Consider the following 72,089-nt stretch of genomic DNA (forward strand, 5'->3'; position numbering starts at 1 on the left):
GGAGAGAAATAAATAAAGCTATCTCTATTTGTAGATAGGTACTTGTCTATGAAACCCAGGAAAATTTTACTTGAATAAGCAATTTAATAAAGATTGAAGAATGTTGGATCTGGCTGTATACACAACATCAATTGCATCTGTATACACTAGAAATAAAAAATTAAAGCACGAAACTGATTTTAAAAAGTTTAACTTTAAAAAGGACATAGCAGCTCGAGGACAATACCTGATCCCTGACTGATGTTAATCATTTCTCACACCCCACAAGATCATGGTACAGAATGAAAATGTGTTATAGATTTTATCCTCCCCATATACTATCTCAAAATACTTGAAGTGGATATCTATATTTCTTTTGTATGTTTCTGTAGACACAATTCCTTAATAGTTATAACTTTTATTGTTTATTTCCATTTGTAGAGGTAGCTTCCTTCATACCTTTTTTGGATCTGCTTAGGAGGAAATTTTAGTAAAAAAGTCTTGCTTGGGATCTGGGCTCAAGTTAAAACCAGACTACAGAGATGGTTTAACTTGTTAATTTTACCCCCATATGCACCAGTAATATCATATGGCATTGTCCCTTTTTACATAGACACACTAAGTTGAGGAAATCTTATGTATAGAAAGAAGTTCTTATCTAATAGGCATATAAATCCATATTCAACCCCAAATCTTGGATCCCAACCAGCACCAGGAATTAAATTCCCCTTGGGGGAGGCCCTAATACCACCCTGGTACCAACTTGCTCCAGGATAAGTTCATATGACACCCTGACGATGAGGAAGCAGCAACAACTTGATCCAAGGGCAGGTTTCCCTACCTCATCACTTAATGGTGAAATGAAATCAGAAGACCTTTATTTTAGAAAAACAGCTCTCAAGATGGGCTTGGAAGGTGGATGGAGGCCTTTGTTCTTAGTCCCTGGCCAGGGTGGAGTTACACTCTATGACACCCCAGCTACAACCTAGGATTTGTGCAAAAACCAATATCTCTAATTGCAGAAAATTGACTACAACAACTGCAACTAATTAGAACTTTTCCTGGGACAATTAAGAAAGACTTTGGGTCGGACAATTATCATGCCCAGAGCCCGTAGTCAGTCTTATGACAGTATGCTTCATGGATAGAGACACCCCGTTTTTTTAGGGCAAGGGTATTTCCTTTCTAATTTCCCCCAACACTTACTGAGCCTATGCAGAAAAAAATTCCTGCCACAACCACCCCCTTTTTAATTTTATTTATATCTACTATTTTTTTCTTTTCAGGGTTAGGCTAGGCTTAGGGATAGAGTTAGGGTTAGGTTTAGGTTTAAGGTTTAGGCTAGGGTTAGAGTTAGGGTTAGGCTTAGGTTTAGGCTTAGGCTTAGTATTTATATCTTCTAGATAAGGTCTCCCACCTTTTTCATAGTACATTGGTACATGAATCACTTTGTTTTACCTTATATTTCTAAGTCTTTCTACAAATTGAGAAAATAAAAGAAAAAAGTAGATGGGGCCCAGGGGATAAGTAGTCTCAGGTGCACTGAGTGGAAAAATGATCAGAGTAAATACCCAAGCCAAAGTCAATGAAAATAGAATCAAGAAACCCAAACTATAGCAAGTTAAACACAAAATGTATCTATTACACTGGTAAACCATAGGGCTAAAGGTGGAGTATGGGATGCATGTTGGGAATTCTGTTCGAGGGTGTAAACACTGGTGGTGGGAATGGCCCTAACTCACTCACTATATGCCTTAAATACAACTATGAAAGATCATTCATAATGGTCTCAATAAAAACTTTTTAAAAAGCATATAGCAATAAATCATATAGCACTTAGTAATTATTTAATAAAACTACAAGACATATTGAAACTATGGACATATAGATATCCTATAAACATTACTTAGCAGACCAAGAGGTTATCATTAAGATGACAATATTCAGATTCTATTTCAATTTCTGATATCTTCTCAAATGTTGAGTATTGTAATCTCTGAGGCCACAACAAAGTTGTATGATTACCAGCACATCATAATCGAGGATACATATGAACGTCCCAATAAAAATGCACAATCATGAAATCCTAGTGTGAACAATACAGTGAGCAATACAATAAAGTGCCTGACCATGTTAACCAACTTCTGGCCACCACCAAAACGAAAGCAAGGTGGGGTACAAAAAATGAAAAAGAAATTAAACTCTTCAAAATTAACCCAGAGATTCAATACAATCCCTATCAAAATCCAGATATCTTTTATGATATAAATTGACCAGATGATCCTAATTTACTTTATCACACAGAAATACTAAAGACTCAAAATAACATAGACAATTCTAAAAAAAAATCAGGAGTCACAGTTTACCACCATTTCAAAAATAACTTTAAATATATAGCAATTAAATTTTGGTGTAATGGTAAATATATTGATGAGTGGAACAAAATTGAGAGTTCAGAAATAAATTCAGACTTTTATGACAATTTTCAATGAAGATGCCAAAATAATTTAAAAAATGGTGCCCTGGTAAGCAGATATTCACACACAAAATGAAATTGGAATTTTATTTCATACAGTATGCAGAAGTTAACTTAAAATGGACCCAAAACCTAAATGTAAAAGCTAACAAAAATACAAGAAGAAAATTATAGGTGATGGTGATTTAAATGTGACCCTAAAAGCAGAAGCAACAATTTTATCTTATTCATTTATTTATTTTTTGTTTTTGGGTCATGTCTGGCAGTGTTCAGGGGTTACTACTGGCTCTGCACTCAGAAATCGCTCCTGGCTGGCTTGGGGGACCTAAGGGATGCCAGGATTCAAACCACCATCCGTCCTGGGTAGGCTACGTTCAAGGCAAACACCTCACTGTTGTGCTATATGTCTGGCCCCAGAAGCAACATATTTTTTCTTCCCTGATTTTGCTGTGTTTTTAGTGTTTCTTCTTCAACATTCTTCTTTCATTTTTTAATATAATTTTTATTTTGAACAAAGTGGCTTACATATCTTTCGCAGTAATATGTTAGGTACATATTAACAATGTGTCAGGGGAATTCCCATCACCAAAGTTGTCCTCCCTCAACCCCCGTTCCCATCTTGCATCCCATATCCCCCACCCGCACCCCCCAGGGCTACTAGTATAAGTGGTCCCCTCAGTGTCTAGCTTACTACTTAGTGATCATACAACTGTTTGCAACGTATTTTAATAGACTTGTTTTAAATAAAAAGAAGTTTTGAATAAAAGGGATTAACAGTGCTCTTTTTAGAAAAAAGTACTCAAGCAAAGAAGCAGAAAGCCATTATACTGCTACCATTAGATCACTGCATCAACACCTGGAGGTGTTATGATCTACACTGGGAAACATTGTATAAAACCAAAATAATACTGCTGAAAACACTCTCCTAGATATAATTCCACACCATATTTTGCTTTTCTAACACCCATTAAATTTGTGGGGCACCTCCCAATTCTTGCTTCCAAGTCTCTAGCTGAATATACAAACAATAGTTTTGATCATTGCAAACAGTATGACCTAACTTGTATTCTTTATTTTATAAGGGCCATGCTCCCAATGAACTAGGAACTACTAGAGTACACCTGAAAGTACTGAGTGTCATGTGGTACTAAAGACTAAACTCGAGTGTCTTTCACACATTAGGCATGGATAGCAAACCATTAAACATTCCAATAACAAAGTTTGCTAAAGATCATCCTAAACTTTTAAAAAAAAGGCTCTAGTCTACCAATGTAGAATGGCAGACACCGTATCTGCACTACTAACTTCCTCCCCAAGCACCTGAACCAGAAAGTTGCCATTTCTCTTGTCTGTCTGTCCTTTGATTGCAGATGTGTCACACTGTGGTTGCAACCTACCCTTTGAAGCTGAAACTGCAAGTGCCACTATACCTACCAGCATGGGACTCCAGACATTCTTGCTGCACTGCCATCCTCCACCCAAACCCCTGGGTAAAAATCTCACCAAATTTAACATCTGTATGCCCTCTGATCCCAACACCTTGTAAGGCATTCCAATATATATCTCCTATTTCAAGGGAGTTGGGTCTTAACACTTATTTCTTTCAGAGATCATACAGCCTCAAAACTCAGTCAATACAATAGATAAACTAGTCGACAATTTTCTTAGCACACTCAAATAAACCTACATGGTTAGGAAAATAACTTGAATACAGATGTTCCATTTGGTACAGTCACCATTTGGTAGAAAAAATTAAACAGATTGCTTCTTAACTATCAAGAAACTTGAAACTTCACCGTTAATACCCACAAAATGCAAAGAACAATCGGGAAACTAAAGAGCTCAACTGCAATTGTGGATAGGGAGAGAAACCTAGGCAAAAATACAAGTCCATCAAAACATTTGAACCTGGTTGAAGAAGGCTTAAAATCAACACTCAATATATTGGCAACAGAAAATAAGGAAGCACTAGCTAGAAAGATGAGAGAATACATACAAAATGGAATTGAAGGAGCAAAAGAACGTGTTAACAAGCCATAGTAGCAGAATTGCACTATAGAGAACCATATAGACAAACTAGACGACAAATTACAAGCCACCATTGATAAAGATCAAAAAAGAAAAGACAAAAGGATGTAAGAAAATGTAAGGTCATACTTATAAGGACAGCCATACTTATATAAGACCAAATTGCATTCTACCTCAAGAAAGAAATTAGAGACAAGGCTGGACATTACTTATTGATCACAGGAACAATAAACCAAGAAATACTAACTCTAATCAACATGTAATCACCAAATGTTGGTTCAGCAAAGTTTGTAAGGCTTTTTCTTATAAACCCAGATAATCATATTGATGGAAATGTGATACTAGTGGTAGATCTCAATACTTTCACCACTGGAGAGTTCTATGAGGCAGAATATCAGTAAGGACATAAAAGCCTTAAATGAGAAGTTAGAAGATCTGGGAATAACGTATTTATACAGGGTCTTCCATCATTGAAGTGCTGAATATACATTCTTCTCTAGTGCATATGAAACATTGTTTAGGATAGATCGCATTTTAGGACAAAAATGCATTAAAAATTCACAAACTTTAATCATGCCAAACACCCTGTCAGACCACAATGCCAAGAATTAGAGCTGATTATAAAAATAAAATGGGGAGAAATCCAACGCCTGCAGGTTAAACAAAATGCTACTTAATAACAGCAGGATCAAAAAGGAAATAAAGGAAGAAATAAAAAGATTTTTGAGACTAGTGATAATGAAGAAACAAGTTAACAAAATCTACAAGGCATAGAAAAAGTAGTAATTAGGGGTAAACTCATAGTGACACAAGCCTACATAAGGACAGAAAAAAGATATAATCAGAAAACTAAATACAAACCTTAAATGTGTGTAAAAATAAAAAATAAAGAAACCCGGGGCCGGGCGGTGGCGCTGGAGGTAAGGTGCCTGCCTTACCTGCGCTAGCCTAGGAGACGGACCGCGGTTCGATCCCCCGGCGTCCCATATGGTCCCCCAAGCCAGGAGCGACTGTGGCCCAAAAAAAAAAAACCAAAAAAAAAAAAAATAAAGAAACCCAAACACTAGTAGATGAAAATAAATAACAAAAGCCAGAACAGAAATCAATGACATAGAAACCAAGAAAACACTACAGTCAATTAAACGAAGAATTGGTTTTCTAAAAGAATAAACAAGAGAATGACAGACCATTGGCAAGACTCCCAAGGAAACAGAGAAAGTACTCAAATAATAAAAAGTGAAAAATTATAATGGAAAACCAGAAATCCAAGACATCATGAGAGCTTACTATGAACAATTTTACTCTGTTAAGCTAGAGAACCCAGATAAAATAGATTACTGAAAATATAATTTTCCAAAACTAAAGGAGGAGGAAGTTAATAGCCTAAACAAAGCAATCACCAACAAGGAAATTGAAACAGTAATTATGAATCTCCTTAAGAATAAAAGTTCAGGCCCAAATGGTTTTATGGGTGATTTTTATCACACATTCAGATAATTACTAACACAGATCCTTAAAACCTTCCAGAATATCAGAGACAGGAATCTGCCCATAATACCTTCTATGAAGCTAACATTATGTTGATTATGAAAGTTGACAGATACTACCAAGAGAGAAAACTACAGACAAGTCTTAGTGATGAACATTGATAAAAAAAAACTCATAAAATCTTAGCAAACCTAATCCAACAGCATATAAAAATAATCATACATAATTGATCAAGTGATTTTCATCCTGGGATGCAACGATGGCTCAATATACACAAATCAATTAACATCATATCCACAGCAGTAAAAGGAAATATTAAAAATCATATGATTATGTCAATAGATGTAGAGAAAGCATGTGACAAGATCCAACACCCAGTTGTGATTAAAATCTTCAGCAAAATAGGGGTGGAAGAAACATTTCTCAAGATATAAACAGCTATCTATAAAAAGCCTATAGCCAATATTATTCTTAATGGTGAAAAACTGAAAGCATTCAAACTGAGATTATACACAAGGCAAGGATTTCCATAGTCTTCACTCTTATTCAACATAGTATTAGATGTCCTAGCAATAGCAATCAATAAAGAAAAGGAAATCAAAGGGATACAAATTGGAAAAGAGGAGGTCAAACTATTTCTCTTGCAGATAACATGATGATATATATCTAAGACCCTTGACAGTTTACAAAACAGCTTCTAAAAACAATAAACCAATACAGGAACATGACTGGCTCAAAATCAATATACAAAAATTGGTTGCATTCTTTATACTAATAATGAGTCAGAGGAGAAAGAGATCAAATAGTCTATCCCATTTAAAATAGTGTTTAAAACCATTAAGAAGCTTGGAATAAACTTAACAAAAATGATGAGACCAATATTCCATGAAAACTTCAAAATACCTAAGAAAGAAATTTAAGGAGACCTAAGAAATTGGAAAAACTTTCCGTGCTCATGGATTGTAAGATTCAGTATTATAAAAATTATCATGTTACTTAGACTACTATATAGATTCAAAACAAGTTCTATTCAAATTCAGACAAAATTCTTCAAGGATGTATAACAGTCAATTGTAAGGTTTGTGTGGAATCACAAGAGATCCTGGATAGTAAAAACCACACTGAAAAACAAGAAACTCGAAGCTATAGTACAGAGCCATAATGATTAAAAACAGCATGGTATTGGCACTGTTAGACTTTTGGACCAATGAGTTCAATATATCCAATAACAAGCCCCCAAGTATGTGGTCTACTCATTTTTGACAAAGGAGCCACGACCATGAAATGTTGAATAAACACAGTCTTTTCAGAAAATGGTGTTGGAACAATTGGATAACCACATGTAAGAAATTAAAACTTGATCATAGCTCACCTTACATAACTCAACTCAAAGTGTATTAAAGACTTAAAATCAGAAATAAATCTATAAAGTACATTGGATTAGGCAGAACACTCCAAGACCTAGACCTCAAAGAAATCTTCAGTAATACAATACCAATGGCAAATGGGACAGAATCAAATATGAACGAATGGAATTACATCAAACTAAAAGTTTTCTGTATGGGAAAATAAATGCAGGCTAAAAACTAAAAGAGCTGAGTGGAAGAATATATTTGCACTCAACATATCAGATAAAAGGTTGATATACAGGGTTATACAATATATTCACTATATTAACACCCAAATCAAAAATCACTATCAAAATCAGAAGAGGAAGTGAACAAACACCACTCTTAGGAAGACCAATAAATAGCCAACAGGCACCTGAAAAATGCCCATCATCTCTTATGATTAGGGAAATCCAAATCAAGATGACAAGGAAATATCATCTTAAACCAGTGAGGATGATACATATCAAAAATACTTGGAAAATATATGTTGGTGGAGAAGTGGTTAAAAAGAATCTCTCATTTAATGCTGGTGGAAATGCTGTCTGATTCAAACCTTATGGAAAGCTATATGGAGGGTTCTAAATAAATTCAAATTTGAGCTGCTATATTATCCAGTATTTCCACTGTTGGGTATATATCCACAGGACAGAAAAACATGCATTCAAAAGAACATATGTATACCACTATTCATCACAGCACTCAGTACAATAGCTAAGAATTGGAATCAACCTAGATGAGTGGATCATGAAGATGTTGTAAAATAGATTACTACATAGATGCAAGGAATGATTTAACCATGCAATTCATTGCAACATTGAGGGGGCTGGAAGATACGTTAAATGAAGGAAGCCAGAAAAAGAAGGCTAACTACAAGGTGATATCACTTATATGTAGTATTTCAAATAGTAGCATGGTTTAAATGGATGCTATCTAGAACATTTTGGATCCACAGTGTAGTTTAGAGAAGGAACAAAAATGAGTGATGAAGGAGAAAGATATGAACTATCAGAGAACAGGAGTCAAAGGAACTCAGGTGGTTTAGTGGTGTTAAGGAGAGACAGAACTAAATATCCAAACTATGGAGTCAACAACAGTGAAATCACGAAGACCAAATTTTAACAAACTTAAAAATGGCCTATTATAATGGCAGTCTGGGATTAGAGGTATGGGATTGACTCTGAGAACTTTGATAAAGGGAGGTTGACACTTGTGGTGGGATTGGTAGGATTTACATGCCTAAAAATTAACTATGAATAACTATTTAAATTACAATTGTTTAAATAAAAATATTTAAATTAAAAATGTAAAAATCAAACATAAAATAACTCATGACAAGCAATCAACATCCATGTCCATATTTGTTTTTATCCTTGTACATAAATGCTTATTTATATCCATTTCTTAATATTCCAACAAATATTTAATGAATCCCTACTATATTCTTGGCACTGGGTATGCAGAAGTGAACAAAATATACAAAGTTTACCTTCATAATTCATATGTACACCTCTTTTCTCTCCTTTGTCTTCATCTTCTGAAAACTATCAAACTGAATTAAGAAACTTAGTCAGCCATTAATTAGATACGATCTTTGCTTGAATCTCCAAGTTCAGATAATTTCTTTGTTGCTCTAAAGATTGTTGGGTGGTAACTTATATTGAAGATGTAAAAACAAGACTGATATAATCAATACAGAAATACAAGAATGCAGAATTGGGAACATTAAAGGAGGAATATGGACACTGATGAAAGGATGGATGCTTGAACATTGTACAGCTGAAACTCAATTATGACCAAGTTTGTATCTCATGTTGATTTCATACATTTAAAAATATAAATAAATAGGGCCCGGAGAGATAGCACAGCGGTGTTTGCCTTGCAAGCAGCCGATCCAGGACCAAAGGTGGTTGGTTCGAATCCCGGTGTCCCATATGGTCCCCCGTGCCTGCCAGGAGCTATTTCTGAGCAGTTAGCCAGGAGTAACCCCTGAGCACCGCCGGGTGTGGCCCAAAAACCAAAAAAAAAAAAATATATAAATAAATAAAATGAAAGAATACAAATAACTCAAATTAAACTATTACAGACAGTTTCTAGGAACAAACAGACCAAAAGGAAAGCCAATACATATAATGCATTATTTAAGGTTACAGAGGAAAAACACAGGGAAAGAAGTCTAGGTTTCCAAAGAGCATTGGCTTTGGGACCTGATGATGGATAAGACTGGAATATATGTAAATAGATATAAGACTGGAATATATGTAAATGGACAGAAATGTTTTTCAAGTAGAATATTTACGATAAATAAACAGATTCAGGAATCATAGAGATTATACAGTTGTCAAGGACTTGTGCATTTGCTTACCCCAGTTAAATACATGGCATCGTATATGGTCCTGAGCACTACCAAGAGTGACCTTTAAGCACAGAGCAAGAGGTGTTCCCTGATAACCACCAGGTATTGTATAAAACCAAAAAACCATGGGCTGCAGCGGTGGTGCAACAGCAGGGCATTTGCCTTGCACGCGGCTAACCTAGGAAGGATGGCAGTTCGATCCCCCAGTGTCCCATAGGTCCCCCAAGTCAGGAGCGATTTCTGAGCGCAGAGCCAGGAGTAACCCCTGAGCATCACCTGGTGTGGCCCAAACAAAACAAAACAAAACAAAAAATACAAAAACCAAAAATTAAGCTATTTAGTCACATAAATAACTCCATAGATGTTTGAGGTTACACCCAGAGGCTCTCAGGGGTTACTTCTTTTTCTGCACTTAGAAATTGCTCCTGGCAGACTCAGAGGACCATGTGGGATATCGGTGATTGAACCTGGTTGTCCATGTGCAAAGCAAATGCCCTACCTACTGTGCTGTAGATCTGGCCCAAAACTCCAAGAATATTGCAATTTTCTAATGGAATATAATCTTCAGAAATAAAACTAATTTTGGTAGGGAGGGCCTGGGTCAAACCCTTAGTGCTCAGAACTTACTCCTAGCTTTATGCTTAGGGATTAAATCTGGTGGTAGTCAGGGGACCATACTGGGGGGTTAGGAATCAAACCCAGGTCTAACAGGTTCAAAGCAGGCACTTTACCCACTATCTATTTCTCTGGTTCACAAAGGCACATATTTTAAAATCATCCCACAAGTCAAACAGCTCACAAGCTCTCACTCTGAGATTCCCAGGAATTTCCCTTGGGGCGTCCCTTCCCCTCCAAAGCACTGTGACATGTTGCATAATAAACATAATTTTCTCAAGCACAGGTTTGTTCTTTGTGGTAGGTCTTTGGCTGGAGGGCATGGACAATTCCTTTAAAGACCCTAAAACAGAGAACACATTCTAGAGATGTTATCTGCCAGCTCCTGTACTCTAGCTTTCAGTCAGACTTTGGATTTCGACTCTTTTGCAATGTAGTTTGGGCCAGAGAAATAACACAGTGGGTGAGGCACTTGCCTTGCATGTACCAAATTCAATCTCTCTCCACATATGGTTCCCCAAGCCCCACCAGACATGATCCCTGAGCACTGAGCCAGGAGTAAGCCCTGGGCACTGCCAATTTTGTCAACCATTTTATAAAAGAAAATATCTAAAAATGTAGTCTTGGAACACACACACACACACACACACACACTCACACACACACACTCTCACACCGTACATTTGTTAGACCTTCAGAAACTAATTTATTGCCCAAATACTTAAAAAATATCTTTGTGAGTTTACATTATCCAGATTTTCTCATTATCTCATCAAATGAATACATTATCATAATAATGACAATAGATACCCCAATATAGTCACAGAACCCAAGGGCAACTTGACTACAGGCTGTTAGATTTTTGTATGGTTTAGGAAAGGAGATATGGGTTTACATACTGTGTCTAGAACATATTTCCACCGCTGCCATATCCTAGTATGTTCATTTTGCCCCTAGACTTTGCAGAGAAAATGATATTAACTACCCAGTCCTTCAGTGCTTCTTCAATGGATGATCTCATTTTCAGAAAAGAAAAGTTTCAAATGAAATATAACTCCATCATTAAATTCAGATTAGATATCCTTTCTGATTTAAAGTATTTAAAAACAGATGACAATCAGTAAATTTGAAACAAAAATAATCTTGTCTGAATCTGAGCACCACTGGGTATAGCCCCAAAACAACAAAAATTTTGTTAAGCTCCAACATATCCTTGAGATTTTGGAAGTCCATATATTTGGAAGAAAGGTGTACCTGAGAATTTTACTTCTTAACATTTCTAATTCTTTTTTAAGGATTTCCAGATTTTTAAAAATAATTTTTATTGTGATCAAAGTGAATTACAAGTCTTTCACAGTAATATTTAAGGTGACAATAGTGACATAGTGACAATGAATTAGGGCTATTCCCACCACCAAAGTTGCCCTCTCTCCACCCCTGTTCCCAGAATGCATCCCATACCTACCACTTTTGCCCCATGGACTGCTTAGTGTAACAGTCTCCTTTGTGCATAGTTTTTGTAGACTGGATATCGATTCTAATGTCATTGACTTTGGGTTTGGTGCTTAAGTCTAATCACTACTGGTGGTGCTCAGGTGACCATGCTAGATGCTGAATATTGAACCTGGGTCAGCCACATGCAAAGCAAGTGCCTTACCTGTTGTACAATCTCTGTTGCTCTGGAACTTACCAAACTATTGATTACTTCATTTCCCAAGATTTTATTTTAAGAATTTTGTTAATTTTTGTTTGTACTAACTGTATAACTTGCACCCTTCTTCTGTCAGATATGAAGTTAAACATTTTCCTGTAATCATTTTAATCAATGATAACCAATAAAGTGGTTTTCTTTTTCTACTGTGAAATAACTAATTCAGTGATTAAATAATAATAAATAGTGATTAAATAAATAATGATTGTTTTGCAAATGCATTCTTACAGGGATCTATCAGAAAGATTAAGAATAACTATGTTCTACATACAAAATTTTGGTGCACAAACTTCTCTACAGAATGGTTTTCATTGTGATTGCATGTTGATTTTCAAGGTGGTAAAAGAGATGGAGAATTGAGGTTTAGTTAAGGAAAATAAAATACCAAAATTTAGTTGCATTTCTTAACAAAAGATCCTCTATATTGCTATAAGCCTATATTTAATTTTTAATGTTTTGAAACAGTTGAATCTCACCATTATTTGCTAATTTCTTTCTTTTTTATGGAAGAATTTTTTAGTGTTCATCACTTGATCATTTATATTGATATAACTGGTTTTCATGATATAATATTTATATTTTTAAATTCTAGAATTTATATTACTTATCTTTTAAATATATCAATTTGTGTTTCAATTCTAATTTTTGTAGTTTCTTTTTTTTGGAGGGGATCACACCTGGCAGCACTCAGGGGTTACTCCTGGCTCTATACTCAGAAAATCACTCCTGGCAGGCAAGTGGAACCATATGGGATGCCAGAATTTGAACCACCATCCATCCTTCTGCATGCAAGGCAAATGCCCTACTTCCATGCTACTTCCATGCTATCTCTCTGGCCCCAAATTTTGTAGTTTCTTACTTGTCATTTATGTAAGTCTATAATTTAAAAAATAGAATCTAAAGGTGTGTATTTTAAGTTTATCTTCACATTTTTTGTGGGAGTGAATTCAGCTTCTTATATAGAATTTGATGTACTCATTCTTTATTGTGCCATTGGACAATTTTATTAATTTTAATAAATAAATTACTTAATTGAATCACAAAATGGAAAAGTCAGACTGAGTTAGAAAATGGAAAAATTCAGTGAAATGGAGAAGAGAATTTTACCTACAAAACTTATTTTACCCTGTAGTAACTCCCCAGCCAGGGAGGTACTTAATATAAGACTAAGCTAAATATGCCTCATTTTGTGTATTTTTATAGAAAATCTGGGTCTTGGGGCCGGAGAGATAGCATGGAGGCAAGGCGTTTGCCTTTCATGCAGAAGGTCATCAGTTCAAATCCTGGCGTCCCATATGGTCCCCCATGGCTGCCAAGAGCAATTTCTGAGCATGCAGCCAGGAGTATCCCCTGAGCACTGCCGGGTGTGACCCAAAAACCACAAAAAAAAAAAAAAAGAAAGAAAACCTGGGTCTTTGTGTTACTTGTCAAATGGTAACAGAGCATGTGAGGATTTTAGAGTGATCAAGATAGGTTCAGGCCTTCTCGGTTATCTATTTGTCCACTTTCTGAGATATTGTCTATGATCTCTTAGTTTCCTCTGAGCTTAAAGTTTTGGGAGGAATCTATCATCTTGGTAAATTGTTAACTTTCAATTATCAGAAAGAAAAAATCGCAGGAATGTTTAAAATGTGTAACAGACAAATAAAATGGAGCTTTCACAGGTGATAAGGGAAAACTAATGTTTCCTCTTTCAGTCACAGAATCAGAATAACTGCGTCTTTTGTACACTTGTTTTAAGTGAATAATCAACATTAGTCAAAAATAATTTCAAATTAGAGGTATAATTTATGTGATGTGGATTTCTGGTGTCCAGTAAACCCATAAACTGAGGCTAAGAGAATTAGTAAACTTCTATTTTCTGTATAATATGTAGGATTAGACATGTTTCAATGCTTTTGTATTTGCTGCAATATCACCTATAAAATATGGGAAATCTTATTGTGAGAGGCCCCCAGGCATTAATCAAATAGTTTCGAGATTTTCTGTGTATTCTGTCAATTTGAGGAAATGTTTGCTTTCTCTCTCTCCTTAGCACCTCCAGTATTTTTGATGTTTTATGGCACTATGTTGGTTTGCATAAACACAGGCAGGTAATCTTCCTTTCTGTAGTGAGAACTATTCCTTATGCATACAGGAAATCTGGGACCCCAGAACCCTCTTTAGAGAAACAGAGTTGAAAGGAATTATGATTGAATGACAGGAGCAGTTCCAGTAATAAGTTGTGCTGTTACAAGTACTGTGCTTACCTCAGGGAGACTGTAAAGGCAGGCTGGCCTAGAGAATCAGTGAACAGCTAGATTTGTGCTGGCTGGCCAAGCCCAGGTCCTGCTTTCAGCAAAATTCCAGAGAAAAGAACCTCTCCCAACCCTGGGGACAGGATTCCTCCAGAATTCCTGAGGTCAGAATCTGTCCTAATCCCAGAGGGGGGTGGGACAGGTTTAGGACATTCCTACAGGAATTAGAAGGCCAAGGCCATTCCTTGGTGTACTGTGTTGATCTGACTGCTGCCTCCTAGACCTCATCTTTTCATCAGCCAAAACTGTAGAATCCTGGTGTGGCATGTAAGTATTAATGCTTTTAGTGGTAAATCACCTGCTCTCTCTTTAACCAATCCCCAGAAACTCTTTAAGTAATGGTATGCCCCAAATGGAGATTTCCCCAGTATTGCTGTGTTAATGCAAAGGAACAAGCCAAAATTAAATTATTCATCTATCTGGCAAGGGTTAAGGTGGTGGTGGAGAGAAAAAACTATTCTTTTTCCTGTGGACCTAATTTAAATCCCATTCCTCTGAAGGTAACCTATGTGAAAGTGTGCATACTGGTTGAAATAGACCACGTTATAAAGTACTGAAAGCTATAAATACAATCACCAATCTGATTAAGGAAAACTCAACCTGAACAGAAAAAGTAAAGTAGGAGTAACTCAGAACTGTGTTTATTGCTGTCTCCTTCAGGCAACCTCTGTAGCATTAGGGAGCATTTACTGAAGAAAGCTTGTAACATAATCGCACAGATGCCAAAAATTATTGGAAAAATGATACCTCCTGCCTAATTGATCTTATCCTTTTTCAGGTGTCAGAACTGCAGAACCCAGCCTGTCAATTGCCTCTTAACAACAAAGGTAGCATGAGGTAGGGACTACAGTCCCCTGCAGCTTGAAGAAGTTACTAAAAGATGGACCTTCACCCACTCTCCCTTTTCCAGGAGAATAAAGGCAAAAAAGGGCTATGGGAATTCAATGAGCTAAAGCCATTGACATCAATTGGAATCTATCCAAGATGTTGGGGCAAGTAGCAAGAATCAACTGGACACTGAAAATTAAAGAAGATGGGTAGTATAAGGAAAGAAGGAACAAATATTGTGGCTTCTCCTAAAATTGTTAAACACCAGGCAGTTCTCTTATATCCAGAGCATAAAAAAGCCTCAGACTAACAGCTATTTTAGTTACAGGAACCTTCTTTCTAAAGGAACCTACCCTCTCCTCATGATACAGAATTGTAAGGACCCCCTTCACATTCTTCTGACTCAACTTTCAGGACTAGGGCAGAATGAAGATCATCCTGATGCAACAGATGACAGTGGTGGCTATGGGACTGCTGACAAGAATGAACATCTGATTTATTTTTGGACTGTACTTGGACTATTACTCAGATTGTGAATGGAGGATTTGTGGGTCAAAATGTCACCCTGGGGACCCCTCTCCTAAACTTTAGCTTCTTGATTGTAGTCCACAAGATTTTCCATTACAGAGGTGTATTACCTGAGGTGAAACAACTATAAATGTTGATGTTAGAATATAGTGTGCCTTCGCTTAGAGATGCCATTGCTTTGACTTCTGTTTTATGCTTGCTTAAGGAAGTTACCAGTAACTGCTAAATTCTGCAGGATTGAGGTTTGAAAAACTAAGCCCAGCTAAATATCAGTGGACAGATAGCAAAATGACATGCATGCCCTAGATCTGGAGATGGCTGATCACCTCTCACTGAGCTGACAGTTGGCCATAAATGTTTGTCTAAATTAGAACCTGGCCTAAACCCTTGAACAAGGGAGGATGATTCCTCCCTATGGCAAAGACAAAGGAGGGAATGTAAGGATGAAGATTCTCCCCCTTAGTCCATGATAAGAAACTTTAGACTAAGACAAGCCCAAACCCTAGTAAAGTGTACTTTTCCACTCCTAGCTGAAGGCAGAAAAGAGTTAACTCAGGAATAAAACCAAAGGAATAAAACCAGGAATAAGGAAGTAGGGGTTGAGTGAGCTTCGAAAAAGTCTCCTTAATAATCACCCCTGGTCTATGAACAAGGTTGTAATCTATGTTAAGAAACGTACTACTACTGTACAACTATTAATTCTTAGACAGCAATATGCTTGTCTCTCTGAGGAAGATTCCTCAGTATATCCAAAGACAGGGGGGAATGTTAGGGAGAGATCTAAGTAAGGAGACCCCATTAGGCACACAGCCCTTGCTTAGGGACCTGCCCTGACTTGCAGGGACATGTCCATACCATATAAGAGAGAAACTTGCTTGCTATTGTGTTAAAACAGGATCTGAAATCAGAATAAGGGACTTGCCAAACAAGAATAATGAAGTTTCTGATGTAGTATAGGCTTGAAATTAGACAAACTCTACAGGCTGTTCAGGAAACTCTGGAGAGACTGGAATTGAATCTTGTACACTAGTGTTAATTGCATTGGTGAATTCTGTAAAACCTTATTTGCATGGTTGGCCCCCCTGAATTGCCCCCTTTTGCCCATGTAATGTGTGGAAACTGGCTGCTCATGGGGATGCCTAAGTGAACTGCTTGTGGGTTACAGTTGCCCTAGCATGCTAGCTTAATAACCTAGCTTGCTGTTTCATTTTCCTCAGTGCTTGGAATCTTTATTTGAGGCGGTGGGCTTCCTCGGACCCTTACACTCTACACCAGTTCACCTCACTTCTATCCCACGGCTCTGCTGGGTTGTGGGTGGGATTTACCTATACCTACACCTTCAACTTGCGAGTGCTACATACCACCGCCTCCTCATCCTCTGTCCATGTGGCCATGCCTCGTCAACTCACTGCACAGCTATGGTGACAGTGGCCATACTCCTTCCTGCCTGCCACTCTCATATAAAATAGATAATGACACAGAAGCACACTAAATGATTCCCACAAATCTAAGGAGCTATGTAAATAATGTTCCCACAATCCTCTTTGTCTCCATTCTCCCAATCCATGATGGTGGCAGGAACTTCATCGTGCCCCCACTTTATTCAGAAACTTGTGGAGAGGCCAGAAAGATAGATAGTACAGTAGGTAGGCTACTTGCTTTGCCATGTAGTCAAAAAAGTTGGATCCCCAGCACCACATATGGCACTGAGCCCTGCCTGAGGGAGAGCCAGGAGGAACCTAACCTGTAAGCACTTCAGGTGTGGGAAACATCAGTTTACACAATTGCATATATTTTAGTAGGGCTTTCCACACCTCTTCAAAAATAACTTGTCATACCACACCTGTCACCATAATGCTGAAAGCCTTCCATATCCATCTATCATCCTCTCTATTCTTTTGTCCCCTTATACATAAACTCTGACCCTCAGGTGATTCAAATTGAATTCTGTCAAATATAAGTGGCAGGGAAGCAGCAGAAAAGACGTTTGGCTGTCTCAGGAAGATCCAGGAAGCTGCACAACAACCCCTGGCTTAAAATGCACTATTTTCCTTTTTTTTAAATTCACTATTTTCCAATGACTCTATCTTGAATGAAACTGGAAGCTGGGATACCACAGAATGGCTCCTGAACAGGTACATGAAAATAGAGACTTCAAAACACTGAGTGGGGTAAAAAGTTTACCAGGTTTCTGGGTAAATAATGAAACTGGTAGCATCACGTGAGCCCCCTGTTGATGCATTGAATGTCCTACACCAGGGGTCTCAAACTCGCTGCCCGTGGGCCATTTGCGGCCCTCCGTACAACATTTTGTGGCCTGTGGCCGGCCTTCAAATATCGCAGTATTCGCGATTATTCGCTTACTGAATAATCGCAATAAAAATCGTATTAGTAAGAAAAAAATCGCATTAAACATTTGCATACACCGAGCAGTTCCATTCGGGGTATGCAAATGTTTAATGCGATTTTTTTGTGATTTTCTCTTACTAATGCGAATTTTTATTGCGAATATTCGGTAAGCGAATAATCACGAATACTTTGTGCCTAGCACTCCTCCGCTGCTCCTGCCCACTGTCTCTTGCATTATCGGAGGCCTAAGTGAGAGAAGAGAGAAAAGTTTACTACAGAATTAGATTTTGTCATACCTTCATCATGACTTCATCAAAGCCTGCAGTGAAGAGAAAGATTGATGACGAGCAGACAATTTCAGGAAAAGTGGGAGATACAGTATTTCTTTGTTGAGCACAGGGGCATTCCCACATGTCTTATTTGCTCATAGAAAGTTGCAGTGCACAAGGAATACAACTTGAAACGCCATTATTCAACTAAACATGCTGAGGAATGTGCAACATATCAAGGAAATGAGAGAGCCAAGGGGTTCCCAGTCTTAAAGCATGTCTAATGAGACAACAAGATTTCGTCAAAAAAGCAACCAAAGAGAATGTTGCATCAGTCAAAGCTAGTTACATGGTTAGTGAGGTGATTGCTAAGGCAGGGAAACCATTCACAGAAGGAGAGTTTGTTAAAAATGCATGTTACAGGCTGCAAGTATTATCTGTCCGGAAAAGAAAGGTTAGTTTAGCAAAATCAGCCTTTCTGCCAACACTGTGGCAGAGCGCATTTCTGACATGTCAAGTGACATTTATTATCATCTGTGTGAAAAAGCCAAATGGTTTTGATGCATACTCAGTTGCTCTTGATGAGGGCACAGATATAACAGACACTACGCAGCTAACAATTTATGTCCGTGGTGTTGATTGCAATTTTGAATTGACAGAGGAGCTGCTCACAATAATTCCAATGCATGGCCAGACCACCGCTAATGAGATATTTCGGCATCTGTGTGATGCCATTGAGAATGCAGGTTTGCCATGGAAGAGGTTTGTTGGAATAATAACCGATGGAGCGCCATTGATGACAGGGAGGAAAAATGGACTGGTGGCACTTGTTCAAAAAAACCTGAAGAGGAGGGTGTAGAAGAGGAGGGTGTAGATAATGCTCTTCACTGCATTATCCATCAGCAGGTCCTTTGCAATAAATGCCTGCCATGTGACAATGTTATATCTGTTGTTGTGAAATGCATCAACCAAATCATATCCAGGGGCTTAAAGCACAGGAGGTTCCATGCTTTTTTAGAGGAAATGAAGTCAGAATATGGAGATGTGCTCTATTTCACCGAGGTACATTGGCTCAGCAGGGGAAATGTCCTGAAAGGATTTTTTGAGTTGAGAGAAGAAGTGAAAGCCTTCATGGAAAAGGATGGGAATGCTGTTTCTGAATTGAGTGATCACAAATGGCTCATGGACTTAACTTTTGTTGTTGACATCACACATAAGCTGAATGTACTAAACAAGATGTTACAAGGCCCGGGGCAGCTTATCAGTGCTGCCTATGACAATGTGAGAGCATTCTCCACAAAATTTGTGTTATGGAAACCCCAGATCTCTCAGACAAACCTTTGCCATTTCCCAGCATGCAAGAAACTTGTGGATGCAAGCATACCATTCAGGGAAGCAGCAGAAAAGAAGTTTGGCTGTCTCGGGAGGATCTAAGAAGCTGTTGAACAGCTCCTGGCCAAAAATGTATTTTTTCTAGTGACTGTCTAATTTCTTGTATGCAACTGGAAGCTGAAATCCCACAGAAGTCAGATCATCAAGTAGCTGAAGCTAGATAATACATACATACATTTTAAATGGTTGTTGAGAGTTGTTTCCATTATAAAATTATCCAAAGCAGTTTAAAATTTGGGCCTAGTTTGTACGGTAAGGCCCCATTTTCTCTTTTTCACTTTCATCCTACATTTTCTTCTTTCCCCTCCTAACCACTGACTTTATTTCGATGTTTCCACTACTTTCCGGTGGAATAATTTTTCCTACAGATAAATGTTACTTTTTGTTTTGTTTTGGGGCCACATTCAGGGGTCCCTCCTGGTTCTGCACTTACTGAAATACTCTTGCAGTGCTCACGGGACCATATTGGATATAGGGAATCGAACCCAGGTAGGCCGCCTACAAGACAAACACCCTACCCTCTACTATGTCTCTTGTCCCAAATACATTATTCTTGCTCTGAGTTTATGCCCTTAACACTTTATAGAAATGGGCTTGCTTTCATAAAGCGGTAGTACTTTTTAAAAATAGTCTTCAAAATAGACCTGCAGCCTTGTGTTTTCCTGTGTTATGTTGAAATAAAAATGCACGTGTCCAAAGTATGGATAATTTGTCTAGAACACAAGGAAGAGAAATATATGCTAAGCACATAGTGTGACCCCCCCCTAAACTGACTAAAGATAAAGAAGCTAAGTGTCAAATTGTATTTTTATGGGAGCATTGGCAGGGTCATCGACTCACATTTTGTTTGGGAATCAGGGATGGTTTGAGCCTAAGAATTTGAACTTACCATTTGAAGTTATTATTTGAACTGAGAATTACCATGAGACAGAGAAGTCTTTCTAAGCAGTGACAGCATGGAGCATTAAATAACCTTACATTGCCTACTAATTATTGCCTAGAGTTCTCAAGGTTACATGATAAAGAGGGGGAGGGGTAAGGATAGTTTTATTCCACTTGGCCCCCCTTTTTAAGTTTTTTTGGGGGGGCCACACTCGGTGACGCTCAGGGGTTACTCTGGCTATGCACTCAGAAGTCGCTCCTGGCTTGGAGGGGGGGGCATATGAGACGGCATGGAATTGAACCGCGGTCCGGCCTAGGTCAGTCGTAGGCAAGGCAAACGCCCTACCGCTGCGCCACCACTCGGCCCGGCTTGTCCCCCTTTTTGTCTCCCCAAGCTTCTTGCATTATTCCTGGGCACTCACTATTCCAAAGCTCAATAAGTGCTTGCCGAACCAGACCAGAGTGATCAAGTGATCAAGCTGGGATCTAAAGCATCTAGTGTGAGCTGGTCCCAGACCCTTTCCCTAGAACTGTGGCTGAGGAATTACTTAGTAATCAGCCGAGGTTGAGCAAGCGGAGGAGCTGCGGCTGGCAACTCGTTGCCACTTGCAGCGCCTGGGTGCCCGAAGATTGCCCGGTGAAGGGCGGTGCGGGCGGTGCGGGGGGCTCAGTTTCTCCTCCGCTCCAGCAGAGGGCGAGGGGAGCAACTTCCTGCGGCCGGTCCCCTCCCGGCGAGCGCCGGACCCTGCGCGGCTGCGGCTGGGAGCCAAGTGGGCCATTGGGGTGGCGGTAGCTGCGGAACGCCGCGGGAGTCGAGCAGGAGTGGTGGCGCCCCCTCCAGTAGCTGCCGGAGCCCCTGGGGGTGCGTTGATGCTCGGAGGATCGTGGTGATCTCCGGCGGCCCCTTGACGCTGCCGGGATCTGCCGGCGCAGCGGCGGCCCGCAGGGTTGAGCCTGCGGGTGAGCGTTGGCGGCGCCCCGTTCCGAGTGGGGGCAGGGGAGGGGACCAGAGTGGTCACCCCGAGCCGGCCTTCTGCGATCATGTCCGACGAGGCCTTAGCCACGACTTCGTACGAGAAGTTTCTCACCCCCGAGGAGCCCTGCCCGCTGCTGGGCCCCCCCCGCGGCGCGGGCAATTGCCCCAGCGAGGAGCCGGGCTGCCTGGACATCAGCGACTTCGGCTGTCAGCTGTCGTCGTGCCACCGCACCGACCCGCTCCACCGCTTCCACACCAACAGGTACGGCGGCCGGGCGGGAAGGGACCGCGGGCGCTTGGGCTTTCGGGTGTCTGGGGCGTCCTCTCTTACCTGCCATTGACCCTGGACGTCTTCCGGGTGCGTCGCCATCTGTCTCCCGCCCCCGACCCCCCCCCCCCGCGAGATTCACCTCTGCTCTCAGCTTTTCCTTCTTGACTGTCCTCCCCCCATCCACCTTCTAATTAGACTGATTCTTCCTTTTCCTGGTCCCCCCCCCCCCTTGATCTGTTTGCGGCAACATCCCCACCCCCAGCCCTGATTTTCTGAGGCTCTCCGGTTTCCAGCCACTCACAAAAGTTTAACCCCTTCCACTTCCGCTGTTGAGGGAACATAGATGACTCCAGTCAACTACTGGGATCAATGGCAGTGTGACACTTTGCAAAGCTAGATCTTCCTTTGCTTAGTGTTTAGTCTGTCTCCCAGCCCTGTTGGCACTCTCACCACCACCCACCCATTTTTTTTTTTTTTGCGTGCGGCTCTAGGAAAACAGCAGCTTCTTTTCTTTAAAAATTACTTTATTTAAACAGCGTGGTTACACGGTTGTTGATAATGCAGTTGTTTTGATTTGCACACTTACAAAGTTGTTCATGATTGAGTTTCAGTCATACACTGTACCACAACCTTCATCACTAGGGCATAATTCCCATCACCAATGACCCCAGTTTCCCTTCCATCCTTCCCATCCATGCCTCCTGCGGCAGGCATCTTTACATCTGACTCTCTCTCTCTTCCCTTTTCCTTCCTTTTAGACACTATGGCTTGCAATACTTTTACTGAATGGGTATCATGCATATTACTTTATCTCCTTTCTGGACCCAGGTCTTGTCCAGAGTTAGCATTTCTAACTATATTTGTCATAATGGTCCTTTTCTGCGCTAATTACACTCCCCCACTATTTGTGGCAAACTTCCAACTATAGACAGATCCTCCTGACCCTCATCTCTATTGTCTCTGAATATTATTACCATAATATATTTTATATCCCACAAATGAGTGAAATTATTTGATGTCTATCCCTCTCCCTCTGACTCATTTCACTCAGCATAATACTTCATATACATTCATGTATAAGCAAATTTCACGACTTCATTTTTTTCTTAACAGCTGCATCGTATTCCATGGTGTAGATGCACCACAGTTTCTTTAACTACGCACTGTTCTTGGGCACTTGGGTTAATTCCAGATTCTGGCTATCGTGAATAGTGCTGTAATGAACATAAGAATGCAAAGGGCATTTCTACATTGTGTGCTGGAGATCCTAGGTTATATTGTCAGGAGTTATATTGCTGGGTCATACAGATGCTCAATTTTCAGTTTTTGAGGAACACCCAGATTGTTTTCCAAAAAGGCTCTACCAGTCTATATTCCCACTAGAAGAGAATGAAACCCCATTCTCCCCATATCTGCTCCAAGAATTGGTTCTTATTCCTTATGATATATGCCAGTTTTTTGGTGGCATGATGTCTCATTGTTGTTTTGACTTGAATCTTCCTGATGATTATGGGAGAATTTTTTCATGTGACCTTTTAGCCGTTTGTATTTCCTCATTAAGGAATTCTCTGTACCTTTCCTCTTCCCATTTTTGGATGGGGTTAAATTTTTTTCTTGCTAAGCTCTCCTAGTACTATATATTTTTATATATTTTATATACATTTATTAATCTAAATATATCTTATATATAATATTTTTTCTGGGAGGGGGCGATGTTTAATGTACACAAATGGCCAGACGCAGGTGAGCTGGTGAAGGCAGCAGAAACAGGCAGTGGTTGGGGGCTTTCTAGGACTGGGCACACTCCAAGCTCATTAGCCAGGTCTGTAGGTTATGATCCAGAAAATCTGAGGTGGCATCAGCGAGAATCTACTTAAAAGAAAAGCTTTCCCCACTTTGCACTCAGTGCTACCTGGCAACGGCTCATGGAGGACAACCAGGGTACCCAGAACCCCAGGTCCCAGCCCAGACTGGGCCCTGCCCTGGATGGGGATAGGGAATTTTATCTTTTTATCTATCTATCTATCTATCTATCTATCTATCTATCTATCTATCTATCTATCTATCTATCTATCTATCTATCTATCTATCTATCTATCTATCTTCTATCATCTATCATCTATCTATCTATCTATCTATCTATCTATCTATCTATCTATCTATCTATCTATCTAGCTGTCTGTCTGTCTTAAACATTAATTCCTTATTACATGGATAATGGATAATGGGTGAATAGTTTCTCCCACTTTCTGGGTAGTCTTTGTATCCTAATCACCCTTTCTATGAAGTGCAAAAGCTTCTTATTGTGGTCCCATTTGTTTATCTTTGCGTTACTTGCTTGGTGAGTGGTGTTTCTTCTTTGCAGATACCTTTAACTTCAGTGTCATGGAATGTTCTGCCTAGATTTTCCTTTATGTATCTTATGGGTTTAGTACTGATATCAAGGTCTTTCATCCATTTTGATGACCTTTGTGCATGGTGTTAAAGAGAGGACTAAGTTAACGTTTTTGCATGAACTTGCTCAGTTTTCCCAGCACCACTTGTTGAAGAGGCTTTTGTTGCTCTACTTTATATTTCTTGCCACTTTATCAAATAATAATATACATGGGGGTCAGTCTCAAAATATTCAATCTGTTCTACTGATCTGGGGTTCTGCCTTTATTCCAATACTATGCTGTTTTAATGACTACTGTTTTATAGTACAGTTTAAAGTTTGTGAAAGTGATTTTTCCCATCATCTTCTTTTTAAACCAAGGATTACTTTAGCTTTTTATAGAGGGTTATGGCTCTCTGTGAATTCAGGTGTGTAATATCTATTTAGTTGAAAAATTCCATGGGTATCCTTAGAGGGATTGCATTAAATCTGTACAATGCTTTGGGAAGTATTGCCATTTTAATGATGTTAATCCTCCTAATTAATGAGCAGGGAATGCTTACATTTCCTTTTGTTCCCATTGATTTCTTTTTCTAATAATAATTACTTTATTTAAGCACCTTCATTAGAAAAATGTTCAAGATAGAGTTTTGGTCATAGAATGAAGAACATTCTTCACTTTTTCTGCCATCACTTCCTGCTTTAATTTCTCTCCCACCCAGTCACTGTCTCTGGGGCAGGCACTTTGCATCTCCCTCAATTTTTCCTTTTTGACACAGTCATTTGCATTATTATTAATGAATGGATACCATGCATGATACTTTATCCCATTTCAGCATTCAGTTCTTGTCCAGAATGATCGGTTCCTACTATCATTGTCATAGTTGACCCTTTTCTACCCTAATTGCACTCACTGCTCTTTGTGGAAAACTTGGTATCATGGACTAGTCCTCTGAGCCCTTATCTCTATTTTTATCTCTGTTATTACCATACTATCTTATTTTTTAAATTTTATTTTCGTGAAACCATTGTGATTTACAAAGTCATTCATAGTTGGGTGTTAGACATACAATGAATCAGTGCCAATCCCACCACCAGTGTTGATCTCTCTCTCTACCATGTTCCCAGGGTGTATCCCATACTACCACCCTCCCCCCTCTCCCTGCAGCCTGCCAGTATAAGAGGCCCATTTACAGTTTAGATTGTAGTGGAAATATCATGTCTCATTCCCAGGGGGGGTTGGGAAACACAGGTCTGAAGCAACACTGACACAGGAAGTAATCCACACAAGGTTAGGGAGATAAAACAGGTTCAGAAACTTCCTCCACAAGCTCTCTGCAAGCAGGCAAAAATACCACAGGCACACAGGCTAGCCGTGGAACCAAAACTGGAAGTAATTTCTCTGACCTGAGGTCTTTATTGGGAAGAGTAGGACCACCACCATGAGTGTAGAACAATCAGAGGGTGGGGCCAATATTTAGAGGCACTTTCTTCTCAGGGGGACAAGCACAAGCAAAGAAGAATTATCCTGAATAAAGTAAAAACCAGTTACAACATTAGATTGATAAAGTTTGGATCTCTTGATTCCATTGTTGTTGACTTTCAACTTGAATATTTCGTTTTGTCCCTTTAAAATCTCTACCAATGGACCTGAGACTGCTTGGCCCCTGGTCCTCATCCTTTCATGTTTGTATTTCTCCTCCTCCACTCAGTTTCTTTCCTTCTCTTCACTATACTCTGGAGAGACAATTCCCATTTAGACCATTGCATTTCTATCATGGAGTTATTCTAGATACCACATTTAAATGATACCATTTTGTATTTATCCTTCTTCTGACTTACTTTCTTTAACATAGTATCTTCCAGGTCATCTATGTTGTGGCAAATTGCATGATTTTATTATTCCTTACAACTATGTAGTATTCCATTGTCTGTATGTACCACATCTTCATGATCCACTCATACCTTGTTGGACATCTAGGTTGATTCTAAGTCTTAGCTATTGTCCTGAGTGCTGCAATGAGTAGCAGTGTGCATACATCATTTTGGATGAATGTTCTCTCCTGGGGCTATCTTTTTTTCTTATATCCCACAAATGAGTGAGATTATTTTGTATCTATCCCTCTTCCTCTCTCCCAATGCACTCAGCATAATACTCTCCATATCCACCCGTGTGTAATTAAATATAATTATTTTATTTTTCCTAACATCTGCCTAGTATTCCATTGTGTAGATATACCATACCTTCTTTATCCTGTCATTTGTTCTCAGTTACTTGGTTGTTTTCCAGATTCTGGCTATTTTAACTAGCTCTATGACAAACAAGAAAATGCAGAGTGCTCTGCATGTTGTATTGGTAGATCCTATGGAAGCTCAAATTTTACTTTCTTTTATAAATAGCCATATTGTTTTCCAAAGATGCTGAGCCAGTTGATATTCCCACCAGCAGTGAATGAGAGTCCCTTTCTTCCTATATCTGTGCCAGCATTTACTGTTCTTATTCTTTGTGATGTGTGCCAGTCTCTTGTGTGAGGTGATATCTCATTGTTGTTTTGATTTGCATCTATCTTTATGATTATTAATGATGTGGAACCTTTCATGTTTTTTGGTGAGCTCTTTTTCTTTGGAGAAATGTCTGTTCATTTGTTCTCATTTAGGAAGAGGTTATATTTTTTCTTGCTAATTTTTAATGAGTTCCTTGTATGTCTTACCTATTAATCCCTTATCTGATGAATATTGGGTGAATTGTTTCTTCCATTCTGTGGGTAAAGTTTTTTGCCTTTAAAGTGCAGAAGCTCAGCTTAATGTCCCATTTTTTTATCTTTGCTTCCATTTGCTTGTTCAGTGGTGGTCACTGTGTAGAAGCCTCCATTGTCATGGAATGTTCTACCTACATTTTCCTCTGTGCACCTATGTTTTCAGGTCAGATATAAGCCTTTACTCTGATTTTTTTAGTTAGTTAGTTAGTTTGTTTGTTTCCTTTTTTGGGCCACCCCCGGTGACACTCATAGGTTAACCCTGGCTATGTGCTCAGAAATCATTCCTGGATTAGGGGACCATATGGGATGCCAGGGATTGAACCAAGGTCTGTCTTAGGTGCGGCAAGGCAGATGCCTTACCTTTGAACCACCGCTTTGGCCCCCTTTAATTTGTTTTTATTTGACTTTTGTACATGATGTTAAATAGAGGTCCAGATTATTTTTTGCATGTTGCTGGGTAGTTTTTCCTATACCAATTGTTGAAGAGGCTTTCCTTGCTTCAGTTTGTATTTCTTACCCCTTTATATGAGATTTTTACTTTTATACCTTAGAATCCCCCAAGGATTGCTTTAGCTATTCTTGGATATTTATTGTTATAAAATAATTTCACTCTTGATATTTATTTCTTTGGAATATGTCCTGGATATTTTTATAGGAGTTGCATTAAATTTGTACAGTACTGGGCTGGAGCGGTAGTGCAGTGGTAGGGCATTTGCCTTGCATGCGGCTGACCAAAGACGGACCACGATTCAACCCCCCAGCATCACATATGGTCCCCTAAGCCAGGAGCTATTTCTGAGCACATAGCCAAGAGTAACCCCTGAGAATCACTGGGTATGGCCCCAAAACAAAAAAAAATATTGTACAATACAATACTTTGAGGAGTATTGTCATTTTAATGATTTTAACCCTTACAGTCCATAAGAGGGTATGTTTTATACCCCAATATTTCTTTCTTTTCTATTATCAAGTATTCTTGGTGAGACATTCATTTCATTGAGTATTTTATTTACTATTTCCCTCCACTGCCTTTGGGTCTAGAGGGTTGCTTGTGATAAGTATGCTGTAACTATGAAGGATGCTTCCTTATATGTTATTTCCTTTATTGTTCTTGTTGCTTTCAGTATTCTGTGTTTATTTGTGGTTTTCATCATTTTGTTTAGGATGTGCCTTGGAGTGCTTTTCTTCTAATCTCCTTTAGCTAGTACGTTTTGGACATCCAGGATGTGGGTACATGCAATCTTCAGCTCTGGGAACTTCTTAACAATGATGCTGACTGTTGACTGTTGATCTCCATTGGGGTTTTCTTCCTGGGTTTCTGGTTTCTGGGACTCCAATATTTCTAATGTTGTTTCTATTGCATTTATCCCAGAGTTCTATTCTCATCTATTCACTTATTTTTAGGATTTTTTCCATCTTTTGTTAATTTATTTTTAGGGTCTTTTCTAACCTCTTCTGTTGTTTGTAGGTGTTATGCAGCCCATCTTCCAGCCCACCGACTCTGTCCTGAGCAGCTTTTACTCTGCTGGTGAGGCCTTTCAGTGAGTTTTTCATTTTGCCTACCAAGTCTTTCAGTCCTGTTATTTCTGTTTGAAATTTTCCCATTTCTACTCTCATATCCTCTTGAACCTAATTGGCTGTTGGTTCAATTCATTCCATTGTTCCTTTGAATTCTTTGTACATTCAGCATTTCCTCTCTTCAGTCCTTATCAAAGAGGCTACGTAAGTGTCTGGTCTTATTTGGGTCTTCAGAACTACCAACTTCATTGACTAAGCATGGTAGGGTTCTGTGCTGCTTTCCCACTGACCTTTGCAGTGTGGTGGTGTTTTTCAATGTATTGTGCTGGGGCTCATTGACTAGAAGAAATGAGGTGCTGTGGAGTACGCACAGAAAATGGCCTCGCTCTTCTTACAGCATGCTTGTTGTATCTCTTCTGCCTAAACCTACTTGACAACAACTCATGCAATATTATCTTCTTGTGAAAAGAATTCACCTTCTGTGCTCAGTGTGTCAGAAAACGGCACATTATCAAGAACATCTGGTTATCCCTGCTTTTGTGCACTTGTGTGTGAGGTTCTGGATTCAATTCACAGCACTGTGGTCCCATGCAGGTGCCCTGCCAAGCAGCATGGATATACGGGCTCTGGCTTAGGCTGCTGAGTCCTTTTATCAACACCACCACTGTGTGGAAACTATGTGTTCTTTTTGAAAAGCCTTAAAGATAAGTCTTCTTGGTATTGAGATTTTAATTTAAAATTTGGCCAGTATAGGGGCCAGAGCAATGGCACAATGGCAGAGCGTTTGCCTTGCATGCAAGCTGACCCACGATGGACTGATGGATTGTCCCATATGATCCCCCAAGCCAGGAGCGATTTTTGAGTGCATAGCCAGGAGTAACCCCTGAGTGTCACCAGGTGTGGCCCCCCCAAAATATTTGGCCAGTATATAGAATTTTGGTGTTAAATCCCATTTATTTACCAGTCTTTTCAAAATAGATTTCTTTTTTCCTTATAGTTGTAATGGTAATTAATATTTATGCTTTTTGAAAGTAAAGTTACTGCACCTCTGCCACTACCAAAGTGTCCTTCACCAGTGTCCTCATGTCAGTTCACCCCACTTCACTGTTCACCACTGTCCACTTGTCAGTTCTGGTTCATCTCTTTATCTTCTTTCTCTCCCTATCACTTTGTAACTTTAATTTTTAACATTTTTTCTTTTAAGATATTTGGGCAATCCTGTTGAGTAATTTAGGGTTATAGCTAGGATCATAGTGTTCGGTTTTCTCAATGGAATAAGATGTAAGGACTTTAGAAATTTTAATTATCTACTGAGCACACGCACATAGTAGGCATTAATTACATGTGTGACATGGATAAGTTAGTCTAAAAGAGTCACTCTTAATTTTTTAATTATAAAAGCTCATTTTGAAAATTGCATTCTGAAGCAGAACTATGAAGACCTCTCCTGATTCCTTTCCCTAAAGATTTAACAGCTGGCACCAGTGATATTACATGTACTTTCTTTCTACATTTTACATTTCTACATATTACAACTTAAAATATCAATATTAGGCTATATACTTAATTTATGACCAGGTTACTTATACTTATTTAATTTAATTTTTATTTTTTGGGGGGCCACACCTGGTGATGCTCAGGGGTTACTCCTGGCTATGCGCTCAGAAATCGCTCCTGGCTTGGGGGACCATATGGAACGCTGGGGGATCAAACTGTGGTCCGTCCTAGGTTAACGCATGCAAGGCAGACACCCTACCAGTGCAACACCACTCTGGCCCTTAGGTTACTTGTACTTATATGGTATTTTCTTTTGGTGCCATGAATCAAGAAAATGTGATGTTTAACAATTTTTCAAAAACACTCATTCATATATGTCATTTAATGTTTCCCCATGTTATGAGGTACATATTTTCCCTTTTATAGATATTATAAATAATAGTTTTGCACATATATCTTTTTCTGTTTGGGAACTTGAATAGATTCCTGCAGGATGATTGTTGAATCTAGAGGGATGAGCACTTTTAAAGCTCTTGATAAGGGGCTTAGGGTTGTAGCTCCGTGAAAGAGCATATCCTATAAATATATGAAACGTTGGCCTGATACCTAGCAGCTTTCTTTCCCACCTATTTAAATAAAAACGTAAAAGTCTTTATATACACTATAAATTGCTTTTCATTACGATAAGCCAAATTAACATTTTTATCAGTAGTATTCCAATTGATCACTTCCACCAGTAAGTAGTAGGTTCCTCTTTGGCTCTTAGTAATATTTATCTTAAAAATAAAAAGCTTATACAATTAAAATAAATAGAAAACTTACCATTTTAATATTAAAATGCTATTTTCTTACTTTACAAATGATTTCTTTCAACCATGGTCACAGTATCCTTGCACTATTGAATTTTTAAAAAATGAACATAATAAAGGTTACTGAAAATCGTCCGAAAACAAAATTGTGGCTCGTGAAAATAGAGGAACATACTGATTTTGTGCTAAGGTAAGAAATAAAGTCTAGCAAATTTCTGACTCTTGCCAGTGACCTAATCAAATATTAAATAAGGATATTTGTTTATGGAGGATGACCCGTTTCTGCAGAATTTTTGCAGGCTGAAAAGAAACTCACATTAAAGACAGTTTTCTAATAGCTTTTATGTTACAGGACCTGGCACAAAAGAGATACTAATTAAATATTTATTTAGTGAGTCAAAAAAATTACATACATTTAAGACAGTAGAAAACTAGTTTTTTTAGAATGTAATATAAACTTGGTTTTCTAGGATAGAACTCGTGATTGCCACTCACTGATTTTATATTGCCTTTTTGCACTAACTGGGCGATTTGGTTAATTCTAGATTTGTTAAAAATGAATCTATTGAATATGTAGGATGTCCTAGGATTTATAGGTGTATTTTTATCTTTACCTGTTTATAAAAGTTTATTTGACATCTACTTTTATAGTTAAATTAGTAGCTATGTAACAATGTGTATACCTGTTTATAATTGTTTCAGTTACCACAATATCATGATTTATAATATTAATAGTCATGTTTTAGGTTTATAATGTTACTAGACCACAACTATCAGAACTTTTTCCCAATATACTCTATAATTTCATGTCTTAGGAAACATAAAATTTTCAGGTTGTGGTCTCAGTGATAGTGCAGATTGTATAGTGCTTGATTTGCACATGGCCAACCTAGGTTTAATCCCTGGCACCCAATGTGGTCCCCTGAGTACCACTAGCAATATGCCCTGACACTAACAGGTATGCCCCCCCAAATCAGGTTGCCCCATTTTATTTTGAAATCAAGAACTTTAGAATTTATGTAATTAGAGGGGGTGAGTTGAATAAAGTATATAGTTTGAAGGAAAAAAACTGGACTTACGTATTTGGGTTTTTTGGAGTGTCACACCTTGCAGATTATTTTGGGTCATCCTTCCTCTGCACTCAGGAATCACTCTTGGAAGGGCTCAGGGGATAATATCGGATTTCAGAGATTAACATGGGTCAGTTGCAAGCAAGGTAATTTCCCTGACCACTGTACTCTTCTTTCTGCTCCCCCAAATTGGATTTAATGAATTATAAGAAATAAGCCGGGCCCAGAGAGATAGCACAGCGGCGTTTGCCTTGCAAGCAGCTGATCCAGGACCAAAGGTGGTTGGTTCGAATCCCGGTGTCCCATATGGTCCCCCGTGCCTGCCAGGAGCTATTTCTGAGCAGACAGCCAGGAGTAACCCCTGAGCACCGCTGGGTGTGGCCCAAAAACCAAAAAAAAAAAAAAAAAAAAAAAGAAATAAGCCAATAATAGGTAAAGAAGGAAGTTAAAATCAAGTTCATATTTCAAGTAAAAAGTTGGCATTAATGAAGGATAAGGACCTAATAATAGGATAAGTAAATAAGCTTTTATTCAGGAATTCATTATTTCAGAACCTTAATAAGGTTCTACTAAGTAATTACTTTAATGATTAATTCCCTAGATTACTGCCAAAGCAACAAAAATTATTAATATAAGGCTAGTGGAAATTTACAGAAGAAAACGGAATTTTGTAGTTTCAAGATCAAAGATCATATAATCAATAATACAAGTAGAAATGTTTATATTTTTTTTTTGGTTTTTAGTTTTTGGGCCACACCCGGTAACGCTCAGGGGTTACTCCTGGCTATGTGCTCAGAAGTTGCTCCTGGCTTGGGGGACCATATGGGACACCGGGGGATCGAACCACGGTCCGTCCAAGGCTAGCGCAGGCAAGGCAGGCACCTTACCTTTAGCGCCACCGCCCGGCCCCCAAAATGTTTATATTTTAATGCATCAGAAACCCTTCTGATTTTTGAATTTTGGGCCATATCTGCCAGCACTCAAGGGTTAGTCCTGGCTCTTCACTCAGAAATTACTCCTGACATGCTTGGGGGATCATATGGGATGCTGGAGATCAAACTCAATTTGGCAGTAACAAGACAAACACCCTACCCACAATGCTATCACTCCAGCTCCCGAGAAACTCTTACAAAATCAATAAAGAAACATTAATCTATGTTGAAGCAAAATATTTTAAATTTGTATAGGAGCTCCACCCAGTGTTAGGTGTCACTTTGGACCACTTGCCATCTGCCAGAACCAGCCTGGTAGTTGATGCTGAGACATTATATTGCCTGGTGTCCACCAGAACTTCACTAGTGGAGTATTTTTTATCTTGATCTTACTAATAATGAAAGACATAAAAGTTGCTGTAAGAATACATCTTTCAGGTAATTTTTAAATTAATATATTTTGGATTTTGGGGTCATACTTGTCAATATGCAGGACTTCTTCCAGGCTCTGGTCTCAGAGATTACTCTTGGCATGCTCAAGGAATTTGAGGGTGCTCTGCCTTCTATAGTATTGCTTCAGCCCCCTCAGGTAGTTTTTTCCTAAAGTGAAAGTTCCAATGCTATTAATGTTTTGGTGAAGAGAGCACTTCTGCAAGTGGCGTTGAAGAGTGTAAGTTGGTGAAGCCATTTAGAAAGACTCAGTAAAATTTGTCCCTTGGAAGTGTTTATATTTTCTAACTCATTATTTCAAATAATCTATCTGAGAGACTATATATAGACAAATATAAAAATATGCTTTTCAGTATTATTTGTAATACCAAAATACTTGAAAACAACCTACATATCTTATTGAAGAATAAGCTTAAATACATTTGATCAATCATCTTTCACATAGCTTTAGGCATTAAAATGCTTTTTATTAGGCACTAAAATGTTTTTAATATATTTGGGAAAGTTTATATTAAGAGATAGGAACCTAAAATATATGTACAGCATGTTGATTCTGTAAAAAATATATATGTGTAAATATGTACCAAGATATTGTGAATTATTTATAGCTAGGTAATGGAATTGATAGTCATTTATATCTTCCTCAATATTTTTCTAACTTTTTTTCAATGATCTGGTATAATTAACAGCATTATGGAAAAGTTATTTTCTTTTTGGTGCCATACCCAGCAGTTCTTAGGGCTTATACCTGGCTCTGTGTTCAGAAATTACTCTCAGAAAGTTCAGGAACCATATAGGGAGTGAGCATCAACCTGGGTTGATGGTGTAGGTGCTCTACCTACTGTACTTTATGTCTCTATCCATGTATTCTGTTACTGCTTTTCTCTGCTTTACAAAAACTCTCATGTATTGAGTATTTTTATGTCTGCTATCTACTCTATGTGCATTCTCATGAAGTCTTCATGATATGTTTTAAATGAGAAAGCTTTCAGAACATCTGTTTGGATCAGACAGGTAAGGCACAAAGCAAGAATTTGGACTCATTTTTCAGATCTTACTTGTAATTACATATACATATTTTGTTGTGGGGTGAAAGTTTTACTTTTATTCATAATCAGATGAATTTCTCTTTAAAATAGTATTAAAATTTTTCTGAGACAAAAGTAGATAGAGGGATGATGCAGGCTCCTTTAAGGACAGTCACATATACTTAAAATTATACTCATATTTCTTATAAATGTAATAATGCATCTTACTGTTTTTTAAGTTGTGTAGATTCTGAACTTCTTTCTGTAATTTATTTGGTGTTGTGTTTTAAGGTGGAACTTAACATCCTGTGGAACAAGTGTTGCCAGTTCAGAATGCAGTGAGGAGCTGTTTTCATCAGTTTCTGTTGGAGACCAAGACGATTGCTATTCCCTGTTAGATGATCAGGATTTCACTTCGTTTGATTTATTTCCCGAGGGGAGTGTCTGTAGTGATGTCTCTTCTTCTATTAGCACATACTGGGATTGGTCAGATAGTGAATTTGAATGGCAGGTAAGTTTTTTAATTTAAATTGCTATAATTATCTAAGTAGAGGGAAAATTGCTGTTTTGATATTTTCATCTACTTCAGACTACATCTCCAGTGTTTATCCTGTCCTAGAAATTATCTAACACCACTAAGAATTAAGTGAGATATTTGGGAAATTTCGAATAAAGCTGCTATGGATAATAATGTATACATTTAAAATGATATTTTATTTCAAATTGTGATTTATAAATGTGACAAAATAGAGATTTAGTCCTCCACCGGTGCAACATTCCCATCACCAGTGCACCCTATCTCCCTCCTCCCTACCCCCTCCCACAGGCTTTCTACTTCCCTCATTCATTTACATTGTTATGATAGTTGTCAGTGTAGTTATTTTTCTAACCTGCACTCACCACTCTTTGTGGTGAGCTTCATATCGTGAGCTGGATCTTCCAGCCCTCATCTCTTTTCTCTCTGAGAATTATTATTATTATTATTTCTTAAAACCCATAGATGAGTGAGACTATTCTGTTTCTATCTCTCTCCCTCTGATTTATTTCATTCAGCATAAGAATACATGTACATCCATGTATAGGAAAATTTCATGACTTTATCTCCCCTAATGGCTGCGTAATATTCCATTTTGTATATGTACGACAGTTTTTTTTTAGCCATTCATCTGTTGAAGAGCATCTTGGATGTTTCCAGAGTCTGGCTATTGTAAACAGCACTGCAATGAATATAGGTGTGAGGAAGGGATTTTTGTATTGTATTTTTATGTTCCTGGGGTATATCCCTAGTATAACTGGATTGTATGGGAGCTCAATTTCCAGTTTTTGGAGGAATCTCCATATCGATTTCCATAAAGATTGGACTAGACGGCATTCCCACCAGCAGTGGATAAAAGTTCCTTTCTCTCTACATCCCCGCCAGCACTGCTTGTTCTCATTCTTTCTGATGTGTGCCAATCTCTGTGGCGTGAGATGGTACCTCATAGTTGTTTTGATTTGCATCTCCCTGATTATTAGTGACGTGGAGCATTTTTTCATGTGCCTTTTGGCTATTTGTATTTCTTCTTTGACAAAGTATCTGTTCATTTCTTATCCCCATTTTTCGATAGGATTAGATTTTTTTTCTTGTAAAGTTCTCCTTTATGCTCTCTTTTTGATTAATTACTCTGGCTAAAATTGTTGAATATAAATGACAAAATCAGACATTCTCTTATAGTCTTGGGCACGTATTTTCAGTCCTTCCCAGTTGAGAATGTTATCTGTTGTACCATAACTGCCCTTTATCGTATTTTATAAATTCCCATGTATTCTATTATGTATTATTTTTATCCAGGAGGGTACTACAATTTTCAGGTACTTTCCTTACATTAGGATAGTGATACAGTGTCTTTCCTCTATTCTATTAATATGTACATTAGAGGAAACCTGAAAGATATTATATTGGGGAAGATGTTTGCCTTGCAGATGGCCAACTCTGGTTCTGTCTCTGAGACCTGATGTTCTTCCAAGCACTGCTAGGATGGAATCCCAGAGCAGAGTCAGAATTAAGCCACAAGCAGTACTGGATGTGACTCATAATTAAAAAAAATGTATTATAGCAGTTGTTTTATGTATATTGAGGAAACATTGCAGTCCGAAATTAAATTTCAATTGATCATAGTATTTTTTTGTTTGTTTTTGGGCCACACCCGGCAGTGCTCAGGGGTTACTCCTGGCTGTCTGCTCAGAAATAGCTCCTGGCAGGGACGGTGGACCATATGGGACACCGGGATTCGAACCAACCACCTTAGGTCCTAGATCGGCGGCTTGCAAGGCAAACACCACTGTGCTATCTCTCCGAGCCCTGATCATAGTATTTTAAAAGATAATCTGATGAATTTGGTTAGCTGGTATTTTGCTGAGGATTTTTATTAGTATTTATAAGGGATAGTATTCTATGGGTTTCTTATACTATCTTTGTATGGCTTTGGCCTTAATAGAATGAATTAGTAAATGCTATTTTTCAGAATATATTATATGATTGTATGATTTAACATAAAAACTTTATTCATGAAATTCATAATGATTTTAATAACTATATAATATACCTGGTACTTTGTATGCCAGAGCTTTTGAAATTATTTACATAGCTGTATGCTTAATTTTCCTTTTATTAATAAAAGAGTAATGAGTACCCGCGTCTCGGCACCTTTTTATTTGATATTTTAAGTGAATATTTGTATTTAAAATCACATTATATGGATTTTTTTTTGTGGTTTGTGGGTCACACCCGGCAGTGCTCAGGGGTTACTCCTGGCTTCATGCTCAGAAATTGCTCCTGGCAGGCACGGGGGACCATATGGGACGCCGGGATTCGAACCGATGACCTGCATGAAAGGCAAACGCCTTACCTCCATGCTATCTCTCCGGCCCCTATATGGATTTTTTTAATGTTTGAAACTTTTTTTAAACACTATGATTTACAAAGATATTCATAATACAGTTGTTTTAGTTATTCAGTGTTCCAATACCAATCCTACCATCAATGTGACCTTTCTTCCACCAGTATTTCCAGGTTCCCACCCACCTCCCAAGCCTGCCCCCTTATAATGCTTGTTACAAAATATACCTCATACTGGTGTTACTAAAGCCATTTTCAGATGATTTACTGAGATGCTAATTGGGCATTCTGTGAACTTCAACGGAACTTTCCCATCCTATTAGCTGTGTTCCCAATAGGCTGTCAGTACTGTGAAATTTGGAGGTGTTACACAGCTGCATTATGTATCTGCATGCCTCAGGAACTATGAAACTGGAATGAATCAGCAACTTGGTCTTTCTTCTACATTAGTCATGGTGCTGGGCTGTTTATATGCTAGAGGAAGTTGGGTGTGGGTGGGAGAATCTTCAGTGTAATTATATAATTATATGGAGTTTTAAAAATGACAAGAAATTTTTTGTTTGATGTTATTTAGAGTTCTTGTCACTCATAATTTGCAAGGTATAAGCATTTGAAATTTTTAATTGCTAATAACTTCATTTCATGAGGAAACACAGCAGCTCTTAGGATGGACTTGGATGGTGGATGGAGGCCTTTGTTCTTAGGCCCCGGCCACGTGGCTCCATCCCCCATTAACCGGTGGGTCTGGGTCCAGGAAAGCGACGGGTATTGAACTCACACACAGGCAGGCTTCCAGAGAGATAACATCTTTATTCAGCCCTAGCCAACAGATGTGGCTGCTAACCATTTACTCATTCAGCCCTGCATTCTCGTTTCTCCCTTAGCCATAGCTCTCCATCCAGGTAAATGCCAATTCCTCTCCATCCTGGCCAAAGACCAAAAGACCAAAAGCCCCTCATCCTCTCTGGTCAAAGCCTTATCTAACCTTTCCAAGACTCCTCCCAGAATAACCTTTCCAAGACTCCTCCCAGGAATGGGCAGGGTCTTGCAGGTAAGATCAAGTTACCTGGAAGAATGGGGGGATGAGGCCACATCTAACCACTCAGTAACTTTAAAATTATTTTCATCTGGAGTTTTTACCTTGCAATACTCAAGGGCTACTTCTGGCTCTGTACTCAGGAATGGTGCACAGGGGGACCATATGTTGTGCACAGATATTGAACCTGGGTTGGCGGCATGCACAGCAAGCACTTCATCTACTATATTACTTTTCCAGTCCCTGACTACTCTATTACCTTTCCAATCCCTGACTACTCTGTATTAATATACATGACTTACTGTATCATTGAAATAAAAATAAAGCCTAATAATAAGGTCCCAAGTTGTAACCATGAAATCCAAGATATTTGTTATTTAAATGTGTTGAAACATTTAAAATGTCCTTAAATGCTTACTTATAATGATGTATACAAGATAATGTATACAAATATGTATTAAGATTAATATACTAAAATTTTTACTATAATTTAAAATTTTCTATTCTTTGATTAAAAACTTATGTCTTTCTTTTTAATTTTTATTGAATCACCATGAGATATACAGTCACAAAGTTGTTGATGGTTGACTTTCAATTATACAGTGTTCCAATATGCATCTCTTCACCAGTGTACACTTCCTAACATCAGTATCCCCTGTTTTTCTTCTGTTTCCCCTAGCCTGCCTCTGTGGCAGTTAGTTTCTCCCTACCCTCAATTTATCTTTTAGGCACTGTGATTTGCAGTAATGTTACTGAAAGGGTATCATATATGTCATTTTAACTCTTTTCAGCACCCAGTTTTAGTGTTGATCCCTTCTATGTCCTAATTGCTATTCCTCCTCCCCCAATCCTTTGTGGCAAGTTTCCTAACATGGACTCATCTTCCTGGCCCTTGTTTCTATTGCCTGTTGCCTTTGAATATTATTACCATATTACATATTACATGAGTTTCCTAACATGGACTCATCTTACTGGCCCTTGTTTCTATTGCCTTTGAATATTATTACCATATTACATATTACATGAGTTTGATCATTCTTTTTGTTTTGTTTTGTTTTGTTTTTCGGATCACATCCATTTGATGCTCAGGGGTTACTCCTGGCTAAGCGCTCAGAAATTGCCCCTGGCTTGGGGGGACCATATGGGACGCCGGGGGATTGAACCATGGTCCTTCCTTGGTTAGCACTCGCAAGGCAGACACCTTACCTCTAGTGCCATCTCACCGGCCCCGAGTTTGATCATTCTATGTCTGTCCTTCCCCTAACTCATTTCACTCAGCATAATGTTCTCCATGTACAAGTAAATTCTATGGCTTTATTTTTCCTCATCGAATACTATTCCATTGTATAGATATATCATTGTTTATCCACTCATCTTTTCTTAGGCTCTTGGGTTGTTTCCAGGTTCTGGCTATTGTGAATAGTGCATAGGGGTACAGATGTTTTTATACATTGTGTTTTTGAACCCCTGGGGTATATTCTCAGGAACAGTATTGCTGAGTTTTATGGAAGTTCAATTTTTATTGTTTGAGTGCTGTCCGTACTGTTTTTCAAAATGGCTGGACCAGTTGACATACTCAAGAGCAGTGAATGAGAGTCCCTTTCTCCTTGAATCTACACTAGTGCTGGTTGATTTTACTCTTCTTGATGGTTTTACTCTTCTGTGGTGTGAAATGATGTCCCATTATTGTTTTTATTTTTATCTCTCTGATGATTAATGGCATCGAGCAGTTTTTTATGTACCTTTTGATAATTTATTTTTTCTTTGAGGACATTTCTGTTTCCCTCTTCTCCCTTCATTTTGATGTCGTTGGTTGATTTTTTTTTCCTTATTAAGTTCTAAGAGTGCCTTGTATATCTTGGATATTAACCTCCTGTCATAGAGGTGTTAGGTAAATAATCTCTCCTCTTCTGTGGCAGTCTTAATTTCCTGGTCATCATTTCCTTTGAGGTACAAAAGCTTTTTATATTTAGGTGGTCCCATTTGTTTATCTTTGCTTTCACTTGCTTGATTAGTGATGTTTCATTATTGAAAATGCCTTTAGCATCATTGTCATGGAGAATTCTGCCTATATTTTCTTCTGTGTACCTCATGGATTCAGATCTTTTATTTTTTAATTCATTTTGATGTGACATTTTTACATGGTGTTAGAATGAGGTCTGATTTCATAAAAAAAATGAAACATGTTCACTGTTGTGTCTTAGAAAAATCAAGTATCTTGGAATCAGCTTAACTAAAGAGGTGAAAGACCTATATAAAGAAAACTGCAAACCACTATTTCGAGAAATAAGAGGACATTAGGAAATGGAAACACAACCCTTACATCATTAATATTGTCATGCACCTCAAAGCACTGCACAGATTCAGTGCAGCCCCTATAACGATGCCCATGCGATTTTTCAAAGAAATAGATCAAACACTCCTTAAACTCATCTGGAACAATTAACCTTTCCCCCATTGAATGGCTAAAGCAGTCCTTAGGAAAAAGATGGGAGGCCTTACTTTCCCCAACTTCAAACAATGTAGTAGTAATTAAAACAAAATGTTTCTGGAATAAAGATGGACTTTTAGATCAGAGGAAGAGAGTTAAATATCCTGTTACAGATCATCAAGTATCTGAACTGTTAATCTTAAATCAAGGAGCAAAACAATATGAAGTAGAGCAAGGAAAGCCTCTTCTACAATGGTGTTTGGAAAAATGGTCAGCTACATGTATATTTTTAAGCAGTTTATATATTTAAGCAGTAAATATGAATTACCATATATTTTCTGGAATAAAAATTATTTATTAGTAAAGCAAAATTTGAACTTTAGAAAAGTAGCAGCCTGAGGCCAAAGATATACAGTGGATAGGGCATTTGCTTCGAACACGGCTGGCCTGGGTTTGATCTCAGGTTTACCAAATGGCCCCCAAGCCTTCTAGGAGTGATCTCTGAAAATAGTTTGAGGGGCTAGCCCTGAGCTCTGCTGGTGTGGGCCCCTCAAAAAAGAGAAAGTAAAGATGCATCTAGCATTTGAAGTAGGTTCAAATCATTTTGCTTTGCTGATAATTTTCTTCATATTTCTTTAATCATTAATAAATATATTTGGCTAGTCACATAATTTGAGAAGTTATTTTATTGTTGATCAAGAAAGACTAGAAAATTTAAACAAAATTTAAGGAGTGAGTAATTTAGTTGTCATATTTGAAACTTTAGGGTTGCAATCTGAAATTACATATCAGTTATTACAGAACTGAGCCTACTCAAAATTTTGCTATATAGTACAGAAAACATGGCAGTGGTTTGGTTTGATCCCTTATTTATGACAGTTACTGATTATAAGCCCCACCAAATATTATTTTCCATTAAAATATGGGGTAATGGGGCTGGAGAGATAGCACAGCGGCATTTGCCTTGCAAGCAGCCGATCCAGGACCTAAGGAGGTTGGTTCAAATCCTGGTGTCCCATATGGTCCCCCGTACCTGCTATGAGCTATTTCTGAGCAGATAGCCAGGAGTAACCCCTGAGCACCATGGGATGTGGCCCAAAAACCAAAAAAAAATAATATGGGGTCAGAACTTTTAAGCATTATTATCTTGTAATACATTATCAATTACCTAAATGAAAACTTCTGGTATAATTAATAGATACACGGGGGCTAATACAATTAAGTTTGCTGAACATCTGCTACTGAAATTCAATTTCTCCAACTATTTACTACTGATATTTTCATTTGGATGACCTTCTGGAATATCAAATGTTCATTCTTTGGTCATCAATTTAACTTCTAGTAATAACATTCCCATAGAAGAAAAAGACTTCACCTGTGACATGTAGTAGTCTAGTGAAAAAGACTTGCCATTTAAAAGGACACTTGCTTCTCTCATTTTAACTATATAGTCCCATGCCCAAAATGGTATTCTTTCATTATAAACTACTATTGCTATAAAATTTGAGGTCTTTTCATGCTTCATGTTGGATGGGCTATATGACAGTGAAATGTCACCAGTTTTTAGCACTTGAGCATTGTAACTATTATTCTGTCTGTTAGTAAATGATCTTTTAAGACCTCTTTGACATTTTTTTTTAAATTTTGGGGTCAAACCTGGCTAAACTCATGGATTACTCCTGCCTCTGCGCTCAGAAATCGCCCTGGCAGGCTTAGGGGACCATATGTGATGCTGGGAATCGAACCACCATTGGTCCTGGGTCGGCTGTGTGCAAGTCAAATGCCCTACCGCTGTGCTATCTCTTCGGCCTCCTCTTTGACATTTTAAATAGACTTTTAGGTGCCTCCCAAATGGTGCTCATGTGCCCAAATCCCTTACTAGCAATTCTTGACCAATCAGGCTGATGGTTCAGTGCTAGTAACAAGGATATAGTACTACTCGAGCCCTGTGGTGCGGTAGATCATTCAGCCTATCCTCATGGTGCTCAGAGGACTCTAGAGATGATTGTGGTGATGCTTAGGGAAGATTAGGGTGCTCTGGATTAAATCAGATCCAGACACATGCATCACTTGTGAATTAACATCTGCATTATCTCTGTCCCCAAATATTTTTTCATTGGAAAATTTTTGTTTATATTTTCTTTTCATTTTTATCTTAACGTTGCCCTGCATTACAAGAATTTCCTACCTTACTCCATTTTTTATTTTTTCTCTTTTGCCCCCATGCTGTTTTTTATCCATCTTTCTTCAATTTTAATTTTATGAAAAACTTTTAAGAAAATAGGGTGTGGCAGTATGGCACTTGCCCTGCACGCGGCTGACCCAGGATGGACCTCGGTTTGATCCCCAGTGTCCCATAAGGTCCCCAATGCCAGGAGTGAGTTTTGAGTACATATCCAGGAATAACCCCTGAGCGTCACCAGGTGTGGCCCAAAAAACAAACAAAAACAAAAAACAAAAAAGAAAGAAGAAAAGAAAAAAAGAAAATGTAATTGACCTATTTCTACATTTTATAAAACAGCTTTCTGGTTCATTTATTGAGCTTTTATTGAGCTTTCAAATTCCTATAATTTCCTCTGTATTTTAATTATATTGATCTGAATGCCACTATTTTTTCTGTTTATGTTTTTTATTAAATTATTATACTCCCTACCAAATTACTTTTTCTTTTATCCCACCTGTCATTATGAGACACTACCTTATGCAATGTTACACAGCCACTGTAGCAACATATGACACTTTTTGAGAGTTCATGCTACCTATTAAGGGTTCAAAACCATGACAGTAAGTGGGAAGAGTAAATTAATTTATTGAATGTAACCTACCTATAGGCATATTACTTTACTTAAACTTTTCACTTTGAGGAGCTTCTCAAAGTAGGTAAGTCGGGAGGGCATTTTCCTTGCATGTGGCGAACCCGAGTTTAAACCTAGCACCCCATTCGGTGCCCAAAGCCATTCATGAGTAATCTCTGAGTACCACTTGTGACCCCCAAACTAAAACAAAGCAAAAATAACCTTTCACTTTGAGATGGATATCATTAGCTCAAACTTAGAAGTTTCTGCAGCTCAAATAACCAAACTTAACCATATTTGGGTTATAGGGATAGTCACACTGGAGTTTGAAATCTTTTAGGAATACTTTCACTTCCCCTGTATAAAAGAGCCATGCATTGCCCTTCTTTTTTTTACAACATTCCTGACCCTCCTATAGACAAATACCAAGTGTTAAAGGCACAGATAGTCTGGTATCTAGTAAACATTCACTGAAGATTTTTATGAAAATCGTTCCTAAATTTTGAGGAAACAAATATTTTGAGTTACTTGCTCAGGGGTTACTTCTGGCATCACATTTAGGAATTACTCCTGGTGGTGCTTGGGGGATCATAGGAGATATAGAGAATCAAACCTGGTTTATTATTTCCAAGGGAAACACCCTATCCACTGTACTATTGCTCTGGTCAATTCTGATTGGAAATTTTAAAAGATATATATCCCCCCAAAATTGTCTTTTACATATGAGGCTGAAAATTAGCTTGCCTTTGTTCATTAAGCAGCTAACCTCTACTTATACCAAACGATAACAGAACTAAGGATGAATAGTTAGGTCTTTACAAATGTGATTTTAAAGAGGGTTATATAGATACTTAGAAATCATTTTTGTATTGAATTCATTGGTGACAAACATGCCATAATGATTGCCTCTCTTTTTTTAATTTATTTTAAGAGCATGTGTTACATAGTTGGACATAGTTGATCATAGTCCATTTGTTTCCAGATAAGTGAGCAAAATTATTTTAAAAGAATAGAAAGAAAATAAGTATGAGAAGTGAAAGCATATTTGTGAAAGTTGCTGTATTTCCAATGAAGTCATTAAATCAGTGTTAGAGTGGTTTGGTAAGCTCTTGTTATTAGCTGACCATTCAGTTATTTCATTTGTTTCTGAACATTAAGTGATTTAAGCTACATAGTGGCATCTAAATTGGTGGGTTCCTATGGAGACGATAATATTAAATAAAAATGAAATTTTCATGTGGCCATAAAATCTAGGAATTCAAAGCACACCAATACTGCAGCTTTTGTGGGCATGTTTTTGGCTGTTAGGTCTCCAAAAGTATGAGAAGGTGTGCTGGGGGAACGTGCCTGCACTCACTCCAAAAAATGTCTTGGAGATATCAGCCCAAATACCAGCATACCTGGAGTTTGGTGAGATTGATTTCTCTGCAGAGAGTCATAGAGGAGTGGTGAAGCAGGGCATAGATAAAGATACAATCATGGACAATAAATATATCTGGCATAGCTTTAGCAGGACAAAGGCTTGGCCCACCCTCTCCTCCTGAGAATGCCTGCTTTCAGCTGCAATGTCAGTGTATCTATATTTTTCATGACTTGACTTATATCTCTTTTGGGAATAGAGCTGACCTGGTCATATATTTCCATTTATGACTTGTCACCCCAAACTTAGCATTTGTCATGTACTTTGTGGTATAATTGTAATTTTCTGTTATCATTCATAAGTACAACATTCTTGTGTAAGGAACATGTCTTCCACTCTTCTGAATCCCTTGTGCTATGGGTATAACAATAAACCAAACATACTTGTAATTATAGTAATCTTTGTGGCTAAAATAGTCTTTCTGTTGGTAACTTCAAAAGCCTAATAATCAGTCGGAATCAGATATAATTATAAAGTCTATAATTAATACACTAAACACAGTCTTTATAGAGTACCACCTCCCAAAATGATTTTATTTTGTACTTTATAAAAATGGGCAAATTTATCTTTGTAAATCTTAGAAGAAACTATTCTTATTGAAAAGTGACTTAAACACATCTATTTAAAATCTATTTGGGGGCCCAAGAGATGATTCAATGGCTAAGTGCCTGCCTTCAAGGGTGAGTTTCACCCATAGTGGAATCATTTGTGGTGCATACTATCTGAACTAAAATTTGATCCACAGTACATAGCACCAGTATTCCTGGTGCCTCTACTGCTTGTGCATGACAGGTTTTGCTGCTTGAGATTATGGATTCCACTGGCAATTTCTGACCATATTCATTCAGCAACCAATGATATGGGATACTAAAGGGTGCCACCTGGTGGCAGCTCAGTGAAACATAAAAGAGATGCCTGAGTTACTTTGCCAGGAGTGTGACACATTGTGCACACGCACCCTGGTGATCACTAAAATGCGTGTGAGTACTACAACTAAAGTGCTGTGTCCCCTTATGAGCCCCACATATCTTATATGACACTTCCACCCAGTACTGTGGCTAAATGTGTGCCGCAACTAACCTTGGGCCACTCTCAGTCATTGAGACATCATTAACATAGGGAAAGTTATATAACTTGTTTTGCTATTCATTAATTTCATTAATATTTTTCAGAGATTATACCCTGCAAACCTCTGCTGGGGATGGCCAGTGCTGTTGTGGGTAGGGTGGTAAGATGGGGTGGCCCTAAGAGCCATGCCACTGGAGTTTGTGAGTCACTAGGACATAGCTGGTAGTGCTATGAGTGGAACATATGGTGACAGCTATCAAATTTATGACCTTTTACTTGCTAAGCCTATATGTGCCCTCCCATTTGAGCTATCTCCACAACCCCTATTCATCTCACTTTAAACGTATTTGATAGTATAAGAGACTATGCGTTTATTCTTTTACTGCACATTACCCTAGCATATTTTCTGGTTTCGCTAAAAAAAAATCACGCCTCTAGTCTAGAAAGCTATTTGTTTTATATTAGCAATATATTTTAACTTATTTTAATTGTCTTACGTTTGTAAATGCAGACATGAAGACAAGGGCCATGATTCATTTGTGTTGGTATTGGCAAAGATCAGGTAATGGCAGATCCTCATGTCCTCTGAATATAAACCAGTACTTTTCATTCATTATATTGTGTGAACCCTAGCTTCTATTTGCATTATAAATTTTAAACCTTATTGCTGACTGTTCCCCAATATTTTCACAAGTCTTTGTTATCACGTCAAGTGATTAGAAACTAGCTTCTTTGGATAAGGGACAATGAATAAACATATATAAATATTGTGTTGAACTTTAGCTTCTTTGTTTAAAACATGAGTCTGTTTTTTGATTCTGTATCTGTCTTAGGAAATACTTTATAAGATATTAATATATTTATGAAATTTTGATTTCACTCTACCTTTTTATTTTCATTAAGTTACCAGGGAGTGACATTGCCAGTGGAAGTGATGCACTTTATGATGTTATACCCAGTATTCCAAGTTCACCTTGCTTGTTTCCTAAAAAGAAAAACAAGCACCAGAATTTAGATGAACTTCCTTGGAGTGCAATGACCAATGATGAACAGGTAGTGATGCTGATTTTTTTTCATATATGGGAGATTATGTGATGCCCACTTTATTGCCTATATGAAGCTTCTGGGTAAATGTAAATTTCTTAGCAAATTTGAGTTTGGTGCTGGGGGTCAAATGAACTCAGGGCTCACACATGCGAGGCACACACTCTGCTACTGAGCTACCTGCCTGATCTTTAATTACTTTTGATATTTAAAGCACATTTTAAGGAGCACACTAAAAGGCATTGATATGTTTATTGTATTGTATTTTCTTTTCACATAGGTGGAATATATTGAGTATTTGAGCCGTAAAGTCAGTACTGAAATGGGTCTTCGGGAGCAACTTGATATTATTAAAATAATTGATCCTTCTGCTCAAATCTCCCCTACAGACAGTGAGTTTATTATTGAACTTAACTGTCTCACAGATGAAAAGCTGAAGCAGGTATGTAAATAAAAGAATATATGGAATATATGTACTATTATTGAATATGTTGTTTTACTCAAGAATTAATGAAAGAGAAAGGGTGACTAAGTGGAAAGATGGCCTGGAAATCTTAGAAGCAGCAGATATTGCAGTTATCAATGTGCAAGGGCATCGACAACTGACCGGAGAAGGTTCTCTGAGACTGGTTAATAATGCCATCACTAAAACAAATTCTCTTTTGTGTGCTACAGAAACTCTAATACCCCCAAATGAATGATATTCTTCCATAGAAAACTTAGCTATACCTGGATTAATGCAGAATCGTTATATGATGTAAAAGTGATGTTTTAAAGTACGTTTTTATGGAAGAAATTCCATTATGATATTCCATAAATTCAGATGTGGACCATTAGAAATGAATATCTGCTTAGTACAATATTACGTTCTCAACTAACATTTTAAGTGGATTTCCCATCTATTTTTAAATTTTTAATTGTTTTATTTTAGCACTGTGTTTACAAATTTGTTCATTGTTTGTTTAGGTCATACAGTGTACACAAGGCTTCAGCAGTGCACCCTTCCTGTCACTATCACTGATGTCTCCCATTTCCCTCTGGCCCCCTAATGCCCACCCCCTGCCTTGCTCTAGGGCAGACAAATTGCTTCTCTGTCTTTTTTTTCTCTCACTCTCTTTCTCTGTCTTACCATACCCCCTCTCTAAAAAAATAAAGAAAATGTTGTTTTATAAAATGTAGATTTGTATAATTAGATTAATGTTTAGATAATTAAGGGTAGAATCTGCTTGAAATAGAACTTTTGAATTTTAATGTGTTGATACATGGTTTTTCATAAGTCTGTTCTACAACTTTCCCTTTTGGGATCAAAGAATCTGCTTTGTAACTGTAGGCTAGGAAACAGAACTTGATTGTGCTAAGATATAAATTCATTCTAAATAATCTTACAAAAGACTAACAGAATCAAATTACTTGATTGAGAGTTATACTTGATCCGAACTAAGAAATTGAAGTAGTTTTTACAGAATAACTAATTCTGAATAGTATAAAAAGTAATAATTTTTTCTCTGCTATCCTAAAATTTGCTTTTCTGGTATTTCTATATAGTTTTCATTGCTCACTTTATATGGTACATAGCTGAATAAAATACGTAAATTCTGGTCTTTTTTTTCTGTCATTTATGGAAAATTTTCTATTGTAGTATTTCCTTCATAGGATAATTTTTCTATATTCCAGTCCAGTTTTCAATATATGATGTGACTTGAATTTGAAGACAAATACTATGTGCCCTTATGAGATTTAGCAATCATCCTACTTTTATTTATTTATATTTAAATTGTGGTTCTATGGTTTATTGTTTTGTTAACTGTTTTTCATGGGCATAATTGCAACACCAAAGCCATCACTGGTGTGTACCCCTGCCTCATTCAAGGACCCCAATCCTTTCCTTCCCAATCTCTCCAATTCAATTGTGTGGATCAGTTCCCATTGTTTCCTTTGGACCTTTGTTGCAGCCTCGCTCTGTGTCTTTAAGTCCCACGTATGAGAACGATCATTCTTTATCTCCCATTCCCTTTGACTTCACCCAGCTAGATATTCTCTAGTTCTGTCCATGTTATGGCAAGTCACATGATTTTGTTCTTAGAGCTGTATGGTATTCTATTGTGTCTTTATATATACCCTAATTTTAGATACAAACAGCAGCTTGCTTAAATCATCTCAAGTAGAGGTCAGAAAAATGCCCAATTTAATCTATTCTCTTTCATTGTTAGCTTCTGTTTTTCAGTATCAGTTTCTTATAACATTAAATTCTAGAAGCCAGTAACCTACTATTTACTTAATATACTTGATATGCTTTCAAGATCTAGTTCCATAATTTATATTCTAAATAGTTGAACATTATCATTTTGATACTTATTTCTACATCTAGGTGATACTCTTATCCTTATATTTAATTTTTAATAATTTATTCCCATTCTTAATTTTATGAAAACAGCATAATTTAAAAAGTTAGTCATAAATGAGTTTTAAACATGGAGTGGTCTATGACCAATTCGACCATTAATGTCAATCTCCATCTTGTTCATCTGTAACATATTGGGATAATTTTCATATGATTTCTTCTTTTTGCCAGTCTTGCAAGCATAAGAATTTAAAGCACAACACTAAATAATATGTTTGTGGGTTCCAAGGTCAGAAACTATATCAAAGAGCACAGCCCTCGTCAAAGGCCTGCTAGAGAGGCCTGGAAGAGAAGCAACTTTAGTTGTGCCAGCACCAGTGGAGTGAGCGGTGTCAGTGCCAGTGCCAGCAGCAGCAGCGCCAGTATGGTCAGTTCTGCAAGCAGCAGTGGGTCCAGTGTTGGAAACTCTGCTTCAAACTCCAGTGCCAACATGAGTCGAGCACACAGTGACAGCAACTTGTCTGCAAGTGCAGCAGAACGGATTCGGGATTCAAAAGTAAAATCACTAATCAATTCAAAACTTGCCTTTCAATATTAACATTAGTACTCTATCATGGACATTTTCTAAAAAGTTAAACTTATCCTATTATTATGGATAAGTTATGTCATAAATTTATGCCAGGGGTTTTGGTTTTCATTGAACAAACAGGATGATTTCTGTTGAACAAAACCCTCTGGGCTGACTCATTTGTAGGATCTACAGTCAGATCATATTCATTCTTAGATGATTTTTGTTTCTGTTTTAAATAAAGATTTATGTAAGTAAAATGAATTAAGAAAATAGTGAGTAAATTTCAAGATTGAATTATTGACTGCAACTCACTACTGAAAAGAGAGTATGTTACTAATGTTGCTGTCTATGAGCTCCCAGGAATGTTGTGTGTGTCTTGTATGTGTGTTAACTATTTTATTAAATACTTTCCTCTTGGTTATTTCTTTTGAGCTCTTTTAAAATGTAATAATTTCTTCTCTAATGTCTATCCAGTCTTGACAAATTAAAAATATAGTATTGATTGCTATTGGGTACAAGAATAGGAGGTGTAAGCATATATGGAATGGTTTTGCTACCTTGGGGGAAGTTCAGTTCCTTGGAGTGAAACAATCTCTTGAGCTAACTTAAGGATGATAAATGTCACTCTGTAATTCAGTGATGACTAGAATATACACTTATTAAAGTAGCATTAACATAACCAGTCTTGTTGATTGCAAGGGATTAAGGGATGCTAAGTATGTGCCTATGTTACATCAGTTTATTCACTGGTTTCTTGTGGGCTTAAAGATGGTATTTGCCTAAAATGAAAAATAAAAAGTAATTCCCTTCTGTTGTAAAATTTCTAGTGCTTTGGGATTAATATCATCTTAAGCATTAGAGGTTTTGACAATATTCTCTATGTTTGTGTTCAGAATTGTTTATTATATATTCATTGTACACTGTTACCAGTGTACCTAAAATTGATTTTTAAAAAGTCTAGATTACAGGGGTCTCAAACTTGTGGCCCGTGGGCTGCAAACGGCCCTCCGTACCACATTTTGTGGCCCTGCCCTAGAGGAATCTTTTTTTGTTTTGTTTTGTTTTAGTTGTTTGGGTCACACCCCCCAATATTCAAGGCTTACTACTGACTTTGCACTCAAGGATCACCCCGACTTTGCCTCCTGTGGCCCACAGGTATATTGAGTTTGAGACCCCTGGTCTAGAATGATTGATTTTTCTATAAGTAGTCAAAGTGATCCAGTATTAGCTACGCCTTATCAGAAGATTCACTAGTGAGAAACTATTAAAGTAAAATCTTAAAAATCATTTTCAAGTCTGAGCCAGTGCAGCTTACTTACTGTAGAGGAGTTGGACCATCTCTTTAAAATTCGAAAAGCATAGTTTAAGTCATAAAAACACAGTGTTTGATTCAAGCTTTACAGTAAGTAGGTCAGAATCGAACCTTGCTGATTTAGAAATTTTTCTTTTGACAGAAGCGATCCAAGCAGCGGAAATTGCAGCAGAAGGCCTTGCGCAAGCGGCAGCTGAAAGAACAAAGGCAGGCTCGGAAGGAGAGGCTTAGTGGGCTCTTCCTGAATGAAGAAGTGCTTTCCCTGAAAGTCACTGAGGAAGACCATGAAGCAGATGTAGATGTTTTAATGTAATCAGGGTGGCTTTATATTTGCTTTTTTTTCTAAGCTTTTAAGTGTTCCGTCCTTAATATTTTACATGCATCTTGACCAAACTTTTTGGTTAGGGTTGTGCTAATGTACCATGAATAATTTAGGCCAGTGGTTTTCAATTCGGTGTTCCTGGGCCAACAGCTTCAGCTCGTGTGAAAAGTTGTTAAAAATGAATATTATTGGGTTCCACCCTTCTAGTAAATCAGATATAACCAGGAAGGAGGCCCAGCATTGTCTTTTAACTAGCAACCGGTTATTCTACAGCACAGCACATTGTAGTTTTAAGAACATTTAGATAAATGTTGGACTGTTTGAATTTTAGGGTGGTTAAATGGGTTTTTTCAGAGATTAGTATATACACTGAAAGTTTAGAAGATAAGGTACTGCTGACAATTTATATAGAGATTATAATTCAGTTTCTTTCCTGATGTTGCAATTTCTTGGTTTACTAGCGGGCCATAGCATGATTATCAACTATTAGTGGAATTATTTTTTGAGTTGTTGAATGTGAGGTGTGGTTTGCTATTTTCTGTAGTGCCTTCATTGGGTTTAGTTCTACCTGTTTTCATTCATTATTAACAGGTACGAAAAGAGGCCCTAATGTCGTTACTGTTCATTTTTTCACTTTATGTAAATTCAGAATACTTTATGTAAGTGACCACTACTGAAGAAATAATTATGCGTAGGTCAACTATTAAACTTGATACCACTTTGATTGCTATTCAAATAGTGGAAGCAATTAGGCAAAGTAACCAATTCTGTTTTTCCAAAGTTTTCTAAAATTTAAGGTTATAAAACTATATTAGAAGCAGAAATCTTTTTTTTTGGTAAGTCTTTTTTTTCCCAGCACAGATCTAATTTTTAAATATCTTGGGATAAAAATTTCTGTGAACATGTGAACAGATTTTGTTCAAAATTAACTAATAGAAAACCCTTATAGTTCTGCTAAAATTCTCTGTATTACAGACAACAGAAAGATCAAGGAAATCATCTTTGTTTCTTGGCTATTTCTAGGAATTCTGATTTTAGTTTAGAAGTAATAGTTTAAATGATATTTTTATTGAATCACCATGGGATTACCAAGTTATAAAGATATTTATTATTGAGTTTCAGGCATACATTGTTCCAACACCAATCTCTTCACTATGTCCACTACCCTAACGAAGAGTTTGTTATCAACATTAGATAATATATAATTAGAGTGATTCCTTTTATTCTTATCTGTGTTTAAACATTTACATGGATTAAAGAACATACCACTAAAATTGAAATGCTTTCTGAAATTCATAATTTTCTTATTATAGACAGCCTTACAATCTTGGAATGGTAGTCATGGTTATGTAGAAGGTATAGTCAGTGTTTGTTGAGCTAGAATTATAATTTTCATATTTCTTTTCACTTTAATATCTTTTATCATGTGAATTAAGTCATTAAAAAGATTAGCAAAATCTTAATTTTCAGTTGTTGTAAGTCATATTAACATTTGCATGTAATCATGTGCTTTAAAGTTAAAAATTTCATTTTAGTTCTTTGAAGGTTAAATAATTGAACCAATTAAAGTAGATCAATTGAAGATTTATCTATAGATCAATGAAGTGATTTATGTGGTAAGGTGGTAACATTTTGAAGACTACTAAATTCATACTTTGGTCTTAGAATTCTTTCAGAATTGGGGAAAGGGTCGATTTTGTATTTTCCTTCTAAGAAAAAGTAATTTTGCAGAATAATAAATGGAAAGAAGAGCAGAGACAACTGAATTCTTTGCATGTTCTTAGCAAAAAACAAAATTTCAAAAATTGGTAGTTCTTTATCTCCTAAACGAAAATAGGCAACTTTTGCTCTTTTGCGGGGGGGCACACCCGGTAATGCTCAGGGGTTATGCCTGGCTCTGCACTCAGAAATGACTCCTGGCTTGGGGGACCATATGGGATGCCAGGGGATCGAACCACAATCTGTCCTAGATTAGCTCGTGCATAGCAAATGCCCTACTGCTTGCAACACTGCTCCAGCCCCGAAAATAGGCAGCTTTTGGATGCTTAAAGCAGTAACCAGTAAAATAAAATTCTAAACATGGACATGATATAATAAGGTTAATTCCTCCTAACAGTTATGTAATTTTATTATTTTATTTAACTTATGAAATCATTTTTGAGATACCAAGATTTACAGTACTGTTAATTATACTTCTTATATATGCATCTTCCAGTACCTCATTCATACCTTAGATTTAAGCTGTCACCATTAAATGAACTTACCAAAGTAACCACAAAGCCAGTCTTTAAGGTTTAGAAAGATTGGAAATGTTTTTGTTTATTTTTGCTGTTTGGGCCACACCCAGTAGTGTTTAGGGATTACTGGCTCTGCATTCAGGAATTACTCCTGGCAGTACTGGGAGACCATATTGATTGGATGCTGGGATCAAGCCTGAGTGCTCATGCAAGGCAAATGTTCTACCACTGTACAATCACTCCAGCCCCTAAATATTGGTATGTTTAGAGGAAAATGTTCCATGAGAATTTGTGTAATTCTGTATGAAATTTTTACAGTACTATGAAATAGTGATCCTATGTAAAATTACTTTGAAGTCGATTGAAAATTATTACTCTTATTAAAGAAAAAAAAACTGAAGACAACTTTGATTCACTAATGATCAAAGAAAGATTAGAACCACCAAATAGCACAGAGATAAGACTCTTGCATTTAATGTGCTAGATACTCTTTTTTCCTGTTTTAATGCCTCCTATGGATAAAAAAATTTTAGATTACTTCTTAAAATTAATAATTCAGTTTGGTGTATATCTGAGTTCATTTTAAATCAATCAATCAATCAATATTTTTCTTTTCAATATAAACAAAATGTGAGATTTTGTCCAGTTTTTTTTGTTTTCTACAGAGAATTCCATTGCAAATAAAACACATTGGTGCAAATAAATCCTTCCTTTAGAGGTATTTTTGAAATTTTTATTGTTGTTTAATTTTTGGTTTTGGACTACATCTGGCTGTGCTCAGGGATCACTCCTAGCAGTGATTGGGAGACCATTTGCAATGCCAGGAATCAAACCCTGTTTGTTAGCATGCAAGGCAAACTCCTTATCCTCTATAATACATCTCCAGCCCAAGAAATGACTTTGTTATATGAGGGAATAATAAAGTGCACTCGGATTTATCCATATTCATACATGTTATTAGATATTTATGTGTAAGTCATTTTATAACTCAGTAAAACTGAAAAATTACATCTTGTGGAATCTGTCAGTCCTCATCACAGATTTTAAAAGTATGAACCTAGAATTAAACAAAAGGATAACTCTCCTACAGTTTTGCCACTGAATTATAATAATGTAATATTATATTCAATTGAGTGTAATGAAATAATTCATTCTGTCTTAAAAAGATCTTAGAATAAAATATAAATTTTTTTAAAAAAATGAGACGTGTTGCATGTTTTTGTTAGTTGATAGCAGTTTTGTCATTTTCTTAGTTTGGGGGTTAAATAAGTATTGCAGATTAATCTGAGAAACTGACTTGTAATTTAATGATTGTTTGGAATGGGTATACATCTCATTTTATTTAGATCTTAAAAACGTTAAGAACTCAAGAAGAAAACATTCAATATCCAGATTATAGTGAGCTTTAAAATTGTGAAATTTATCAAAGTATCTTTATATTTAATCCAAAAGTATTACTATAATAATATATATGACTATATATAATATATATGACTATATATTACTATATAAATGTCTTAATTTTGTTTCTGGATTCTCTAGCAGACACATTTTGTTTGTCACTTAACTCACTATAGCCTCATGCCTTAAAGGTGAACGTTGTAGTTTTGGGTCAATTTTTCAAAATAAACTAGATGTTAGCATTTGTTCTATAAAATGTCCTGGCTATTGGATATCATTAAATAGCATCAAGGTGAACTAATAATCTTAATGTAGTATAGAACAGAACAAAAAGCTTCATATGTTAAATGTAATTTTCATAACATTTCTGGCACGCAAGGTGAAGCTTTTCTAAAAAATTGCTTTAAGTATTATTTCCTCTTGACCACCCCACCTCCAGAAATGTCATAAATCGGAAGGGAAGGTTTGAGAAAACCAAGTAACAGAATAACTTAAAAGATAATCTTCAAGAACAGATTATATAGTAAGCCAACTCTCTTCTTAACTTTAAGAATAATATGCTTTCTTTTTTTGCAATAGTTCGAACACTTTCCTCCCCATTTAAAATTTTACCTTCTAGTAATTCAAGAAAAATGTTTGCTTGGAATAGGAAAAGGATACTTAATGTCAGTTTATTGTTTGAAAGGGCTAATAGAAAAATTCCCACTTTTGTTCAGGTAATAGTATTGATGTCGAATATACTGACATTCGCTGTGTCTAAACCTAGAACTATAATCCTTAAAAGGATTCAAGTTAGGAAATAAGTATTTGTATATATACACATTACTGTGGTAATTTTTGGATTCATTTTAAGTCTGACAAATAATAAATTTTAGCTTTATTATCAAATTATGCTAAGTGAGAGAAAAAACTCAAAATAATTGGGACTAGGCATCGTCATTATAGTATCTGGAATATACTTATTAAAATGCTTATTTCCTGTTTTTGGTAAGATAATTTACTTAATTAAAAGGCTTAGGAGGATCTCGGAAAATTCTTCAGCTCAACTGGCTAACAAGAGCTTCCTTGAGGCTTAACTTGCTTTTTAAAAATTTTTTTTCTAATATTTATTCTGATAATTTGTTTTTAAGCCCTCATAATTATGTTTTAATTAAGGTTATTAGATCTAACCTAGATCACATGATGGTAATTGCTTTTAAATTACCTAGACCAATGATGGTTGTTTTTACTTACGTAGATCACATGATTGCAATTAAATTTTAAGTTAACTTTTTGACTGCTGAACTCAGAAGAACTAATCATTTTCCTCTAATTTCTAAATATGGCACTTTTTTTATTGTGAGTGGAACCTGTGGAAATTGATTGTGTATGTGTGAGTGGTGAGGGATCGGATAAAAAAAGGGAATTGGTCTGATGATACATACATTTTGACTATGTAAAGGTAATTGTAGAATTCGTATGTATAAATGCCAAGTTGACACTTTGAATTGTTCTAAGGGACAGCGGCCTGAAAACATCACTTGATTTGTGGAGCTGCTTGTTCTTATTGTAACTGTTCAGTTTTAAGTTGAGATTTTGGGATTAGTCAATCTCAGTGAGGCTTTTGGGAATACAGCAGACTATGTTACTGTAGTGGATCAGTTTAATGTCCTCTGAGTACGCTAATTTAGACTTACTCATTTTAGTATTTATCTATTTAATTTACATTTATCCATTTAGTATTACTCATGCTACATCTTTGTGTTGGGAGTTAAATGGACTTGTTGAAAGCTACTAAGCATAAACTCAAGTATATGAAAAACATTTCCTAGATGGTTGAAACTTCCATAATTTTGTTTCAAAGTTTAGTTATGTGGCATCAGATAATAACCAAAGCAAGTAGAAAGTTGAGTGGTTTGGAGAATCTTCAAGTACTGTAATGTATCAGATTGTTAATCAGGATATTTTCCTGTATATCTGCTACATGTATTACTACATTAATGCACTTTTGTATATCTACTGTCTTCTTTACATTCTGTATGTACTTTACTACAGTGTATATTAAAGCTGCTTTTCCTGAATCTGTGAGGAAAACCAATAGCTCTAACATGTTGTTTTTACTTTGATTTTTTTCTTGTACTTGAAATTAGTAGCTCAGTAGTTAAATCTAAATGAGTATGTAGGGTTGTAATTAAAGCCGATGATGTGTCAAAACTGTTTTGAAAATGAATATCTGAATGAAGTGTTATTTGGTTCTGAGACCTCTAATGTTTGATCTGGGTTTTTCTTTGTTTTGTTTTGTTTTGTGGGATTTTTTTGTTTTGTTTTTGTTGTTCTTGTTTTTGTTTTTTGGGCCACATCCAGCGATGCTCTGGGGTTACTCCTGGCTATGCACTCAGAAATCGATCCTGGCTCAGGGGGACCATATGGGACTCTGGGGCTCAAACCCAGGTCTATCCTGGGTCACCCGCATGCAATGCAAACGCCCTACCACTGTGCTATTGCTCTGGCTCTGTTTGATCTTTTTTTGTTTGTTTTTTGTTTTTGTTTTTGGGCCACAACTGTTGATACTCGAGTTACTCTCAGCTATGCACTCAGAAATTGCTCCTGGCTTGGGGGGACCATATGGGATGCTGGGGGATTGAATCGCAGTCTGTCCTAGGATAGTGCTTGCAAGGCAGACGCCTTACCTCTAGTGCCACTGCTTCAGTCCCTAATCGTTTTTTTTTTTAATTTGAATTTTATTTTATTGAAACCATTGTGATTTACAAAGTCATAGTTGGATTTCAGACATACTATGAATCAGCCAATCCCAACACCAGTGTCAACCTCACGCCACCAATGTTTCCAACATGTATCCCATACTACCACCTTTGCAACCCAGCTTGCCAGTAAAGTGGGCCCATTTAAATTTTAGATGGTTAAAGTTTGGGTCTCTTGATTCCATTGTTGTTGACTTTGCCTCAGATATTTTGTTCTGTCTTTTTTTATTTCCAACAATGCACCGTAGAACACTTGGCCCCTAGACCTCATCCTTTGTTATTTGTGTTTCTCCTCTTCCACCCAGTTTCTTTTCTTCTCTCTGGAAATAACTCCCATTTAGACCATTGCATTTCTTCATGCAGTTATTCTAAATATGACATGTAAGTGATATAATTCTGTATTTATCCTTCTCTGGCTTACTTCATTTAACATAATATCTTCCAGTTCCATCCATGTTGCGGTAAATTGAGTGATTGCATCATTCCTTACAACTATGTAGTAGTCCATTGTATATATGTTTCACATTTTCATGAGCCACTCATCTGTTGTTGGACATCTAGGTTGATCCCAAATCTTAGCTATTGTTCTAAGTGCTGCAATGAATAGTGCGTACATCCTTTGCGATGAATATTTTTCTTTCCTGGGTCTAGCCTCCCAAAAGAGGAATTGCTGGTTAATATTGCAGCTGAACTTTGAGTTTGCTGAGAACCCTCCATACTGTTTCCCATAGGATTTCAACCAGACAGCATTCCCACTAACAGCGGATGAGAGTTCCTTTCTAACCACTGCCAACAGAGATTTTTCCCATATTTTTGATATGTATCATCTTCACTGGTATAAGATGACATCTCATTGTTGTCTTGATTTGGATTTCCCTAATAAGTGATAAAGAACATTCTTTAATGTTCCTGTTGTCCTTGTGTTGTTTTTCTGCAGAGAAATATCTGTTCATTTCCTCTTCTGATTTTTTTTTCTTTTGGTTTTTGGGTCACACCAAGTGATGCTCAAGGGTTACTCCTGGCTATATGCTCAGAAATAGCTCCTGGCTTGGGGATGGGATGCTGAGGGATCGAACCCAGGTCCATCCTAAGTTAGCACATGCAAGGCAAATGCCCTACTGCTCGCACCACCACTCCTGCCTCAAGTTTTTGGGATTTCCAATCCATCCTCCCTTATATCAAGAGGTCATTGTTCTAACACACCTTTACATGGGATACCAGGCCTCGAACCTGAGTGGTCCACAGGCAGTTTGCTAGTCAAGTGCTGAGCCACTGGGCTAGGTCGCTGGGCCCCACCTTCCATTTTTTGATGAGGATTTTAGGTTTTGTGGAGTTAACCTTTGGGAGTACACTGCAATCCACTATCTATGCTTATTGATGGGTTAGTTAAGTTCGCTGACATTTAAGGAAAACTATTGACAGAAAGGGCTGTTGTACCATTATATTATGTAGGATTGTTATTGTTACAATCAGGTAATTGATTTAAATATAGCAGTACAGTGAGTTCATACATACACACATCTTTTATAGTTCTCTCATGGCTAATCCTTATTTTCCTCTCCTTTCTCTTATGTCAACCTTCTAAAGTACTGATTTTAACCTAGTTAATATTTCATTTAAATATTTTAGGTGGATAAGGCGTGGAGTTAGTACCAACTTAGCTCTTGGTACTGCATATGGTCCCCAAAGTATCACCAGGAGTGAACCCTGAGGAAAGAGCTGGGATTAAGCCCTGGACACCTCTGCCTGTACTTCCAAAACAAGAGAAATAAAACAGTATCAAAATTTTAAACAATAAGGACACTGCTACTTGATAGATATCTAGAACATATCTCCAAAATTAAAAAATTACCTTAATATCAAATTTCTTGTCTACTTAGCTGTTATTAGACCATAGCCTTATTCCTTGAGTCTTATTCCAAAATCTTATCTTACTTTAGTATTAAAGCCCTGAAAGTAAGCTTTAAATTTTAAATTTAATTTTAAATTTTTGGATATGGGCTCAGTAAATCTATTTTTTTCATCCAACTTTTCCTGCATGGTAAATATTTGCATACCTAGTACTTATAAATGGTTTGGGTACCATGAAAATAGAAGGAAATATTATAATCCTATTCCTTTACAAATATAATTTTTTTTTGTTTTTGGGCCACACCCTGCAGTGCTCAGGGGTTACTCCTGACTGTCTGCTCAGAAATAGCTTCTGGCAGGAACGGGGGACCATATTTGGCACCGGGATTTGAACCAACCACCTTAGGTCCTGGATCGGCTGCTTGCAAGGCAAACACCGCTGTACTATCTCTCCAGGTCCACAAATATAATATTAAACATTTAAAACAAATTTTAGGCTATTGGTTTTGGTTTCATATTCTAATTTGTTCAGTTTATACTTAAAATTATAAAATTAGATTTGAAGGATCCTAGATAATTTATTTTGGGGGTTTACATATCTGAGTGGAATTAGGTTGTTAAGGCACAAGAATGAGTCTTAGTATGTCTCAGGTAAAAATTCAGAATTTTCATTTTAAAGAATTACAAGGAAATATTGATGTTTCTGGTCCAGTGAACACACGAGAGCCTGTGCTAGAAGCAAAGACTTTTGCTTCTCTGCCTCCATTTAGTCTTTGTTTTCAGGTAATAGGGATTCCCAAATAGTGCTCAGGGTACACATGGAGGGCAGACAGCTTATTGCAATGCTTATAGTTAATTGGTAGGTGGTTCAGTGATGATGCTGTAGACTAAAACCCAAACCAGAGGCAGACGGGTGCCTGCAGAACCACAGAGATGCTTTGGGACCATGTGTTGCTGAGAATCAAATGCTAATAACCTTAGTACTATTGCCCAGCCTCCGTTTCTCTTTTTTTTGTTAGATCCTACTTGGTAGTATTTTGTTGAGGATCTTTGCATCTGTGTTCATCAGGGATATTGATCTGTAATTCTCTTTTCTGGTGTCTATGTTTGCTTTTGGTGTCAAGAAACTATTTGGGAGTGTTTTTTTATTTCTTCAAGTTCCTGGAAGAGTCTAAAAAGCATTGGCAGTAGGTCCTCTTTAAAGTTCTAAATAATTCACTAGTGAATACATCTGGGCCTGGGTGTATGTTTTTGGGAAGCCTTTTGATTATCATTTCCATTTACTCAATAATGATAGATATCTAAGTCTCTTCAGATATTACCTATCATTTGGTTCAATTTTTGGAGATTATAGGAATCCGAGAATGCATTCCTTTCCTCCAGCATCACTTGTTTTTGTGGCATAAAGATTTTCAAAGCAATCTCTGATTACCCTCTGAATTTCTGTAGTATTTGTACTGACCTCCTTTTCATTTCTAATTTTGTTTATTAAGTTTCTCTCTCCTACTTTGTGACTCTTGCTAATGTTTATCAGTCTTTTTTTATGTTTATCAGTCTTGTTTATTTTTTCAAAGAACAACCCTTTCATTCATTGATTTTTCTGGATTTTTTGGGGGTGTTCCAATAATGAATTTCTTCTGTATTTTTTATTATTTCCTTCTACTTGACCTATTTTTGCTTCATTCTGTTGGTCATTTTCCAATTCTTTTAGACTACGCCATTAAATTATTTATTGGGGAATTATTCCTGGGGAATCCTTGCAAAGCAATAAATTTTCCTCTTTATATCATATTCTTATGTCCCAGAAATTCTGAAAATTAGTTTCTTCTGCTTTGATATTGTCTCTGACCCACTGGTTTGAGTAGTGAGCTATATAATTGCAGGTGTTAAAGTTATTTCCCTGTGTCAATTTATAATTGACTTATTTTCAGTGCATCATTATCTGATAAGATAGTTGATATGATTTATATCCACTTGATTTTATGAAGTTATGTGGTTTGGCCCAGCATGTGGTCTATCTTGGTGAATGTCTGATATGTATTGGAGTATTATCTGTATACAGTTTTCTGGGGATAAATAGCCCTATATATATGAGTGTATGTATGTATATATATTATATATATACAGATATTCACTAAGCCATTCTTCCATGAATGCAAGTATATATCCTTGATAAGTTTTAGCCTGGTCGATCTATCAAGAGGTGACAAGGCAGTGTTGAATTCTCTCACTATTATTGTGTTGCTATTTATGACTTTCTTCAAGTTTATTAGCACTTGTTTTATGTACTTTGCTGGCCACTAATTGGGTGCATATATGTTTAGGAGTATGATTTCTTCCTGATATAAACACACTTTGATTATTACAAAATGCCCATCTCTAGGGACCGGAAAGATATTCTTGGTAAGCAATTATTTCATTGACTTTTTTTTTTTACTATGTACCAACACTTCCTCCCACCCTGCATATCTACTGTAAATATTAAGTTTGCTTTGTTGTATCTAATTTTACTTTTTGTTCTTTACATTTTTAGTATTCTATGTGTATCTATGGCTTTCATCATTGTGCCTATGATATTTCTAGGGTGATTTTATTTGTAACCCTTTTCTCTGGTATTCCTGCTGCTTTGGTTAACAGTCCTTTAGTTTTCTCCCAGCCGTGGTCTTGCCTGGGCTCACTCACCTCAGTTCAGCTCAAAATGGCACTCTTTTAGTCCAAAACCTGCCCAAAGCCTGCAACCACATCCACCACTATAGGTCAACAGACCCTTTCTTCTACTGGCATACTTTTGCCGCCTATAGTAGCTTCTGCTGCTACTGGTCAACAGCCCTTTACATTTCTCCTGGCCATTCTCTTGCCTGGGCTCACTCACATCAGTTCAGATCAAAATAGGGCTTTGTAAGTTCAAAAACAGCTGAAGCACACAGCTGCTCCTAATGCTTCTGGTCAACAATCCTTTTGTTTCTTCCAGCCACACTAATGCCTCGGCTCATTTACCTCAGTCCAATTCTAAATAGCTCATTTTAGTCCGGCCACTGCCCACAGCCCACAGAGGTCCCACTACTGCTCAATAGTTTTTCCCTCCTCAGGCCATGCTCTTGCTAAGGTTCACTAACTTGAGTACAGCTCAAGTTGGCACTTTTTTAGTTCAAATGCCACTCACAGACCTCAGCAGCAACTGCTGCAGCTGGTCAGCAGTCCGTTTTTCTCCCGCCCATGCACTAGGCTCGCCTCAGTTCCATTCCAAAGGAGCCTTGTTAGACAAAGCACTGCCCACAGGAAGCAGCAGCTCCAGCTATTGCTGGTTAGTATCCTTTTATTTTTCCTTCATGGACATGCTCTTGCTTAGTTTCTCTCACTTTATTACTTCAGTTCAAAATGGCACATTCTTTGTTGCTGTTGTTACTTTGTTTATTAATATCTTTAAGTACCATGATTACACACAATTTTGTAGTTGAGTTTGTCATAAAAAGTGCGCCACCCTTCACCAGTGCAACCTTCCTATCACCAAAGCCCCACATCTCCCTCCTCCCCCACACCCTGCCTGTCTTCAAGACAGGCATTCTATTTCTCTCACTTATTACCATTGTCATGATAGTTGTTGGTGGATTTATTTCACTAACTTCACTCATCAGTCTCAGTGGTAAGCTTCATATCATGGGCTGGTCCTTTAAAATCTTATCTCTGTTGTCTTTGGGTACTATTACCACACTACCTTTTATTTTTCTTAAAACCCACAGATGACTGAGACTATTCTGTGTCTGCCTCTCTTCCTCTGACTAATTTCACTCTCAGCATTTCCATGTCCATCCATGTATAGAAAATTTTCATGACTACATTTTCCTGACAACTGCATAATATTCCATTCTGTATATGCACAACATTTTCTTTAGCCACTCATATGTTGTCGGGAATCTGGGTCGTTTACAGAATCTGATTATTGTAAATAGAGCAGCAATGAACATAGACATGCAGAGGAGGTAAAATATTCCATGAGATTGTGATTTAAGGGATCCTCAAGGTTGGATTCACCACTGTCCAAACAAGTAGAAGTTGGGGCCAGAGCAGTGGCGCTAGAGCTAAGGTGTCCACGGTTCAATCCCCCAGCATCTCATATGGTCCCCCCAAGCCAGGAGTGATATCTGAACGCATAGCCAGGAGTATCCCCTGAGCATCACCGGGTGTGCCCCCCCCCAAAAAAAAAAGAAACAAAAACTAACAAGTGGAAGCAGAGTAAACAAATGGGACTACATTAATCTGAGAAGCTTCTGCTCTTCAAAGGAAACAGTGACTAGGATATTATGGCAAATTCTTAGTGCATTTTCAGCCCACAGCCCAAGGCCATTCCTACTGTTGCAGTCACCAGTTGTTTATTTTTCTCCAGGTCATGCTCTTGCTTGGGCTTACTCACCTCACTTGAGTTCAAAATGGTGCTTCTTTTTGTTCAAACTCTGACCACAGATCATAGTTACTCCCCCTATTGTTGACCAACAGTAATTATTTTTCTTCCAGCCATATTATTGCTAGAGTTTACTCACCACATTTCAATTAAAAACAGCGCTTTTTTAGTCCAATATGTCCCACAAACTGTAGCAGATCCTGCTGTTTATGGTCAACCCCGCTGGACAGCACTCTTGCCTGGGCTCACTCACCTCACTTCAACTAAAAATGGCACTTTTTTAGTCCACAGCCCAGAGCCAGCAGCAGCTACCAATTTTGCTGGTCAACTGTCCTTTTTATTCTATTGGCAATGATCTTGCTTTGGTTCACTACCTCGGTTTAGCTCGAAATGGTGCTTTTTAAGTCTAAACTCTCTGCCTACTGACTGCAGACTACTCTTCTTCAGACCCTTGCGCTAAAGGGGCTAAAGGCACCATGCTGTGCCAAGAAATGCCTTACCCAGAAATGCAGGCTCATTAGACTTTATATTTTATATTAAAACAACAGTGGTATATTTTATATCTTGAGGTGGGGCTCCTTGACTAGAAGAAATTCATGGCTGTGTGGTAAAGCGGACTGACCCTGATCTTCTTGGGGCATTGGAACTGGCCTGGGATAAAAATGGCCTGAGAGGAACAGACAGCCTCTAGCGCCATTTTTTGTCACAGTGGCACTGTCGTCTCTGACCAGGAATTGACCTGAGTTAAAAAGTTCACCACCCCCAGTCTACTCTGAAACCAATTCCAACCAGCACTGCATTTTTGTGTCACAGCTTCACCCTTTTCATGTTGCAGGACCTGACCTGAGTTAAAATGGCCCCACTGAGTATGGGATAAAACCACTGCCACCAAGCATTGTATTTTACACCATAGTTGTGCTGTTCTCATGGCACAGGAATTGATCTGGATTGTCCCTCCTTTCTTCTCCCCTTCTCTTTTTCGCTTTCAGGTACTGTGGGTTGCAACACTTTTTAAAGGAAATCAATTTTCTATTCTTGACTATAGTGATCATTTCCAAATATTTTTTCATAGTGATCCCTTTTCTGCCTTAACAATGATTACCATCCATCATTTCATTGTCTTTGGGAATCATACTCATACTGTTTTTTTATATTCTGCAGATGAATGAAACCATTCTATGTCTGTCCCTCTGACTTATTTCACACAGCTTGATACTCAAAATATTTATCCATGTATAAGCAAGTTTTCTTGTTTATAGATGCAGAGTATGCCATTTTGGAGATGTACTGTGGTTTCTTTATCCGCTCATATATTCTTGGACACTTCCGTTGTTTCCATATTCTGACTATTGCAATGAATGCTGCAATGGACATAGGAGAGCAGATACCCTTTCTACAATGTTTTAGGACCCCTATATAATATTCCCAGGACCAGGAAAATGGAAGATTAGTTTCTATTTATTGAGGAATTTACATATTGTTTACCAAAGAGGATGGACCAGTTGACCATTCCTACCAGCAGTAAATGAGAATCCCTTTCTCCCCAGATTTATGTCATCCCTTTTTTTGTCCTTGATGTGTGCCAGTCTTTATGGTATAATATGATATTTTATTATTGTTTTGACTTGCATCTCCTTGATGACTAATAATGTGAAACATTTTATACATATTTTTAAATATTTTTTAAAATATTTATTATTTTTGAAGTTAACATGTGCATAATAGTAAATAGAAAGAAACAAAGAACAATTATACAGTTGTATCTGACATTTCCTTCTAGGTACTGTTTACCTATACTACTAAGCATTTATTCTGTTATTAAAATCATAGGTTATGTGTCATGCTTATTTATACACTATGAATATTTACCATTTCAAAGTCCCAAAGCCATATGAGTATTTGGAAGGCAACTATGCTCACCACTATACCACCAACGCAGATGCCATATGAGTATTTGGTAAACAAGAACACATACACCAACTCAATTTGGAAGGAAAAATATAATCCAGCCGTTTCTTGGCAACAAAATTTTCTTAAAAGACAAAAACAGCAACAACACCTCTAGATAGATATTGGCATAGTTTCAATTAAAATGCTGCATTCCCTTAATGCTCTTGTAAAATGAGCAAAGCAATCAAGTAAAGGTTAAGCTTCTAAGATATTTCATTATCCAGTCAATCTAGTAAAATATTAGCAAAGAAGCCAAGTGTTAACCAAAACACCAACACCATAGTCCTGCATGCAACTTCACACAACACACGCAGACACCAATGGGCAACACAAACGCTACCAGGAGCAGCCCCTTCTTATCCTTCTAGCCCTCTGCTACTAACTTCAGAAACAAGGCCTGATGTTGTTTTTTAACTTTTATTTTGATCATAATGGCTTACATATCTTTCACAGTAGTATTTTAAATACATTGAATCAGGGGAATACCCATCACCAAATTTGTCCTCCCCCCATCCCAGTTCCCCTTCTGCAACCCATATACCCCATCATCACCCCCCAGACTGCTAGAGTAGGTGGTCCCCTCTTTGTCCAGCTCACTATTAGTGATCATATATCTGTTTGGTCCTGGTACCCTCCTCTGTCTCCTCTCTATTTAAGAAGCGGAGCTAGATAAATCAAGTTATGTGGCTTTGTTTGAAGGAAAGAAAAGCAATAGATTGGGATACAAAATAAGAGAAAAAAAGTCAAATATGCTGAAAATAGGTGGAGTCCTTCCAGAGGATTTCAACCTCTGTTTGAGAGAAGATGTGAAAAAGGCTATTGAAACCCCACCACAATACAGATAGAAATATCAAATTAAATATCCAATGAGCACCACAGCAATAAAGACAAGCACCACACAACAGTCTTGGTTCTGAAATCAACTCATGCCGGAGTGCAAAAAAAAAAAAAAAAGAGAAAGATAAGTTAAAATAAAATAATATTGGATACATCGACTTCAATCTCTACACTAATATAAAGACGTCAAAAATCAATCAATAGATAAATAAATATGTGGGAAAATGATTGTTTTGTGCCTTTTTTCCTTTTCCCCCTGCATAGGCACAGTAACTATTGGGGATATTATAGAGGGAATTCCCTTGGCCTAGGAGATACAGGGTTTCTCCCCCTGAAGTATACTGTCATGGGATTAACTATAGACTCCTTGTATGATCATTTACTCTCCCCTCGGTGTTTTTGTGGTGTATGGAAGACTTCTGTTACGTCATGGATGGTAAAATCAGACCTCTGTATCTAGAGATCTTGGTGACTGCAGCTCAAGGAATGGAGCTTATGATGAAGTCTTTCTTTGTGGTTCTAGCAGTTCTGCTTCTTCAGTGTCATTTTAATCCATCTTCTGTAGTTGGTGGTCTTGGTCATTATGTTGCTCCCAGGATGGAGTCTGGGATAAAGTCTTTCGTTATGTTTCCAGAAGATGCGTTCAATTGCGGTTGTCTCAGTCAGACCTCTGAAATTGGAGCTCTTGTTTGTTGAACAGATCATAGACCAAAAGCTAGTCTAGAGATTTTTGATGTTCTTGTTGTTGTTGTTGTTGGTCCCTGGATGTGTACTGTCCCATCCTGGTTGTAACATCCAGTCATCTGTATATAGCGATCTTGGCTTTTGCACAGATCAAAGGGTGACATGTTTTCTGATTTTGTCTTATTGTTGGCTGATGAGGAAGGACAACTTGCTCTTAGATCAAGTTGTTCCCATTTCCTCGTTGTCAGGTTCTCAATTTAGCACTGGCACATGTTGGTGTCAGAGCAGCATTATGCATGCCCTGGAGGGGATTGGGCTCGTGGAGCTGTTGTGGAGAACTCTGTAGTTTCTGTGTCTGGGGTCCAGGAGTCAAGACTGGTTGGTCGGTATCTAGTTCCCTGGAGTCTAAGTTGTTTCCACATGACATACGTTCAGGGTAGGAGATGTCCCTGTGTTGTAAACAAGTATGAGTTCTTATCCCTAGTAGATAAGAGCTAGTTTTTACACATAAAATTTCCCCTTTGTTTAATATGTCTTTGCGGGAAGAAGTGGTGCTACATTATATTGCTGGTGGATTTGGGGGTGGAGAGAGAAGATAACAGACACCTGACCAAAACTAGGGATATATATGCTCACACATATCTAAAGAAAAAAAGAGTTTCTTTAAAAAAGTTAAATAAAAGATATAATTAAAGGAGTAAAGTGGGGCCGGGAGAGATAGCATGGAGACAAGGCATCTGTCCTTCCTGCAGAAGGATGATAGCTCAAATCCTGGCATCCCATTATGGTCCCCTGTGCAAGGCCTGATGTTTTATCATTCAGAGATGGCTTGATAAGTTTGTCCAAGATGCTCCCTTCCTACCAGTTATAACCAAGATAAATACAGATTTGGATAATTCACTAGTTCTACATTCTACATTTTATCATACATTGTCACCTCAGGACATCTAAACGCTTAGATGATACAAAGTAATCAATAAACCTTGTCCACAATAAACACAGGTTCTATACAAAAGCACACATATAGACCTATGGTTAAAATTTAGAGATTTCTCCTGGCTGACATAGCAGAGTCCTTCCCTAACACTTGCTTTTCCTCCACCATTTCAGTGACAAAGTACAATACCATATCTTGTTCCAAGAGATGGATTAACAGATTGTCCCAGAATAGAGTCCTTCCTAAAATCTAAAAGGAATTATATAGGAATAAAGTGTACTAATATTGTAAAAGGGACCAGGAAAGCCTAGGGCCTGTGAGAGAAAGGTCATAGGTTCAGGAATGCCCAGGTCCTGGGAAAAGCCCAGATCCTCAATAAAGACTCCAAACCTTCTGAGATGCAAAAGCAGCACAGAGTTTATTCTCTCCGGAGCTCTGGGCTTCCCCAACAGCCACCTGGTACAGCAGGTACTGAGTCAAAGAAGGAACCTTGAGCTATGTTGTCCCTAGATTCGTATAGAATTTTATACGATAATGAGATTACAATTCCAAGCATTTTCATAGGTTCCCATAAGCATTACACATTTAAACTGACCAATAATTGTTCCTAGGAGAAGGCACGATCTCCTAGCCCCCCAGTTGGCGTCATTCACTCTAGCCCCTTTTCCAGTGTTCTTTTGGAGCTATGTCTGGCACCCATACTCTGCTGGTCTGTAAGATAATGAGGCCCATTCCTCCAGATGTCCCATGAAAGAGTCTTGACCTGGAAGGATGAGGGTCCTGAGAAAGACCTGGCTAGTCAGGTCGTTGGGAGCTTGGTGTTCTTATTTTATATCTTATAACCTAATAATGATAAAGCTAAAAACTACATTTCACCTAATCATTTTCTATACTTTGCAAGCACACACACACAACTGTCTCTTATTTCTCACTGCCCAGTAACTGGGACTCTCAAGGACAGAGTGCCTGTGTACATGCAGGTTTTTGTGAGTTAGGAAATCAAAGTAGCAGAAGTCAAAATTAGTTTGAAATTGCTTACTGTAATGACACAACTGTTTAAAATAAAAAGGCGAGTTCTGGGCCCGGAGAGATAGCACAGCGGCGTTTGCCTTGCAAGCAGCCGATCCAGGACCAAAGGTGGTTGGTTCGAATCCCGGTGTCCCATATGGTCCCCCGTGCCTGCCAGGAGCTATTTCTGAGCAGACAGCCAGGAGTAACCCCTGAGCACCGCTGGGTGTGGCCCAAAAACCAAAAAAAAAAAAAAAAAAAAAAAAAAAAAAAAAAAAAAAAAAAAGGCGAGTTCTATCAAGAAAATACAGAAATTTAAATGAAGCAGATATTGAAATGCACTTCAACATCTTCCCCCTTTTGTTATTATGGCATTCCAATTCTGGAATGCATAGCTCCAGACACATTTATCCTGAAGTGCACTTTCGTCAGAGGCTCCTAGCCAAGTGTAGTGCTCCTTTATTACAAGGAGTTGGATGGTCTTGATCAGCTTTTAACAAAGCTTACCAGCTTATTTAAGAGGTATGCTCCTATAGTCAACAGAAGCAAAAGAATGATCAGAGGGCCTGCTACTGAGGAGATGAGGGTGGTGAGCCAAGGGGCATTATTGAACCATCCTTCAAACCAAGTTCAGCGATTCTCTAGGTCCTTCTTCCTTTTAGCCAAGTTTTCCCCCAGCTTGGCCATGGAGTCTCGTATCACCCCTGTACGATTTGTGTAGTAACAACATTCCTCCTCTAGTGCCGCACAGACTCCATTTTGTTGTTGGAAGACTAAATCCAACCCTCTCCTGTTCTGTAAGACTATTTCAGCCAAGAATGTGACCTCTCCAGATTTCAGTAATGATGTCCTTACTTCTGTAAGGTCCTCTAATATGGCAGCTTTTGGTGAGGACAAGCCGTGGTTCTGTAGGGTCAGGGCAGCAATACCAGTCCCTGATCCTGTTAGTCCAGGCCTACTAAGATGGCTATGCTTATAGCAGTGATAACTTCCCTTTTGTTCTTGAGGGCTCCACCAAGTTTATAATGGTCATATATGTCTGTCAAGTTCCGGTACTTAGTTTTTGGCACCATGATGACACAGAATTCTTTAGAACTACTGAGGACCAAATCTGTTGTGCATGGAGTCAGTCCACCTTGGAACACATCCTCCAGCTCCCCATGTTAGGGATGGCCCATTCCTCAACACTAAGTTCAGCTTCAATACTGGTACACGACTCCCATTTTTCCTGAGCCTATACATGTCCCCTTCCCCTTGAAAGCTCCCTTGAAAATCCTGGGATCTTTCCCATCTACACTGGGGGGTTATTTTCTTTTTGCATAACATATGTGCCATTCAGCCCAACAGCCTCTAATAAGGGGAATGGGGTTTGAAGCATAGCCATCAAGGTAAGCCTCTGGTTTAACTAGCTTCAAGGTCTTTTCTGCTGCCCTCACCATGGTCCACAGTGGACTGTCCCCTGCCTCCAACATGCTCATCAGTTGATGGGTAGTGCTGTCCCCCCTTGGGAATTTCACTCCTGTCCCTACCCCTAGATTGGGGATCATGGAGGGAATAGTTGTAGTCGTGCTGATAGTCATAGTAGGGGAAAGAGTGGTGGTAGTGGTCGTGGGGGGTAGTGCTGGGAGGGGGAATAGGCAATGGAGGGTCCAATATCAGCTCTATCCTTTGTTTGATAACCAGAAGAGAGAAGGGCTTGGTTCATAAGTTATAGAAAACACCCCAAGTCAATACTGTTTTCCCACTGCTGTGAATTGTAGTATGACTCGATCCAGATCGCCCCACTTGCAGGGAAGGCCTTCAAGGGGCATCCACCACTCTTGTATTGCTCCTTGATATGGGTCATCAAATAACAATCCTCACCACCATGAATTCTGATAGGTCTCTAAGAGGACCGGCTCAGAATTCTCTCAAAAGCCATCTTTACCAAGTCTGGCACTGCGAGTCCCACTTTTATTTCCCATCATTGGACTTTGCACAGTCCTTGATCCAGCAATAGGCATCATCTGATCTCCCATCGTGTTTCTCTCTGAGGGTCATGTCCTGGACAAGCATAAAACCCATACTAACGGGCCTGGCGGGGAGTGCCTTGGCATACTCCAGAATCAGATCTTGGGGACAGAAATACAAGTCTGAGGGCCAGAGAGATAGCATGGAGGTAGGATATTTGCTTTGCATGCAGAAGGATGGTGGTTTAAATCCCACATGGTCCCAGTGCCTGTCTGGATTTTATCTGAGTACAGAGCCAGGAGTAACCACTGAGCGCTGCCAGGTGTGACCCAAAAAACCAAAAAGAAAAAAAAACTTAAAAAAAGAAATACAAATCTGGCCACCAGGTATTTGAGGCACTATCTCGCTGCTGCTAAGAGTTTCTGAGTCTTTTCATTGCATAGTGTCCATTTTATTTTTATTGGTCGGTAAGGGTTAACGTCACTGATGTTACGGGATGGACATGCTCCTTTCCCTCCAACGAGAAGACCGAGTCAAGAGTTGGAGGCAAGCTCCTGGCATCTGCATCTCTACTTGTCGTGGTACCTGGGGACTTCCCTCTGCTGA

At 37.8% G+C, this 72,089-nt stretch overlaps 1 protein-coding gene across 1 annotated transcript; it reads left to right on the top strand.

Moving 5' to 3' along the window:
* The first annotated feature begins 21,320 nt into the window (after positions 1 to 21,320).
* Positions 21,321 to 51,822, top strand: FAM199X (family with sequence similarity 199, X-linked). The gene is made up of 6 exons (XM_049766615.1): positions 21,321 to 21,824; positions 34,562 to 34,781; positions 46,802 to 46,951; positions 47,223 to 47,384; positions 49,573 to 49,839; positions 51,309 to 51,822. The coding sequence occupies exons 1-6, from the start codon at positions 21,628 to 21,630 to the stop codon at positions 51,477 to 51,479; spliced, it is 1,167 nt and encodes a 388-aa protein (XP_049622572.1). The 5' UTR covers positions 21,321 to 21,627; the 3' UTR covers positions 51,480 to 51,822.
* The last annotated feature ends 20,267 nt before the right edge of the window (positions 51,823 to 72,089 follow it).

This window comes from Suncus etruscus, chromosome X, assembly GCF_024139225.1.
Source record: "Suncus etruscus isolate mSunEtr1 chromosome X, mSunEtr1.pri.cur, whole genome shotgun sequence".
NCBI lineage: Eukaryota > Metazoa > Chordata > Mammalia > Eulipotyphla > Soricidae > Suncus > Suncus etruscus.

Excerpts from the sequence above, each read along its gene's own strand:
- FAM199X (XM_049766615.1), top strand. The coding sequence starts at position 21,628 with ATGTCCGACGAGGCCTTAGCCACGACTTCGTACGAGAAGTTTCTCACC. Across the intron at positions 47,385-49,572 it reads CAGATGAAAAGCTGAAGCAG|GTCAGAAACTATATCAAAGA; the intron begins GTATGTAAATAA and ends GTGGGTTCCAAG. Across the intron at positions 49,840-51,308 it reads AACGGATTCGGGATTCAAAA|AAGCGATCCAAGCAGCGGAA; the intron begins GTAAAATCACTA and ends TTCTTTTGACAG.